Below are 63788 nucleotides of genomic sequence, written 5' to 3' on the forward strand. Positions count from 1 at the left end.
AATTGTTGCTGTTGTCTATTCGAATATATATTTTTTTAATGGAAACTTTTATTACTTTCCTATATAAATTCTTATTTCGAAATAAAATGCTTATTAAAAAATTAATAAATGTTCACAATATGAAAAAAGTATGAAATGGGTTCAGGTATAACTGAAACATTTGACCTTCTTGCAATTTGCAAGTATTAAAGCTGAGGTAATATTTCAGTTACATAAATTTTGTTAGTTATATGGGGTCCAGTCGAATTTTTACCCGATTTTAATCATTCGAAGCGCAAAAATGAACTGCTATTAGAAAACTACGCTTTCTCAATTTTACTCAGATAACTCACATTGTGACAAAAAAGTGCCAAGAAATTGTAAATAAAACGCAAATTATTTAATTATTCATCAATATTTATTTTAGCGTCTTGCAAAAAACAACAGATGTAATACGCTGCTGCGTATGGAGGTCCAGTCATCGAAACACTTTTCATAATCGCTTTTTCGTCCTTCAGCGAATTTTTTTTTTATCTCTTCATAGAGATATTGGCACATGTTATATGTATCTACACAAATTTATATGTTTGTGTGTGTATTGATTATCGACTCAAGCATTGATTTAAAAAAAAAATAAACCTGCTTTAATTATATAAGTTCACTGAAATGTTATATTTAAACATAAAATAATAGCCTTGTATTCTTCTTTGAGCCATGTATCAATTAAATTATCCGTTAAACGCAATGATTTTATTAAACATATTTTGATTAAAGCATAACGGAATGAAATAATCTGCTTGCAGAACTAATTAAAATTCGAAATTAATACAATTCACTATCACTTCAGTGTTTACATTGGTGTGATTTCAATTTCTTTTTGTGACTATTAAAATATTAAATAAAATAATTGTAATTTTGTGCAAAAATAACAGTACTTAAGTAAACAGAGCGATAATATAGAGCTTATTGATATTGTTATATTAACTTCAGATTCATTTTGTAGAGTAGAGTAGGGGTTGAATGTTTTGAATCGCAATCCTTTTTTTCATTATTTCACCATAAATGAAGTTAACGCCTAACAAGGAAAAGTGTTAACTTCGATGCACCTTCACAAATACAATAGATTTCTTACAAGAGAGGTTTAATATCGGTGGTTTCAACGAAAGAACAGCTTCTTGAAGAGAAAAGATTGTGGGCTAAGGTTCCAACCGATATCCTAAATACATATACATATATTTAAGGTGTAATGGCTTTACCCAATTCCTATTCTTGCGTATTCGTCGCACACCCTTGGTATGTGAGTAACCCTGGTGTAAGATGCGGCAGCCAGCACTTGTGAAACCTGAGGTGACGGCTAAATGAAAGAAAGCTTCAGCGGGGCCACTCCGGCTTATTCGGTTTAAGGATTCGCTGAAGTCTAATTGTAGCGAGCGTACAGAGGTGCGGCTTCGAACAGGTGTCGATTTTAAAGCAGGCAGCTCGCTTTAAATGGAGTAGAAACAAAATCCCCCCAATCAAAAATAAACTGCTGCCTCGGATGACATAACACAGATTTGCGCCCATGCCCCAACGATGTAAAAATTGCGTTTTGTGAATTTAACACCAATGGTAGGCAGAGAAGGCATCTTTGAAACAACGGTCGGAAAATTCCGACTCCATGGCGAAACAAATGAGTTGCGGCTGATCGACTTCGCAAAGCACCGAAATATGGTTATCTGCCGTACTAGATATCCGGATCGACAAGTTCGAAAGCAAATCTTTGATTTTGTAATTTGTAATACATGTGCATGCTCCGAAGACCTAACATCGAGTAGGGCAACTATCTTTTGTAACGAAGATACGCACCCGCCTGTGTACAGCAAATCACGCTCTTCAACAAACATGGGGAAGGTCGAGAAGCTACAATCACAAAAGACAGCGACATGGTCTTCCACTCGACTCTACTTTGAGAACACTATCACCCACTCGGTATAAGAGAACTGTGGGACGATATTTTAAACTCCTTGCGTAAGGGCGAAAGAACAGCTGGTACGATGAGGGCTGTCGTGTCGCAGTGAGCAATATTGCGATCGACCACAACAAGAGCGGAATGGGATAGATACTGAAAGTTGAAGAGGAAAGGGAGACGCATATGAGGATAAAAAGGAAGAGACCGAAATGGGTGAGTCTGAAGACTGGCCGATGAGGGAATATTCTCGAAAATTCTATGAAAAGATGAGGCGACTTACGGAAGGTTCCAAGACCGGAGCATACTTTTGTGGAACCCAAAGTAAGGTGACTGAAGAGAACTCTTCTCCAGCCTGCTGAACGGAAGTGAAACTGAAACATTTGGAGACAGCGAACCTGATTCCCCAATCGATGATGATGGGATAAATATTCCATTGCCCGACTATGATAAGGTTCGCACATCAAGTATTCGCCTGAAGAACAACAAAGCGAAAGGGTCGGAAAGGAATACCGGTCGAGCTATTCAAACACGGCGGCGAAGAGCTGAAATAGTTCTTTGCAAAATATGGTCGAATGAAAAAATGCCCAATGATTGAAACCGAGGTGCTTTGGACCTTTTTGACTTTATTTTGGGATCAGACAATATTAAATACCTATGCTGGACTTGCGGAACAGTATGCCTGAAACAACCATGGCCCGAAAATAACTGCGTTAAGTAGACGTCTGTCTCACCGTGTTGTCTGTCAATTTAAGCCGCTACATTCTTAGTATATGTGTTCATTTTCTTTAGTTACCGCATCCTATTGCTTTTGTCACTGATCGATATTAATTTTTCTCTTTTTTTCGCGCTCGTCGGCCTTTACGCGCCTACTCATGGCTTTTAGTTTACAATAGACACTACTTAACGCAAAGTCAGGAAGAGAAGGCATAAAACCAGATATGATAGCAATCGCTTCTTGCGACACCCTTCGAAATACACAGTCGACTCTAAATGCGCATAACCTGGACACTTTTTTTTTTTTTTTTTTTTTTTTTTTTTTTTTTTTTTTTTTTTTTTTTTTTTTTTTTTTTTTTTTTTCGCTATATCGGAGCTGCGTACATAAGCATTGACTAGCTAAGTTCAGCCAGCAGAGCTGAGACTTGGGCCACCAATGTTTGTCATGATTCTTGACAGTACCAATACATATTGGATATTACATACTTTTTCCGAGTTAAAAGTAAAACATCTGCTGAACTTATTTATGGACATACTAAAAAGCATCCAAGAAGATATCTTCCACATATCCTTACAACCGAAAGACATACAGACATCATCACTCCTACTTCAATTGTCGGCCGAGACAGGCGAAACGAATAAACTGGATTTTATTGCAGTTACATTGAATTTTATTGCCACAAGTTGGACGGTAGCATGATAGAGGGAGTAGCGCAAACAAAACCCGACTTAAATACCGTTAGGCAAATAAGGACCCATCTCCAAGGATATGCACATGCATGTAAATATACACATTTGTTGTTTTTATTTCGCATGTCTCCTGTTGCGGCAATCAAACAAACAAAATACGGTAATTATGTGGAACTGAAATAAAATTATAATATACACGGTATAAAGTAAATAAATCATTTGTGGAGTAATTAAAAACAAACGCATGTGTAAATAATGACCGCCGCCACAAAAAAACGACAAATAAAGCCAGAGCAACAGACGTACACACATTCATATGCATTCATGTAAGTATGTATGTACATATGTGTATATACAACCACACACACACACAAACAGAGTTTAAATAATGTTATCAATCATATGTTTACTGTAGTTGACTTATTCTTGCTGCCCTTTTGTTTTTGGTGTGGCAAATGTGCGTTTTTATTGTTTTTACTTACGCTCAGTTTCGTTTTTATTATACACAGTAGTACACGCCCGTTTCCTGCCAACTGTCATAAAATTGATATGTAAAAAATGAGCAAACACTCGATACAACAACAAAAGGAGAACGTCGAAGGCAGAGTGAGGCGCATGTGAAATGCCACAGGCGATTGTTTGCATGTATTTGTGCGGCTATTTCATGAAATATGCATGCCCAGGAGGAAAATTGAAACAGCAGGCAATTAATATGGCAGCCTAAAGGTATGCTAAGTTTTCGGCGGACTATATATGACATATGTTTATGATTTGTCCTTTGTTTCAAAATAGGCCTCAATTTCGGCGATCATCTCTTCTTTCGAAGGAAATTTCTTCTCAGCGTGATTTCTTTTGAGATCTGAGAACTTGGAAATAGTCGCTGGGGGTCAGATCTTGACAATACAGAGGATGCGGAAGCAATTCGAAGCAAAATTCATGGAGTTGTGCTATAATTTTAACTAACTTGTGACACGGTGCAGTCTCTTAATAAAAAAATTTTTTTTTCCTTTAAATGCGGCCGTTTTTCGGCAATTTTGTCCTTCAAACGGTCCAAAAACACCATATAATAGTCGCTGTTGATGATCATTGCTTTTTTATGGAAGTCAATAAAAATGTTTCATGTGCATAGCAAAATACAGATGCCATAATCTTGCCAGTCGACTGTCGCAGTCCATTCGGATGACTGTCGGTGTGACTTCGGAGTTAAGTGATGGATCCATGTTTCAGGAGTTGGCACATATAGATGCAAAAACTCGAGGTTATTACGGTTGAACATCTCAAAACACTCCTCTGAAACATCAATTCGTGGTTGCTTTTGGTCGCAAGGGAGCTCGCTCTGTACTCACTTTGCACAGAGCTCCCTCCCCAGTTGATAACTTTACCTGCTATCTCGAACAACTTCAGTTCACGCTCCTCCAAAATTATTTTTGGACTTTTCTGATGTTACCGATGATAAGATAAGAAAGCGTGCGAAATTTCGGATCGATCGCTTAAAACTGAGGGAATAATTCCCGTAAAACATTTTATGAAACCATACGATGTTCTCCATTTTGATCCATTATATTTTGCCATCTTTCAGGAAAGAGAAGGATGCCACGCTCATACAGTTTTTCTTTCTTGCAGGCAAAAAAATAAACCAATTGGTTTTTAACGTCGTGATTTTTCGAAGAAGGTGTCGCGTCTAGATATTATAGTGAGTGTAGTTCATCTCTTAACTATCATAACCTCTTAATGACGACTATCGGCCCTTGAAGCAGTTTGAGCTGGTTCATCATTTCGACCATGATCTTTTGCGCTTTACATTCCTGTAAACAACCGTCGCCAGTATCAATGCGCCTCAAAAATGGCTCACATTTTTGACGTTTAATAAGCAAACCACAATCGTTAATCCGACGAAGTAAATTTCGTACTATGAGGCACCCATATATTGAGCTTCGGAATTAATTCTAGAAGTTTACTTTACTCTTACACTAAATCCACACCGCATTCCCATTTCCTACCAGGTATGTGCTAGTAAAAATCCCTACGCACATCCTACCTTAAACAAACATATATGCACACATTTTTAAAGCAATACAAATATATATACGCGTGTGTGTGTTTATGTTGAAGAATCCAATCATATTTGCCCTTAACCGATCGCATGCCGAAAAATAAAATTTTTATAAATACAGTCAATTTAATGTCAACTTTTGAACTCGAACATATGGCACAAATCCCGATTGCAGACGACAAACAGACATCTAGCCCAACAAAGCTGCTTAATGAACCACGAAAGAGTGCGACGCCGCGGCATTGGTATTCACTTTGACAGTGCCAGGTCAAAAGGTCAGCCAAAATGCAAGCGCAAACTGACGTTGTAAAGTGATGACCTGGACCGGGTTTGCTCTGAAATTTGACGAATGTCTGCATAACACAGGCTCATGTTGCTGCATTTCCCCCCCTATCATAATTGAACAAGACTTGCTGATGAATTAGTAAGAAGAAAAGTGTGCAGCAGAGTGACAGATCTCACTGGAAGGACATGAGATCTTCGCGTTGAAAAATGTCATCTCCTCGTATTGGAACTATTAGCTGCATGCATTGAATAGATGTTTCACTTCACGTCAAGTGCGTATACATACATATGTGTATGTTTATATTTGTACTTATAAAACATATAATGTACTAGGAGAATGTATCCATATAATCTTTATACGATTTTTTGTAATTGCAAGAGATTACGACAGACTCGCTTGGACTGAAACATACGGAAATACTTAAACATACCTTGTACTTCTGTCCAGTGTCTCAAGCCGAATTAAGCACATATGTGCATATGTATGTATACAGTGTCTTTTCGTCTCCGACACCAAATGATAAAAGAAAGAAATTTGTTTACATCTTCTTCTTAAAGGACAATAAATCTTCCGCAGAACCTTTCTTTCGAAAACTCGTAACGCCGACTCATCAGATGTCGTCATTGTCCACGTCTCTCCTCCATAGGACTGCACGGGAATGAGTGACTTATAGAGTTCGGTCGAGAGAGAACTTTAGAGGTTCCAAGATAGACGAAATTACTACGGCTTCGAAGTTATGACTGTCAACAGTGACTTGGGAGTCAAGTTGCGAGTGCGATGACTGTTTGTATTTCGTCTTGCCCTCGTTTACTACCAGACCCATTTGCTTTGATCCCTTATGCAGTCTGGAGCAAGCAAAACTAACGGCGCGGGTGTGGAAGATAATCAATATCATCGGCTGTAGCAGCTGCACATTCTTATAGAAGATTGCACCTGCTCGATTAAGTTCTGCAGCTCGAATTATTTTCTCCAGCAGTTGATTGTCGAAGTCGCCTTGTCTGAAACCTTGTTTGGTATCGAACGACTCGGAGAGGTCTTTCCCTTTCCAGACGGAGCTTTCAACGTAGTTTCTCTTACATTTTCATGTGACCTACCTAGAAAACGGCTTTTGTGGATGGTAAGGCGACTCAAAAGTTCGTGGGATTAGTATCCTTCTTGATATATTGTTCGTGAGAAAGCTGTCGCTGCGATGAGATGGGACCCAAACTTTTCATTTTCTTTTGTAGGCTAGAAATTATTGCAAGGCTATTGTAGGCTAGAATTTACAGCAACCTCGCATGTTTACATGAATGGACAGATGTTAGTCGATATCGAACGACTAGTGGTGTTTATATGGCAGAAATTCATTTTGCGGATAACCATTTGTGTACAATTAGCAGCGCATCGCTACCTTCTTTACCATGATGGCTGTAACATGTCTAATTTGATGAGCTTTTTATTCATATATGTATCTTTCAAACAATTTTTACGTTTTCTGGTAGAGTTAAATCTCGACTAGTAACTTAAAACATTTTTGAAATGTGCGAACAACTTTTGTCTAGACTTTTATTAGGTCGCCCAGGTTAGGTTCGATGGTTGATCCTCTCAAATGGAGATGTTGATAATAAAATAAGCACTCCTGTTTTCGATGTGATAAATCGCCAAAGCGTTCCGTGCATTATTTTAAATTTAAATTGTGAGCGCTTAAGTTTTTATGCCTTCATCTCTCATTGAGGTGACGATCAAGAAGAAGATTTCCTACTTCGTATTCTTCAAAACAGTTTCTACAGATAGCATCATTTACCTGATGATGATGAGCAATGAATGTTAGAACCCTCACAACCAGGTAAGAGGTTAACCATACTGTACCGAGTGAGTTAATTAATAGGTCCTCACTATACAAAGAAAATGTAATATTTCTTCAGAGTCAATATAAATTAATTAATAATATCTGAGCAGTGAAATTAAAGGTTTCCTTTTAAAGATAAAGATTAGAAGTTATTTTGTAAATGCAGATTTTTCAAATACTTAAAAAAATAAAATCCAGACTCACCTGGAAAAAAAATTGTTTTTACCTGAAATAATTGTGAAATATTTAATTAAAAATTAATACTTTTGCAGTCAAATTATTTTTTAAGAAATCTCACAGAAGCACACAAAAATGCACCAAGTATTCCATTATAAAACTCTCCGAATTACCAAACCTTTTAACTTATTTTCATGCTGTAACATTTCCACATATGTACATATGTATGTGTATGTGCGCCTACAGGCATTGTCTACTCCAATTTGCCTCTTGTGAAAACATTCTCAATCATTTGGCGTTGAGCACTCATAATGCCATTGACAATGTTGGCAGGGCTCAGATTTCAATTGCAGCACCATAAACTTAAATAAACATAACGAAAGCATTCAATGAAAACAATGCAATCCAACAGCAGCAACAGCAACAACAACAACGCAGTCAAATGAAGCATACAATTCATTTGGGTAAATAAAATAAAATAAGCAAAGCCAATGCGTTTGTGTGAGTGAAAAGCGTAAAGAAAATACAAAACCAACAGCAACAGCAAAGCGCTTAAACAAAAACAGAAACACGAGTAATTGGTGACATTTAAAAATCATCCTGTCGAAAGGATCTGTGCACCAATGTACGCCAACACACTCACACACGCACGCACTCATTCGATCACACACATACATATGCACACATGTGAGGGGATTTATGTGCACTTGTCAGTGCAGCGAAAATAATTGTACAAACATTGTAAGCCACTTGAATGACAATCAATTGCATTTTTTTTTTTTCGTATTTTTGTTGGCTGCATATTGCTTTTATTTTTGTTTCTACTGCTGTCTGTCTGTCTATCTGTCTCTCGTGTTCGCATGTTGCTCTTATTGTCGCACATTAAAAGGCTACTTGAGCTCATTTGGCTGCCAATTGTAAGTATTCTGCTTACTTAAATGGCCAACAAGTGCATTGGTCCTGCTGTTGGCATTGTTGTTATCTCTGCTGCAGGCATAACAGGATGCGTTAGTCAGGGCATTAAGGACATTGAAGACATTTAGTAGTACAAGAGTGGCAGTTAATTGAAATAAATGAACTATATTTAGCCAGCAATTTAGTTAATAGGGGCAAATGAACTTTTATGTGCAACAGTTTTCAGATATTTTCCCGTTTTTGGCAGGGATTTTAAAAGCATGTTGAGATGCTTCAACAAAAAAAGAAAGATCAACAAGCGCAAACTAATTGGTTTTGGCTGCCAGAGCGAATACCGAGGGTGCGTTCTGATGAGCAACTCAGAATCCTTTTTAATACACAAATTTGTCAGCATGGCAACTCTAATTTAATTTAGAAAAACTCAGTAAATTATAAGTCTCAGTCATACATAAAAAGTTAGTAATATCATCTACTTGTATAAGATGTATGTATATGATAGTGATATTTTATTAGCCCAACACTGAAGAGTATTGAATTACACAAATTAGTGTTCAACTGGCAATACTTGCATTGCAGCCTCTGATGTACTTCTTTCTTTAAAGCAGACCAAACACAATTGACTCACTTTTTAATTTCAAGTCTTACATCGAAGATAGCGATAAGTTGTTCTACATAACCAAATTATTCGTATGCTCTCCTGTACCAATTCAACTCGACAACTTCGCTGTTGCTTTTATTTTAGAAGGTTATTTTTTCACGTAATGATAGCAAGACTAGAATTGGCGAAACGAAAACAGTTCCTTTGATCGAAAGTACTATATATTGTGTTATTATAAAACAAACCTTCCAATTACAAAAGAATAATAATTGATGAGAACTGCAATAGGTAGGCTTTGAAATTCTGCCAGCTAGTGTGCAGACGCAATGGAATCCCAATATAGTTTTTGGATCCAAAGCTCTTGCGGTAAGATTTTTGATGACTAGTGGGGCTAACAATCCAAGAAGGTTGGTTCGAAAACCACTTCGTTGAGGCGAATTCGGCCGAGTTTGATATATAGTATTAAATACCGCAATTCTTATAAGATCTACAATCTATGTATCTATAAAAGGAAGAAGAGTCGAGTTTAATTCTTCTCGGATGGTTGGGCCTGTCAAAAGGTTAATTTAATGAAATTTGAAGTGAAGTACGACACGAAGCGTCAAAAACAACCAAACATTTTAGACCACCAAATTTATTGACGTTATGTCAATAACTACTTCAGAGTGGCATAAAGTGCTAGTTACAGAAGGAGGAGGACTATTTCCGACATATTTGCCTGACACAATCTACCTTAAAAGGGTTTTCTGTTGCGTTGATTGATTAGGACCACTTTCAATTTGGCCAATCACTAACAGATCGAAAAAGATATAATACTTTTTTATTTATAGAATCCTGTTGCCGTCAAATACACAAGTTCTGTGCTAAGTCCTCTGCTTGGTACTTCGAAAACTAAAACTTTATTGGTGAAAGGTATGGTAGTTTCAGTGCAACCAAAGTGTACACTACTTCTTGCTTTATTAGAAGCGCCCACTAGAATTGCATTACTTTCTATTGGACAATTAACGAATAGTTGAAACTTCTGACTTTAACGCTCTGAATTTATTTTTGGGAGTTTGCTTTTCTACCTCATCACCTTCTCACCTTTCTATACTCTCGCAACAAAGTAGCTAAAGAGAGTATTATAGTTTTGTTCACATAACGGTTATTTGTAAGTCCTAAAACTAAAAGAGTCAGATATGGGGTTATTTATACCGAAGTGATCAGGGTAACGGGTAGAGTTTAATTTAGATATCATGATGAAACTTGGTACACGTATTTCTTGGCTCCATAAGAAGCTTAAGTTCGAAGATGGGCAAAATCTCCCCACTGCCACGCCGGGGCATATTTGGACGTAATTTTTTTGGAAAAGTGGGCGTGGCCCGCCCCCTACTAACTTTTTTGTACATATCTCGAAAACTACTATAGCTATGTCAACCAAACTGTATAGAGTCGTTTCTWTTAGGCATTTCCATAWACAGTTCAAAAATGGAAGAARTCGGATAATAACCACGCCCACCTCCCATACAAAGGTTATDTTGAAAATCACTAAAAGTGCGTTAACCGACTAACAAAAAACGTCAGAAACACTAAATTTTGCGGAAGAAATGCCAGAAGGAAGCTGCATCCAGGCTTTTTTTTAGAAATTTAAAATGGGTGTACCATATCTCAGGAAGTACTCTACCGTTTTCAATGAAATTCAGTATATAATATTTCCTTAACACCCTGATGACATGTACCAAATATGGGTGAATCGGTTAACAACCACGCCTGAAATCTCGATTATCACTTTATCATGCGAGAATATAAAATGTTCGGTGACACCCGAACTTATCCCTTCCTTACTTGTTTTGACATACATACTTATTTACCTGCCATAAAATCCCTTCGTAGTGTTCAAAAGCATTTTCTCTCTCGTTTATTTGTCATTATTTCTTTCCAATTAAAACCAAAATCGACTAATACACATCTGTCACGAAGGATGTAAACCAATACGAGCATTATTATGGGACAACGACAGCTACGAGCACATGTGAGTTGTCACAAAAATGTTTTTGAATTCCACACGCTCTCCTGCCCCCGCAACATTTCCTCCAACACATTTATAATTTTCCATTGTGAGAATTTTCAATCGAAAATCCGTTATGAAAATAACAAAAACGTAACAACGTATATTTGTACTGAGTATGTATCAAAAACAACGAAGTGTTCAAATATCTTGTAGACAAGCCAGTGTTAATTGCACGAAAGCGACAAAAGTGCCACGAATGACAGGAACAAATTTCGCACGAATTATTAAATTTAAAAAAATCGAACAGAAGTTAAGGGACGAAAGCAGAAGGCAACTACAACAAAAACAGTGTCTAGCAGACAGGCTGGATGCACATGGCCCTTGCCAATGTTGCATGAAAGCCTTAAGTGCGGTTGCGGTTGCAAGCGGCAGGCTGAGCAGTTATGACTGAGGTCAAGCGCTTCGTCGGGTGGCAGAGGGCGTCTTGGCAGGTGTCGAGTAGTGGGTCTGACATGGCATACACGTCTGCTCTTTTGTTATTGCACAAAATAAACACTTGACGTGTTGCTGGCAGTGTTAAATGCAAACACAAACAATAGCAGCAACAATGTCACTGATACAGACAAGACTTGACGCAGACAAGGGTAAACACATGCATACCAAGGCATATGTGTCTTATATGTGCATGTTTGTATACTCTTGCCAAATGAGTTAAGTCAGAAATTTAAAAAAAAAGAATGTAAAATTTCCATTTTTGACATTTCGAAAATGGCAGACTTTTGTATCATTAAAACTAATTGCTGTTTATTATTAAAGAAATGTAAATTTCAGACATTTTATAGTAAAAATTTAGAAATACTAGTCGTGATATACATACTTCAATTTTTCGTACGGAACGGTTCAAAACCAGTAGTTCAATGCAAATGCCTTCACATAATAGAAGTCTATAAAATATTGCACAAAAGTTCAACCGATTTCGGTCAAGGTTATGTATGTACATATACTTATTGATACTCGTATTACTTCATAGCTAAAACTTCTTGAAACCGGGTGCAGCATTGCTCTGATGTATGTATTACTAAGTACTTTTTGTATTTAAAAAATGATACCGTCCTTCGCTGAACCAAAACGTGTCAATAAATAAGCGTTCTAATATTCATTATTCTTTGACTTATATTTCACTTTTTGTAAATCAAAAGTAATGAACCAGAACTAGGGCAATGTCTTGGCAAGCCCATTATGCATACCTATAAAACTACTCTGGAACATGTGTGTAAGTCTGTGTTTACACTTTTAGTTAAAAACACATACGTGTTGTTGCCTTTGAAAAGCTGCCTAATAGGAAAATTTGCACGTTAAAACGATTTTCGCAGTGTACTATAATTAGGTCATTGAATCAATGAAGGATGTACTAAGGGTGATCCATGTCGAGGTTCCTTATATGTTTTAAGAAAAAACACAGAAACAATTTCAGATGACTCTTTCGAGCATTTCGATTGGTAAATGGCGAATGACACGCATATTTTACATGTTTCGCTCCAAGTCCTGAATCGAAGTGGGTTTGTCAGCATTCTACATATCCGCTCAGGAAAAAGTCTAACGGTATGATATCACACGATCTCGTTGGGTAGTAGATCGGCCAAAAACGTTAAGTTATCTGCTTATCGAATTGTTTTGTCAATAAATCCATTGATTGAGGCGATGTGTGGAAAGTAGCGCCGTCTTGTTGAAACCACATGTCGCCGAGATCACGAACAATAGGTATCAAATAATCGGTTATGATGGCGCCATTGACGGTTACGTTCTCATCGACATGATTTTTGAATGCCAAAAGATGTTGATAATAAACATTGTCCATTAAATTTAGACGTTTGTATTTTTTCTTTAAAAAAGTAGAGAACTTCGAACTTTTATATTAAATTTACTCTTCATTTGATCAAAGCAGTATTTTGTCAGGAGCACCACCTACCCACATTATTGGGCACTGTAGTAAGTACGGTTTTATTACAAACAATTTCCTTGTTAACTCGAAGTGAAAACCTTTCGACAGTTTCAAGCATCATATGCTTGTTTTCCTTAAAGCAGTTTTTAGATATTGTCTTGACTGGGTACCTATTAGAATTACATCCATCTAAATGATTTCCTGCAGGGCACACCCCGACCGCTGCATGCGCGTAGTTATTGTTATTTCTGCCGACGCATTCAAACTGTTAAATTATGACAGTTTACTGTCAAGTGCAGTTTGGTACGGTGCGATGCAGCGCAGGATGCGTGAGAAAATTTTATCCTTGCCAACAAAAACAAACAAAACATGTAAATAACTAACTGCGAACATATATATATATGTATGTAGGTGTAGATATGCATGTATATATGAATATACTGGCAACAGTTCCAAGGGACATACAAGAATCACGTTGCAATGGTACGAAGCAGAAGTATAACAATAAGTAGTCAAAAAGCAGCTAACGGTAGCTGACAGATATTACACATTACTTTCGCAGGATGCGATGTAAATAGTTGCTCAAGAAGCTGCTGCTAGTTATACATATACACACACAAAGCCTGAAGGGTATTTACATGCAGATGCAAGTTGTCGAAAAGTGCAATCAGGTGTTTGTATGAGTTTGTGTATGTACATGTGTTTTTTCATGAAAGGTTATGTTTATGTTTGTATGTGTGTATGTTTGTATGTATGCACATGTTTTGTGCACTGAATTAGCATTCTAGCTACTAGTACATCTTCTTGACTCATATTACAGTTACTTGACAGCGTGTTGTTGCCTTTACCTCCACTCCCCTCTCCGCAACAAACCTTGCTACCGCCACTCGACCTTGCTGTGCAACGCTCACGATTTTCTCCAGCGTTTTCACTTGGCAATCCTCTTATGTGGTTTCACAGTTTATTGAAAATAAGCTGAAAGTGATTGCTTAGCATAGAAAATCACAGCAAAGTAAATAAATAATATAAGTTATATTGACAGTTGTCCATTGAGTTATGTCTGCGCAACACACTTTTTTCGTTTTTGTTATTTTTTGTGCGAAGGATGTGCTCATTATTTCCACTGTGGCGTTGAAAAAGGAAAGAAAAGAAAGAAATTTTTCAACTGTAAAAAATCATAAAATTTAACTACGCATATCATTTTCAAACAAAAATATTGCTGGTATTTAGTGGAGGATAATGTCGTGGAACGAAATTGAAAATGAGCCGCAGCCATGAAGAAGAACATTTATGCAATTGCATGTGTCAATTAAGCATATTTTTACTATTTATTTATTTTTTCTTTTTTTCCTTTCAAACATCTCACTACTTAATTTTTTTCATAACTACTTTGATTCTTTTCCATATCCTTGCGCATATCCTTTCGCCTAGCAACGCATTTTACTCACTCACTCACTGGAACTTGTCGCTTCAAGTGTGTTTGAGGGCATTGCCTTCTCAATCGAAACCAGATGGTTGCATGCAACACAGCTATTAATAAGTTTTACGTGCTAACAGCAACAAATGCGCAACAATCATATGCATAGATATTGTTGTATGTTGGACGTGCAAGGATGTGCACTTGCTGCATAATGCATTGTTGTTGTTGTTGCATAACAATTATTTTCATTGACGCTCACTCTTTTTCCAAACGAGTTCCCACAGTAATTACAGTTCAATGTGGAGCTTACACACACACACACAAAGGATAATAGAAGGTAATCACTATTGCTTGTGCAGTTATTAAGTCGGTCAAATGCTCTTATATAGTCTACCTACATATGTATGTATTTGTTGCAACATATGCTTGCGTTTATGCACACCACTTAAGATTCGTGTTGACAGCTCTATGAGAAATTGCTTTTTTAAGCATTTGCCAGGTTGCAAGTCGTTCGAACACACAAAAAATATGAAAAACTAATCAATTTTTTTTTAACCATACTAAAATTAAATTTTTACCAAAACAGGCGTGGGAATGCTGCAATACAATGTGAACGATGAAAATGTAACTATATTTTCAAGTGTATATATATTTACATATGTATAAATATTAGAAGGCTTGACATACTCACACACTTAGATTGAGTTAGCAAAATTAGATTGCCAGCGATTAAATTAATCGATCTTTAAGGAATGCTGACACGTAAAACACATACGTTACAAAAGTAAAATATCACATTCCTCTTATTGTTTATTGAGACCAATGCGATTTCGGTCTGTTCGTAATAGTATTGTTTGGATATATTGCTTGCTGGATCCATAAATGAACTATTTTTTGTGGATATACGAGGTGTGTTCAAAAAGTATCGCGAATTTTGTGTTTTTTCAAAATGTATTTATTTATTCATGAATATCTATTTTGTCCCTTCAAAGTAATCCCCATGAGATATTATACACTTGTGCCAACGGTTTTTCCAATCTTCGAAGCACTTCAAAAAATCATTTTTGTTTTTATTAACTTCTTCATCTCCTCCTTCGATGCCGTCTTTATCTCCTCAAGTGAAGCGTAACGTCGTCCTTTTATCCGCCTCTTCAGTTTAGGGAACAAGAAAAAGTCACAGGGGGCCAGATCTGGGGAATACGGTGGCTGCGGCATCATTAGTGTGTTSTTTWYRRCCAAAAAGTCGCGCACAAGCAACGATGTGTGAGCAGGGGCGTTATAGTGGTGCAAAAGCCAATTTTTGTCACATCTTCTCGGCCTTCTGAGAACATTTTGCACCACCGATGAACGTTGCTTCGGTCCAAGGTAGCTTCTCCGTAAGCCACAGTTAACATTCGAAATGTATCCGCGCACTTAATTTTGTTTTTCGCACAAAATTTTATATAGGTTCTTTGATCCATTTTTTTGAATAGTTAAAAATCGAAGTCGAGCCAAAACACGTGCAAGCACAGCAGCTGTCAACAATTAAATGAACATTCAAAATGGCCGTGCTTGTCGGCATAAGTGAGAGACATGAGTACCAACATAACGCCACAAAATATTCGAAATTCGAATATACGTAATCCGCGAAAATTCAAAATTCGCGATACTTTTGGAACACACCTCGTATGAAGTCACTTGTCTACGCAGATAAACCAAAAGTGGACGAAAGGTTTACATCTTGCCTGGGATATGTTCGAAATCTCTTTCTCGAAATCATTTTTAAAACATAATAGCAAACCGTGTCTTTACCATAAAATTCCTGACCATCACATTCAATTACGAAGGTTTACCTTTTATGTTCTGAGATTCGAAATGAAATACCAAAATGTATCATCTAAGATCGCTTTATTGGTTCTTAAACACACGCTCCTTTAAAATCTTCAACCTTTTGCATTCGTATAAACCAACTCTCGAGGCAGTTTTACCACACTATTGATGTATGAATTAACATGCATCAAGCACCTTTTCAGGTGACGAAAAACTTTGACCTCTGATTTTATTTTTTACGTACGGGAATAAAAAGAATACATTGGTTGTCAAGTCAATACTTAGATTAGATTAGATTACCAAATCGATGTCAGCACTAATGCCTATATCTCAGCATATGTTATATGACGATCTTGCAATATCAGTTGGCGTACAGTGTCAATAGTTTTCGACTGATTTTGAACGACCTTCACGATTTTCGTGTTAAGTTCATAGACTCACTGTTGCTGTCAAAGCAAATGGAGCCTTTCTTTTTCATGCAAACATCTCCTGGTATCTTTTAGAATAACGGCAAAGCTGGAGGCCTTTGATCCATTTCAAAACTACGCTCTCAGATGGATTTATACTTAGGGTTCCCAGCTAATATTTTACAGAATACTACAACTCTCGAACAGCATAAAAACAACAATCTTTCTTTGCTAAATTTGAGCGTGGAAACAATGCACATAAGCATATTGAGTCAGTTTTATTCGCCGAGGGTGTACTTTAGTTTTCGGTTACTTACTCAATCTAATAAAGCTCTTCATGGTAAGAATGTTTCTGGGCTATATCTCAACGATGACTATCTTCAATACCCATGGTTGACCAACAATTAACCTGAGTTCCAACGATCTAATGAACCTCATAAAATATTCAAACTGAGTATGATAGTTTTGTTCAGCTAACGGTTGTAAGTATATAGATAGATATTTATTTATTTCATGTACAATAAATATACAGGAAAGAAGAGAAAAAAAACAGCACTAGCTCGAGGCCATCAGCTGGTTTTACAAAAGAATACTAATTTACATTTCGTTTATGGATTACAAATATTATGCAGTTAAGGTTAACTAGATTAAATGGGATAGGTTGCATGAGGCTAAAACTACCGAAAGAGGAAAACCTTGAGGAATCCCATTTGGCAAATCATATATCTCGGATGAAACGCCATTTACTCTGACTATAAATTTTCTATTCGTTAGAAAGTTTTTAACAAAGTTATACATTCTGCCACCCACTTTCCACTTTCTTAGTTGCCTTACTTGTAAGTATCACAAGTATACAAGTATATATACTATATGTACATATATAAATGATGGGTGTGACGAGAAAAGTTGAGATCCAGGTGACTGTCTGTCTATCGCTCCGTCATTAACTACAGTAAAAATTGAGATATCTTCACGAAACTTGGTTCTTAGTAAAAATTTGCGGGTTCGGCTTAATCGGATCACTACCACGCCCACAAAACGCCATCAAAGGAAACATATAATATATGTTAATGTGCTATAACTAAGCACTAAACTAAGATATAGAACTGCAATTTGGCACAGAGGATTGCAGTAGCAAACGCCACCAGTGGGCTGAAAATTTTGCAAAAGTGGGCGTGGCCTCGTCCTTTAATCGGTTTCTAGAGCACTTTAGCAAAAATAGCCAAATTCGCTTAGGACAATTCTCATAAGAACTATTACCAACGCTATGAAAATGGGTGAAATCGGTACTGTTAAAAACTACTTAAAACGCGATAAATCAATAAATAAATACGCTAGAGACATTAAATTTTAACCCAAAAATAGTATGAAAAGTCTTGAAAGAAGACGGAGAAAAATTGCTTGACCGATTTCAATTAAATTCGGTATACAACATTCCTTTTATATTCTTATTTCACAGTGCAAAAATTTCATTTAATTCCTTCAGCTTCAAATCAAGAAGGAATTAATGTAATGGGATAAAACTTTTTACGAATAACGAATTGGAGTTGTACTTCACCATGCGACCGAAAGTTGTTCATATCCAGCAAAAGCTGTTCAAGCCCTAGGTACCAAATATTTGGACCCTAGTACCTATAGTTTAATTTTACCCGCAAAATCGGTCAATGTGAGAAATATATAATTGAAATCAGAGATAGCCTTTTCTTGACAATGGTATGTCTGTGTGTCAAAAATGGGTTGAATCAAGTCAAGTGAAATGCTAACATATGCAACGATTTTCGAACTTCCAGGTGACTTTATACCACATATATCAACCAACACTTAAATTAGCTCTATTAAAAGGAGAGAGCGTTTTTTTGCTGATGACAGTGTATCTTTGTGCCTCAAATAGATAAATCTAAGAGAAAATTTGACCTAGCCCCATATAACGAACATATAACACCCGGCTGACTTTAATCCATATGAGTGATGAACTCCCATATATATGAAAAATTATTTACGTTTTTCTAACAAACCTGTTTGACGCGTATGACGGTCAATGTACTATATATTTTCGCTATAACTCGAACTCATGAATTGGCAATAGAATCCTTCCATAACTCGAATTTTTTGTGAATTATGGTGATTCGAGTTAAGGAAGCTCAACTGTATACAGAATTGCTTGGATTACTATCCTCCCACTTTGCACTTTAAGGTATTACTTAATTGTTAAAATTTGCTTTCGACTGAAAATTTAAATTTAAATGTCATAAAAGCCGTCTCTGATATGGCAAACTTGAGGGATTTTGGTTTTTTTAAATTTTGAAGAGATGATGAAATTGTAAGCACAGTTAAAATATACATTACTAGCTTAAAGTATAAATATAATTATAATACGTACATATGTATAAAACTTGTAGCATGCAACATTTTGCCAGAATACAGCATAGAAGCGCCACAGCTGCGCACCAGGTCCAAAAATAAGAGAATGTCACAGACATAACAAGCGCATAAATCAATGCGAAATTTTAAAGACAACACATAAGAGACTTACAAGTGTGAATGCCATGAAAAGGCGGATAATTATATGAAAAGCATGTACGGCACATGCAACACGCGCAAAAAGTGTGACCTTAATTTCGAGACGAAAATGTTGATTTTTTTTTCTCATATTAAATACTTGCATTAAAAATAATCTTTGCAGGAATCAATTTGCGTGGCGGCAGTATGGAAGGACGCAGTGCATGTGTGTGTGTATTTTTGTATGCTGATAATGCTACGTGTGTGTATAAGTGTATGTATGTATGCATTTATTTATTTACCTCTGTGTGAGTGTGTATGAAAAAAATTTATGGCTTGACCTGCTGAAAAACCGCACACGCACGCCGGCAGAAACCCACACATACGCACACTCATACATATATGCATATATGGATACATGAGTATGTATGTATGTGACTGCTGAAGGTGCAGCATATTCGTGCGGTTTTAATCAGCAATTCATAATGAAGCAACTTCACACTTTTGAGGCGCCACAGCATGCTGCCGTACATGCATGCAAGACTATGTGCGTATGTGGATTAATATATTTATATATTATATAAATATATATATATCTGTATGTATATACGTATATTGCCAGCCTCTGCGTGCCACGAAACTGAAAATGCTTGCATTTATTGAAAAATATTTCCAGAAAAATCGGCATTTTTTTAATTATCGCTCACTTTTTTGTTTCCTTCTTATTTTTCATAATTCATTTATTATTTCAATCGTCTCCAAATGGAGCATTGCACACGTGCAGAGCTGTCAATACGCCACGCACTGTGTACATGCAAAAGTGTGCGTGACAGGCAGCTACAACAACAACACAGTCCAGTACGAATAACAGCAGCCGCCATTCTTAACAATATTTCTTTATACTTCGATGAAGTGATTGAAAATATCAATAATTTACTTACCGCTCAGTTGTAGTTGTTGTTGTTGTTTGACGAGTGGCAACACGGCTTCACCTCAACCAATAGCTTTTTGCCAGGCACAGCATTTGCCTTGACGTGGCAGCAACTTTAAAACAAAGCGGCTCGTGCAATTCAAGCAAAATGTTTTTGTTTGTTGTTGCTGTTGTTTTGCTTTATTTCTTTATAACGGTATTTAAAATAAACTTTTTTCTTCGATTTCATTTGCACAATACTTGTTCATAGGCATACATACATATATACATATATATATATAATATAAATAAATATGTATATTAGGGTGATTCAAAAAAAAATTTTTTTTTTCTTTTTTTATTCTGAAAAATGGGTACCTCTACGGAAGCCTCTCCAAGAATGAGTTCCTATTTGTAACGGGAAGGTCCTCCTACTTACAATTTTCTATTTTTTCTTATTATCTGATAGAAAAATTTATATCTCGCTACCGACCACTTCAAAAAATATCTTGTTCCTTAGATTTTGTAGGAAATTGAATGCTCCACAAAAAAGATCTGTTCTATTTTTTCGTAATCCCAACCATTTAAGGGATATTAACAGTTAAAGTTTGATTATTTTTGGGAATTTTTTTATTTCCTATGAATTTTATAACTCAATGAAAAAAAAATCATTACTCATGTTGAAACTCATAATTTTGTAGGAAATTTACTGCTCTATAAAAACGAGTTTACGAGATATTCATTGTCAAATATTAGTGCATATTAGAGTGAATCAAAAAAAATTTTTTTTTTTCGTTTGGTACTCTGAAAAATAGGTTCCTAGACAAATCTAAGGAAACCTCTTTTTATAAAGCAGTAAATTTCCTACAAAACTATGAGTTTCAACATGAGTAATGATTTTTTTTTTTCATTGAGTTATAAGATTCATAATAAATAAAAAAAACCCCAAAAAGTAATCAAACTTTAACTGTTAATATGTTTTAAACGGTTGAGTTTACGAAAAAATCGATCGGATCTTTTTTGTAGCATTATATATGATAACAAGAAAAAATAGAAAATTGTAAGTAGGAGGCCCTTCCCGTTACAGTTAAGAACTCATTCTTGGAGAGGCTTCCTTAGAGGTGTCTAGGAACCCAGCTTTTAGAGTACAAAACGAAAAAAAATATATATTTTTTCGAATCACCCTAATGTATATGCCTGTAGTATATCTGTCCTTGTGTGTGTGCTGGAAATTGAAAGGCTTAATTCGTGCTGCTCGCTACAATTTCAAATCAAGTCAACTCTCCACTGATTTCATACTTTTTCTCCTTCATTTAAACATGCACATACATACATACCTACGTAACCATATAAATAGATGTACACACATATATACATATACATTTGTATGCGCATCGTTGTCAACTCATAAGCATTAATATAATATATGTAATTCCTTTATGATTCTCCAATTGGTTTGCATTCGAGCGTTTACAAGCGCAATAATGCCAGCCTCTGTGCCTCTGTGCAGGAGGTGAGTTTTCTATTTATTGATGACATGCGTGTCGCTGCTAGAACACGCTTACGCTGCTCCACTGTGTGCTTATACGGTGCTGTCTTCTTTTACGGTTATTAAAAGCAGCTCTTTTCCATTATTATTATTATTTTTTTATTTTTTTTTTTTTTTTTTTTTTTTTTTTTTTTTTTATGACTTGAACGCTATAAATATTTCGCTGTATTTTGGAAATGTCAAGTGTTGTACGGTTAATGATGCAATAACAACATATTGTTTGTATTAGGATAAAAGTGTATGCGTATATATTCGATTTAATTGTTTTTTTTTTCAAAAATGATCATAATTTATGTTGAAAAATTCGTTTGTGTCAACATAGTCTAATTCATTTAAAGCAGAAAATCAGAAAAAAATACACACGTCTGTAAATTTAATTATGTATATACATACGAAAATTTATATGATACAAACGCAAACTATGAAGAACTAAAAAATATGTTTTTAAAATGAATATTAATTTTTGGAAAAAAAATATTTGAGGTAACATTTTTTTCGAAACTTGTTGTACAGTGTAACTTCTGGAATAGATAAATATCAAGTTATACCTGTGCTCAAAAAATAAGATGACATTGTATTTATATTTTGATAATTCTTTATTTATTCTTCCAAATCAATTTCATCCCCTTCAAAGTAATCCCCACTAGATGAAGTACATTATGCCAACGGATTTTCCAATCTTCGAAACACTGGTTGTAGTCACTTTCCGGGATAGCCTTCAGTTCCGTCTTGGCTTGAATCTCCTCTATCTTATAAAAACAGTGTCCCCGGAGCGGGCGCCAGATCGCACAGCGCTAGATCAGGTGAATACGGTGGTTGCGGAACGATATTGGTTGAGTTTTTGGCGAAATGATCATTTAATGCAAATTCTTTGCTCAACAAATTTCGACATTGCAAAAAACGCAAAACTCACTTTTAGCAGCTCACAAAACGACACGTATCTCAAACACTAAGGAATATTTTGATATGGAATTTGACATAAATGTGACCGACAGTACGACCAACCTTAAAAAAGAAAAACAATTCTCCAAATCCTTCGACGCGCGCAGTTTAAATTCAAATGTCACCTCATTTTTTGGGCACGCTATAAAAATATGCATTTATATATGCATTCTCAAATAATTTTAAAAAGAATTTTTAATTTGTTGCATAGTGTTTTTTTTTTGTTTTTTTTTTTTATTTTTTTTTTTTTTTTTTTTTTTTTTTTTTTTTTTTTTTTTTTTTTTTTTTTTTAGTTTTTAGAAAATCCCTGAAGAAAAGACAATATAAGCAAGAGGAGGATTGCACCGCGACCTAAAGTCTAATCTGCACTCTGTTACAACGGCCCATCCAGTACCAGCATGTTGATAAATTCCAATACACTGTTGGGCGCTAGTGTGACGATGTGATCCCTATTTGGAAACATGGATGCAAGGGTCTTTATCATCCGTCTACAGTCTTGAGTTTGTCTCTAATCAGATGGATTACATTACATATTTACCTACTGTGAAGATATAACCCACTCATTAACAACTTGACTTGACTCAAGTCTTGACGATGTCGCCAATACGTTTTTTTTTTTTTTTTTTTTTTTTTTTTTTTTTTTTTTTTTTTTTTTTTTTTTTTTTTTTTTTTTTTTTTTTTTTTTTTTTTTTTTTACATTTCGACCACTTTTTTTGGCCTCGTTCTAGCAAAAGGGAGCTAAATCTGTGAACAAAGTTTTCTTGATGCTCATTCGGCTTCAATTCTTCCACGAGTTAGATATTTAATGCCCGCAAACTGAAACGGATCCTTGGTTGCTCGAATTACCGCCTCTGCTGGGGGTTTATGTTGCCTGAATAGAGTCGTCTCATTCAATGTCTGTGATGCTTTGGTACTCCACCAGTTAATCACAAAACTTCTTCATTCAAGGTTCATCAAAGAAGTTCGTTTTGTTATCCATATGGACTCATAGTATTCCCGAAGCAGATGATTGAATTTCGAGAGTTGCGGAAAAAATATGTAGATAATTTCATCTATCAGCAGTAACAACAACAACAATGCCAGCCTCGAAATCCAACGCAGGATAACTCTTGCCAACAGGTGCTACTTTGGACTGAGTAGGTTATTGAGAAGTAAAGTTCTCTCTCGATGAATGAAAACTTGTGGCGCGTTGGCTACGGCGAATGTCACATTCGATGGAAAGATAAGCTGTATGAGATATATGACGATAATGACATAGTTTAGCGAATTAAAAGACAGCGCCTGGCTAGGTCATGTGGTCCGAATGGATGAAAACATTCTAGCACTGAGAGTAATCGAAGCAGTATCCGCAGAGGAAGCAGGAGAAGAGAAACACCTGCGCTCCGTTGGAAAGACCAGGTGGAGAACAGTCTTACTATACTTGGAATCCGCAATAACCTATATTCCATATAACCTCGTAAGCGGTGTCTACGGCAATAAACAAGAAGAAGAAGACCACATTATAAGACTGCAGAAATTTTGCCACTTCGATGAGAGTTGGGATCACTATAAAAATAGTTGGATAATACGGAAGTCATTACAGCTTAATGTACAATCCTTCTCAAGAAGTATTAGACATCCGAAAAAGTTTTGAAATTTATTGAAACCTTCATCCAGATAGGATAGAACGATAATAGCCAATTGAAAAAGTATTAAAAAATATTGTGGGGAGGTTTCTAGAATTTTTAAATACTATAAATGTCAAATAGCAAATCGTTGCCTACAATTAGGCACTGAAGTAAATTTTCCAAGTCAAGTCACATACCTAGCTTTACTCATCTACAATGCTGACGTATCCTTTTTAACACGAGTATACGAGTATAACAACGACGAAAAGAACCATATCTGTTGAATTTGCATAATTATATACTTATACGTTTTCTATTAATTTTAAAGAAAAAATTATATAAATTACTAACTCAAATCAAGCAATGCTATTTATAGACATACTGAGCAACAACACGAAAGCATATTTTTATGATTTATATCTCTCTTCTGCTAAAGAAAATTGAAGAAAAGCGCATATTAAAACAATAACGCCCACTTGTCGCCGACATTATGTGCGTTGTGGTTGTCATGTCAGCATTCTGTTTGACTGCGCGCTCTGCTGCTCGCCGCACTCTTCATGCATATTAATAAATACATACGTTGTTGGGTTTTGGTATTGTTGTGCTTTCTTTATGTTTATTTCGAAAAATTAAAGACTCAACAAAAGCGCGAGAAATATGTGGAAATGCACGATTTCGCTTTTTGTAGCATACATTGAGGCGTTGCGGCTGCTGTGTCCACAATAAGCGAGTGTATGTGTTAATAAAGCTATGGAAAGCGACAGGAGTGAAGTAAGTGCATGGAAAGGGCGTTGCGGAGCAGTGCAAGAAGCGTGTACAAACGCGTTCGCGAGAATTCAGCGCAACGCAGCAGTTTAAGGTAAATATTCATACCTTCATAAATTTATAAAAAAAATATATAATAGGATGTGGGCAGCCACCGCGCTTAATAAATGCACAATATGAATGCAAAATGCATGCATTTACCCAAAAGAAGGACATACAAACAAACTTGTGCATATAGACGTGTTCCCATCTACTCGTATAACTCGTATAACCTACATACATATTGTATTACACATATATATTATATATATGTATTGTAAATATACCCAGCGATGTGCTTGCGTATATTCAGAGATATATATTACTACAAGCATTACCATTTCACACTCATGCTTTTGCTGGTTCATGCCACTTGCAACCTTGCAACCAGTCAACTGCCAACTGTCAGAGCCATGCATTTGGTTTTAATACCGAAATTAAACTTTCAACCTTCTTTCTGCCTACTTTGCAGTTTGTGCTCGGAAGTTTTCTTGATTGTCGCCAAAATTGCTGTTGTTGACTACTTTTGTTGTAGTTGCAGTTTGTTTTAACGCTTAACAACAGCTAAGCGTGCAGTACATTGTTATTTGAGCTCAAGCCGTTTTGTGGTGGGAGAGTTGCCACTGTGTGGAAAATTCAAAAATTGTTTTCTTAAATTATTTTAATGTTTGAACTGGAAGATAAAATTGTATAAAATTCATGATAAATAATAATAATGCCATATTCATTGGAAAATTAAGGGGTTACATGGGTTTACGGGTTTCAAAAAATATATTTATTTTATTAGCTTAATAAACACTAAGATAACTTGTCCTAAATTTCAAGTTGATCCGAGTAAAAGTTTCGGAGATACAGCCTCGAGAACTTGTGCTCTCAAGGAAGGTAGACTAAGTGCGCCATCTGTAAACTCGTTCTTCTCGAAACTGTGTTTTTGAAGTCGGTTGGCATGATTTCTCGAGAATTACTAAGCCAATCTTCATAGCATTTTACACATGTCTTTGAGATACAATTCTTAAAGACTTGGACGAATGTTTTTTTTTTCGACTAAAATCTTTTTGAACAAAATTTCATGAAATTTTCACTGGAATTCTCAATTTTTTTTAAACTGTCTGCCATAAATCCAATTTTCACCGCCCGAGTCGTTTCTTCTTTTCGCTATTTGGCACCCATTTCAGATACTGAGTGCTGTCAGATCCTTTTCCACCTAACCTTCTAATCTCTCCAACGGAGAACTATGTCAATGTCGTTGTATATCTCGTACAGCTCATCGTTCCATCCAAAGGACCATAAATCTACCGCAGTATCGTGCTCTTGAAAACTCCTACGGCCGAATCATGAAATGATTTCATTGTCCATGTCTCCGCACTATATTTCAGGACGGATCTTTGTTCGTCGAGAGACAACTTTACTTCGCAATTGCCTACTCAGTCCAATGTAGCACTTTTGGTAAGAGTTATTTTGCGTTGAATTTCGAGTCTGATAACTGAAAAAATGATATGAACGACAAAATTTTGATAGTGGTTGGATAATATATAGATCAATCCATACTTATGTGGTATTATGCAGAAACTTCAGAGTACCTACTTCATAATTGCGTAGTACTCATTAACAATTTTAATAAAAGTTTCGAATCCAAAAAACCGTTGCTATTTGATACCAAGGAAAATCTTTAATTTTTAGATAATTGGGAGATATATGAGAAATATACGTTATACTACCGCTCAAACTAGATATCTCAGCCATATATCGGCTCTTTTCATAGGGACGCCATAAAAGTAGACCGATAAGAACCGAAAACGATGCCATATTTTTTCGCGCTCTCTTTACATTTCGCTTCAGTAAGATTTGTCATTTCATCATGGAAAGATGTACGATCCAAGAACGAGTCGAAATTATTAAAATTTACAACCGAAATTCGGAGTCAGTGGCCGCAACGTCCAATTAATGATCATCATAATCATCTTGTCACATCAACAATTCAGCGTCTAGCGGCAAAATTTGAATCCTCAAGCACAATACAAAATGTTCCTGTGCCAGTGAGATAAAGAAGTGCCCGTAGTGTCGACAATATTGCTGCCGATAGCGCATCAATTGGGGAATACTAAAGCCAGTCTCTCACACGTCGTTCTCAAGCGTTGAAACCACTTGACCACCAACCAAAATCGTCGTATGTTCGTGAATATAGAAAGAATACAGCAGCCTGTGAATTCATCTTATAACCTACCATAAAATTTTAAAAATCCCACGTTGGAAATTAAAATGTTGAAGCTTCATATGTGAGTTTCCATTAAAGTCGAGTATATTAATGGCTTTATAATGACTATCTCCAACTAGATTCTTTTTAATAAGCAACATTAAGATATTTGGAACAAACTGCTGCTGCGCTGCAAGTCTCCCATGAAATGGCTCAACTGTGAGCTCATAAAACTTGTGCTCTGCCACTCATCAAAGAAAATAACATAAAATCGACAAGAAATTATGAGCACAAATTCCCACAAGCCGTATAAAATTTTATCAACTTTTTCATGGAAATAAGCTAAGCACCTGTGGCTTTAGAAATGATATGTATAGAACAAACATTTCTTGCATTTGTGGGCATGACATCGCGATTATTGTTTTTCGCGGCTTACAGCCTGACAGCTAATTACCGCCTGTTGGCACTTTCTCACGCCAATCAATCGCGGCTACTTTCCAGTAGCGCTCTAGCATTTGTAATGGACTTAAGTTGTTGCTGTGATTGTTTTTGTTTGTGCCCATTGTTTACTTTGTTGACATTGAATGTCATTGTGTGGCAGTAATTAACTCCTTTCCGATTGATTAAGGCTGCTGGCGCGCCAGCGGAAATGTCTTGTTTGTCAGCGCGCGCGTTAATGACGCCTTCAACATGCCTGTGTCTGTATGTGTTTGTGTGGTGTATGCATAAATAAGTATTTTAACAAGGCGTGATAAGCAGCGTTCGAGGGGTTGCCTCGTAACCCCATTGGAGCTGGCCAACCGCGCTGAACCCTCAGTTCGGCAGTGAAGCGCTAAGCCAAAAACGAAGCGCGATTAGGTTGAAGTCACGACTTCGCTGTTGCACCATTCGTGTTCACATGGCGGTGAGGAGACACTGGTAACGGCACAATGTAGAAAAATACATATTATATATAAAATGGCATTAATATACCAAGTTGCAGTAAAAGAAAATGTTCTAAATGTAATTCCGTTGAAGTGATTGAATTGTGCACATGATTAAAAAGTTCTCCTAATTTCACTAGCTTTACCAACAGCAGCGAGAGCGCATACAGGGCAATAAATTTCTGTCCACTTTAGCAAAACTTTAATGGTGGCTACCACAACTGCAGCAAATGTTCGGTATTTTAGCATTTTCGAAATGAGCAATCAACGAGTTTCAGCGAGTTCCTCCCAGCCAAATCGCTAAAATAACAAAAGCTCGCTCATTCACATTCAAAATTGTACAAAAAAGCAGAAAGTATTTCTCTAATTGAAATTTAAATCGCAGTAAATGTATGCATTGTACATAACTTTCTCATTCTAGTGGTGTTTACTGGGTTGTTATAAAAAGTTGGATTATCGAAATTAAATTTTCAGTTATGATTTGGTAATTAAATAAGAAGGATGCTTATAAGAATGGGTTGCCCTCATAAGACTTATGATTTAAAATTTGTATAAAAACAAAGTTCATGCAGAGTCAGATTTTCCAAATATAATATATCTATTATGGCACCAGCCAAATAATATATACCTGAACTAGTTTCACTGTTACTCATCAGTCCAGTACCTTTAGATTTAAGAACATTTCATACTCTCACAAACAGAAAAAAAACCGTGAAACGCCATCAAGTGTTCACAAGGGCAGGTAAGTAGGTAGAGTGACTCTTTAATGACGTACTTAGGATAACTATTGCGATAGTACTGGTACTTCTACCCACGCTAATATGTCCTCTCTGAACCACCATCTACTGTTGTTTCTTTTTTACTGAGGCATTTTCTATGTGGAGGGTCCCAAGGGATGGTTCGGATGTTACTTGACCACCCAGATGATACTACCCGAAGTCATGAGTCATATTTAAAAGTAGGGTTTCTGGCTAACCCCAATTGAATGGCTCTCAGAGAACTCTCCCTACTTTCGTGAAATTCTACGCATGATCCCATCCTCCTCCGAAACCGAAGATAATTTCGTCTATCTTGGAACCATCATTAACACCAACAACATCGTCAGCTTCAAAATTAAAAGCAGAGTAACTCTTGCCGGGAAGTGCTACTTCGGACTGAGTAGACAATTGAGAAGTGAAATCCTCTCTCGGCGAACAAAGACTAAACTCTATGAGTCACTTTTTATTCTCGTAATGCTATTTAGTGTAGTGGCATGGACCATGACAACATCAGATGAGTCGAGTTTTCGAGAGAAAGGTTATGCGGAAGATTTATCGCCCTTTGCGCATTGACAACGGCGAATATCGCATTCGATGGGACGATGAGCTATAAGATTTATACGAAGTCATTGACATAGTTCAGTGAATTAAAAGACAGCGAGTATGCTGGCAAGGTCATGTTGTCCGAATAGACGAAAACACTCCAGCTCTGAAAGTATTTGACGCAGAGGAAGAAAAGACCTCCACTCCGTTGGAAAGACTAGGTGACGAATAAACTGGCTACACTTGGAATATCCAATTGGCGCCATGCGGCGAAAGGAAAAAATGACTGGCGCGCTGTTATAAACTCTCCAGTAGGCATTATAAGACGTACTAGAGTTCTCATATCATCTAATTGTAGTGTGGTGCCTGCTCTGTCTAGTTCATCTGTTCATATCACTATGTTCTGGAACACATTGCAGATGTGTCGTGAAATAGGATGATAGGTACACCAAGACATCAAGATATATTTCACTATCTTCGATGAAGTCATAGGCGACTTTAGTGATTTCATGTCGCTTGTATTTCTGCATACCATATATAAATATTTTTCTTATTTTAAGCCACACCTTATCAAAACAAGTAGACTCTCTTTAATTGCTGTAATCTCCGCATTGCTGTAATTCCGTGCCGATACTTATCTTTGTATCTTTTTTGACTTGACATTATTCTAAGAACTCCACTCTTTCAGATCCAATGAGTTATGTGAGGCGTTAGTCAGAATTTGACATTTACAGATATAAAGTTCTATTGCTTCTTTCTTTGTCCCACCGTCAAAGTTTGGTGACCTAATAGCATCCGGTCTAAAAGTAGCCTTTAGTTCAGCGCAGCCCCCAATTTTCTTTTGACGAGAGATGTTCAATAAATTTGGCATGGAATATTGTCTAAGGCAATCGTCGATTGTCGAAAGAAATTATTCTGATCGGTTCGCGATAATTTAGAGCTACCATTCAAACTGAAACATGTAAGGAATCTTTTGTGTTGTGAAGGGTATTATAGCTTCGTTGTAACCAGTATTAATATTTTGGAATTATTTTAGACTTTCATAAGTCTAGCGTTAGAAAGCGCTAAATTTTACAAAGAATTAGATGTCTAACACAAAAGTAAATCTCTAGCGTTCGTATACAACTGCCTATACGCATATTCACGTCAAAATTCTTACATTATTCTTGAAATTACAGCAAAACTTTAAAATCCTCTTTTAAATTCACAGTCACTATATTTCCATTACAACAATTTACGCAACAACACTCGTTTACTTAATAAGCAACCGCTTACGGGCAATACACGCTGCAATCAAGTAACTATTTATGAGTATATCTACTGCTTATTGCGAAATAATTGCGCATAAACCACGTGGAAGAGCTCACCTACAATTTGCAGCAACAACAACAATGCAAATAAAGCCTATAGTTCGAAGAAATTGTTAAATTTGCATATGCACACAATAGTTGTAGTTGTTGTTGGCAGTCTTAACCATACATATTGTTTTGTATGTTATACAACCTGTCTCTTATACACATCTAGATGTGTATAAGAGACAGCACCTACAATTTGCAGCAACAACAACAATGCAAATAAAGCCTATAGTTCGAAGAAATTGTTAAATTTGCATATGCACACAATAGTTGTAGTTGTTGTTGGCAGTCTTAACCATACATATTGTTTTGTATGTTATACAACATACAACACATACCGCTTGTTGTTGTTGTTGTTGTTAGTGTGAATTGTGGCGTGCGGCGTGCGGCTTCAACACTGATGCACCTTTAATAATACTTAACAATAAGCAAAATGTGAAGAAAATTATATAGAATGCATGAAAGAACACAGTGTGGTTGTAGTTGTTGTTGTTTGCACTCCGCAATCAATTGTTGTGCCGACCAAATAAAGACTGAACCGCAGTAGTTGTTGGAAATATGTGTGGCATAAAGTTGCACAAGTACATATGTACGTTGTGTGAGTGTGTTTGTTGTTTGTCAAATAACGGTTATTTCACACATCAATAGACTTTATTCTAGTATAGAGGAAAATTTCATATTGACCATTGGCCGAAAAGTGAGAGATTTCACTTTAATATTTGCATATGCCATGTCCTACACACACACACACACACACACACACACACACAGACTCACGCATGTATGCCTCCACCTGTTGCTGACACACATCCGACAAGGACAATGCAACAATCACGTGGCTTTTGTCGTACAATGAGACATTTATGCCTCGTAAGGTATGAATTTTCTATTTTCCATTTTGTGTGCAACATTTCTTGCATTTTTCATAGGCTCTCTTGCCCATTTAGCCGCTCTCTGGGCACCCAGTATTAATGATGATTGTTAGGTTTTGTGTCGGAAAATTGAATTTTAATTGAAATTTTAATTAAAAGTTGAAATAGTTTACCAAATGTTTTGGCAAATATTTTCCCAAACGCATGTAACATACTGTGTATATACATACAGACAAACAAGGGTATAAATAACAGGCAATTTGTATTTGTAATCATAGGTTGTACAAAGGGAGTAAGCTTGTGTAATGCAGCATAGCACCTGCATGTGTATTTACCCACATGCGATTTAGAAGAACAAAATAGTGAATATAAAAATATAAAATTTTTAAAATGGATTAAAAGAACTTTGAAATCATAAAAATTTGAAAAGAAATAAAATAAAAGGTTTGTTATAAAGATTATACCAGTTAGTACGTGTTGCACACTCTCATAACTCAGCAGCGAATCGACCAAGTTAAAAGTAAGTCTCTCACTTTCACACTTTAGTGTAACAGTTTGGAACTACTTTTCACATAACACAAAATCAAATTCCTCATAAGTCTTTCATTCTTCAATATATAAATCAGGCACCAAAGAGGTTGAGGAAATAAATTAATTTAAAATAGTTGAAATCGGACTGCAACTCTTGAGGCCACTTGAGACCAAATGTGAAAAGCGTCAAGCCTTTGGCTGATCTTACACCGAAAGTATTATTCAAATAGCGATATATCCTAATGCGCATGGATACCTTTCCTTGATAAGGATTTGATCTTGAGGTTAGAATAAATGAATTTGGTTCAATACCATACCTATCCCTTATACATCTAATAAAAAAATCGTGGAATATTCGACTGCCATCATAATATAATATATCGAATATAAAATAAATGGAATCGGATTATACCATCCGCATTTTTTTTCCAAAAGAAAAGACATTTCACCATACAAAGCTTCTCTTCCAAAGTGAGTTATGAACCAATAAAACGCTCCTCCGTTATATCATTAATTTTTCCGTGCCCCTCGGTCCGTTTTCGCATTGCATTATCACATGGCTTTCAAAATGATTGGATATTGCAAGTCATTTTCTACGCTCTCTGCTCTAGGGCTGCCTACTATTTTTAGCCGACATCAATTACCTTCACTCAATTTTATTGAATATCCTTAGGAGTCAGAGAGTTTGCGTTCATGTTTTTTTTTTAGCGCGTAGTAAATATTCCTTATACGAGGTAATTRACAGTCGTCGGTGATTATCGTTTTTGCTTGTAGGTTTTCCGTACTGATTTCTCCAACCTTATTTCCTAATTTTCGCAGTACTTCTTTTCATCGTCGGCACTTAAAAAAGATATCGTTTGCGTCGTCTAGTGGGTTGTCTGCTACTTCTGTTTTCCCATGATGTATATATACTTTCCGACCCGGGTAGCCGTGTTTCCTAATGTGCCAGATCTCTATATCGATCTCACCAGCATTCAAATGTTTGTTTCCCAGCACGTTGTCCCCTTCCTCTATCCAATATATATCGAAAATARTTATTCCCATATATCTGATTTACGCAAATGTGGTCTATGTATTATGGTACTAAAAATAGATGCTATCGGATATATATTTCCAAAAATTAGTGCAGTGGAGCTATACCTTCACATACCAATTCAATAGCATTTCCGCTTTAACTCTGGTTGTCCTACTAATTATTTGGCTTATGCTTTCTAATGCCAGCAACAAAATACAAGGTAAAGCCCGTCCCACAATCTCGAAAAATTTATGTTTATTCGAAATCACTCTGGCAGCTGTTGCTAATTGTGTTACCTCACTACTAAAAATGGTTCACACGATACACACTCATCGATGAAGCATTTTGAGCTTACCACAAATTCATTAAGGCAGTATATATCAATCCCACTTGACTAGGTTCGCCGAAAGTTTATCTATTGAGATATTTCAATATCAGTCTGAAAAAGCGGTAAAATATTTAGTCAGAACGAGTGTGAATTTATTGACATATCAGAAAACTTACAATTGCGGCGAGATTGACTTTGCTAAGAGCAAGTAATTCGGAGGACCAATTACGGTTTACTTTGGGCCAAAAAGTTCTCGCAGTCGCATAAGTTCTATATGTCCTAGGGCCCACTGGAGGTCCATGGTTCAGTTAAAATCGAACGACACATCAACTTAGCAATTGCCGGCAATTCTGCTTTGACCAATCACCCAAACGACTCTTATATGGAAGAAGTTTTATGCTATGGTTAATGAGGTCAAACACTACTTGACTAATTTTGAGTTCACAGACAGCGAAAGCTGTATAGCCGTTCATCAATCGAAGTGATGCACAAATTTCTGAAGGAACCTACACTTCGATACTGCTGCATTGATGACAGTCCGTGAAAGACGCTAAAACCAGAGTTGATGGAGAGCTGCCGACAGAAAACTCCACCTTCTAGCCTCCGTTTTAACTTCGATCCGTCCGTGAAAAAGCTACCAGCATATCTTCTCCAAAGACTTCGAAAATCCCAAGATAATGTGTAAACAGTGATGTAGTCTACAGTCAATAAGGAAGTCGAAGTACTGCAGAATTTCAGTACCGCACCTGTCAGCTAAGTATGTCTACAAGTACAACGCGCAGAATGGCATTGAGTGTCATTGTTGGTGTTGTGCTTAGTGCACCGTAGAAGGCGATGAGAACTGCTCTTTAAACTTCTCTTTTGCTGGAACGGTCGATATCGGATTACTCTGCTGTCATAAAAACTGACCGATCAACGTTCTGGTAAATAATCGTTTGTATTTCTAAAGGGTATTATAACTTCGGTGCAATCGAAGTCAATTTTTTTTTTTTTCAATTTTGTAGTTGTGATGTCCTCAGTCTCATTAATCTCAAATTGATTTACTTTATTTGTAAGGGCAAGTAAACAAAACGAACTTATCCAGAATTCGTTTTACTTTTTTCTCAAGTTGGCAATATCGTGAGCTCACTGTATCGCACATTTTTTTCGCTTCGAATTAAAAAAGCGCGTACACACACCACATCACCTTAGCATGGGGTCAAAATTATTGACTAATTATTGCTTGTTAGTCGAATGCTTGCCTTTATATTCGAAACTAGAAGTGATCGTTGCTGGCACCGCTTGTTTTTTGTTGTTTTGTCATTTGTCGTCAACAAACGTATCTCGCTTTTTGTAGATTGGAATCTATTTATATTATGCAAGCAGCAGCGCAGCGGCGCACAAAAAGTGGCGTCAAATCACGGCTTCTATTTCCTCTACACATTCATACATACATATGTATGTACAGTTTTACAATAATGTCTACATATGTATGTTATATAAGTAGAGTTAAACAGAGGGAAGATAAAAACAACGGCAACAAGTGTAAGCAATTGTAATAACTGGGAACTTGTTTTAAGGAAAAGTGTAAATTAGAGTGCAGCAATAATATTTATTCTCACGCAACATGTTGCTAAAGAGGAAAATAGCTTTGATCACCTAATGGTTGTACATACGTATAACCTGAGATTAATCGAGAAAGCTGTAGGGTCATATTTGTATATATAAATGTTCAGAATGAAGAGACGAGTTAATCCGGGTGACTGTCCGTCTGTCCATCTGCCCGAACGTGCAAGCTGTAACTTCAGTCAAAGTTGAGATACTATATATTGATGAAACTTGATATGCGCGTTCCTTGGCTAACAGAAATTACGAGCTCTTTGATGGATTAATAGGACTACTGCCACGACCATAAAACGCCGCTAATCGAAAAGCCATAAAGTGACACATCTAAGCAATAAATTAAGATATACAAAACTAATTAGGCACAAGTAATTGTAGTGCACTTGTGGGCCAAAAATTTTGAAAAGTGGGCGTGGCCCCGACCTCTCATTCTCGACCTTCCGGTATACAAATTGGAACAAAATTAATAATAAAACTTTGCACGAAAAATATATATAGAGTATTCCACCTTGGACCTAAAATTGTTCAAATCCAGCAAAAACTGTACAAATCCCTATATGCCGAATATTCGGACCCCAGTACCTATAGTTGACTTTTTACCGCAAAATCTGACGATGTGTGAGATATGTAATTGAAATTCAGGTATAATGTTTCCCTGACCATGGCATGTCTGTATAAAACATGGATTGAATCGTGTCAATACTTCCCTTAGCTTCCATATACCCAACGCAACAATAAAGCGCAAAGCATATATCGGCCAACATGTGAGTTATCTCTTTGAAAGGATCTCCCGACACTGATCGGTTGCATCCGAACTTAGCGCTTCATTACCTGATTTCTTATTTAATTAAAACGGTTTTTTTTTTTTTTTTTTTTTTTTTTTTTTTTTTTTTTTTTTTTTTTTTTTTTTTTTTTTTTTTTTTATATTTTTTTTTTTGTTGATAAATCTTACGATTTAATATTGAGTAGTCGAAAAAGTCTTTTCGTATTTTATCAATAGATGTCGTTACAGTCGTATATCTCCACTGCTACCAATCACATGATATCTTACCTCGGGGAAATTGCAAAAAGTGACAGCTGTTCAAAAACAGAACGGAGACGATGCTGTAACAGTTTGTGTAGCCTAACAATTTACTCACTTCTGTTCTGCAAATTTCGAAATTTCTACTTACGCTGATAGAATAATGTCTCTAGAGGAAAAATGGCAAAAAGTGGTCGAGCAAAATGCTAGCAATTTGTATTGCAGCTAATTGCTATTGTGGTTCGTTCTAAATAATTTCTTCGAAGATTGTAGCGAGTTCGGTTTTATGAATAACATCACATGGAAGATGAGCTTGTTTATATTATTATCGATTATTTATTCCCAGGTCAAAGTCATATTCAATTTTAGAACCACACACCACCAAATTTATAAAAATATAGAACGAATTGTCGCTTTCTGACTGAAATTACCGCTGAGTCTGAAATGCTTTATTTTTGAATTTGGAGTATGGCATTATAAAGCACTTAAGCCTCTCTCATTATTTTTGATAAGTACTTTTATGTATTCTTAAGTGATTTCCTATTATTTTATGGTTTATTGTGGGAAAAGAAAGAAGACATTTGTAATTAATAATTAAATGTAATTTTATAAGAATATATATTGTGACAAAAAAGCACTCGGAAGCTATAAATAAAACGCAAAGTATTTAATATTTTTTATCAATATTTATTCGCCTTGAGAGTAATCGCCAAGATATGAATAAAATTATGTCTTATTATGAATTTCGAACAGGAAAGTTAATATACATATTCAATCTCCCGATACAATGCTGGTATGGATGGAGTTCACAAAATGTTAATGCTTACCAGATCAGAGCCAGAGGAAAGTTTTCACTTTTTACGTGGTTTATCGATGTTTCTTTTCAAAATGCTTGGCTGCTACATCATCAATCTGGCTTAACGCTCTCTCTTTCAATTTTTCCGAGTTATAGCATACCATTATTGTATGAAGCTGGGTGTATCAAAACCACTCAGTGAATTACTCACAATAGAGTTCAGTTTTCCGTTATGATCGCCACAACACTTCTTTTATGTTATTCCAGCTCAAAAAAATGGCGCAGTTGTCGAGGAAGTGGTACAAATTGTTGTAACAAATGTTGTGTCGATTTGTGCTTTAAATTTTTCAAGAGAATTAATAGCTCGCAATACAGAAGAACGCACAGACTGTCGTCCATATTACGTACAGTGATGAACAAAAGTATTGGCACAGCAAGATACCTTGACTTTACCACTGCCTTATATAAAAAAGGTTTTGAATACAAAAAAAAACCCTTAGTTAAGACCACTAATTATCAATTATATTATATAAATTACGCTGAGATTGGTGAAATGATGAACAGAAGCCGATATACCATATGGAGTATTATTCAAGAATTTAGAGGTACTGCATCTTTACAAAGCGAAAAACGAACAGGCAGGCCGAAGGCTTTAAGTAAACGCGAACGTAGTCAAATAACCACAAAAGTAAAAAAGTACCCCAGACTATCACCCAGACCCCAGACTATCCTCCAAATCGCTGCGGAAGTTAAGGAATAGATGGGAAAAGATATTCATCCAATAACTGCATGAAGCTAATTACAGTTCTCGAGTAACAAACGAAGCGTTTGGCTTATGCGAAGGAGTACATAAGCAAGCCAAAGACTTTTGGGACAGTGTACTCTTCTCAGGTGAGAGTAAGTTCAATATATTTCAATCTGATGGTCGGCAAACTGTGTGGATAAAGCCTAATACCGAACTGCCAAAACAGAACCTCGTTGCTATTGTAAACCATGGCGGTGGAGGAGTAATTGTGGGGTTGTATGTCCGCTGCAGGTGTCGGTGAGCTGGAATTCATAGACAATATTATGGACAAAAAATATAATATGGAAATTCTGAAGAGAAATGTAAAAAAAAGTTCCGAATAATTAAAATTGCCAGAGTCATTCACATTTCAACACGATAATAACCCGAAGCATACGGCTTATGATGTACGCATGTGGCTGGCACATCACATAAAATATACATTATCGCATCTCCCTCAATCGCCCGATCTTAATCCAATAAAACATTTGTGGGAAGAACTGGATCGGCACGTTAAGAAGCGAGCAATATCAACAAAATATGAATTGAAGGTGGGACTAATGGAGGAATGGCAGAATATTGGCGCAAAAAGGACACAAAAATTGGTTTGATCAATGCCAAACCGGGTGGAAGCAGTCATCAAGCAAAAGCGCTTGGCCACAAAATATTTATTTTATCCACATATTGTTTACTACTTTGTTAATTTTTTTTTATTTATTTATTAATTTTTTNTTTCTTTTTGTATACTTTTTTGTTTTTGTATATTTATGGAGTGTACCAATACTTTTTTTTCGCTATAATTAGCACTTTTTTCTTTTTATAACTACTATTAAATAAATATAAGAGATAATTAAATGAATTAAAAGAAATATAGTATAATTGATAATTGTTACATATGAATTGATTAATCAAGTTAATGGCCATTATTATATGTATGAGTCGTACTCAACTTTATACATTGTTGTAATTTACAAATGGTCACGCCCAAAGGCCAGGAAACCCAAAAGCCAATAAACTTGCTGAATCGGTGTAAAAAGTCCGCGAAATTATTGGTATCGATGCAAATTTTATTAGGAGAATGTTGAGTGAGGGACTGAATACGAGTAAAAATACAATTTAAGAGAATTTAAACTGAATCTTTGAATGAAAGAAAAGTCTGCTCATGTTTTGTTGCCCATGAATTAAATGAAGACAAAAAGGTGAAGGAGTTTCTTGATAAAAAAAAATTAGTTTCTCTTATAAATCAATCTCTATATTCGCATGATCTATCACCATATGACTATTTTTTAGTTCCGAAACTTAAAACCAACACGAAAGCAGCATTCTATGAGACTCCTGCTATAGCCAATGTGCTGAATGAAATACGTATAAATGACATACAAATTCTTTAGACGCGCTGCCTGATTGTTCCAGACGTTGTATTGCGTCAAATGGAAACTACTTTAAATAAATAATAGTTTTTGAAGATATTATAATTGCACATTCTAATATATGCAAAAAGTTCGCTTACTTTTCGGGCACACTTGAGTTAGCTGCATATTTAACTATACGAAGTCTTAAAAACCTATAAAAAAAAAAGCAACATTTTTTACAGACTTTTCTTCTTTTGCCTTTCGGTTCAGGTCTAAAGTATCATAAATACAATGAAAAGCAAACTGCGTTTATATTATTAGTTTCTTCCGCTATTTAATATAAAATAATAGAATTATTAACAATAATAGTATTTCGTATTCAATAACGTCAATTACAAAATTCAGTTACGAATTAGGGTGCAATCTTCGAAAATTGGCGAAATCTACTTCTTCTTTACTAGCGTAGAAACCTCTTATGCGGTTATAGCCGAGTTAATAACAGAGTGCGAGTCGTTGGAGATTGCCAGCGATTCCAGGTCCTTTTCCACCTGGTCCTTCCAACGGAGTGAAGGTCTTCTTCATCCTCTGCTTCCCCCGGAGGGTACAACGTCAAATACAACATAATACAATTCGTACAACATGACTTATTCAGCGTAGCCGCTGTCTTTTAATTCGCTGTCCATCAATCCATCGATTGCGATATTTGCCGTGGCCAACGCGCAAAGGAACATAAATATTTCGCATAACTTTTCTCTCGAAAACTTGCAACATCCAGAAGTTGATTGAAGAAGTCACACGAAAAGTATTCGCCTTGTCTGAAACCCCGCTCGGTATCGAACGGCTCGGAGAGGTCCTTCCCGAACTTGACGCAGCTTTTGGTGTTGCTCAACGTCAGTTTACACAGCCGTATTAGTTTTGCGGGGATACCAAATTCAGGCATCGCGGCATAAAGGCAGCTCCTTTTCGTGCTGTCGAAAGCAGCTTTAAAATCGGCGAAACGATGATGTGTGTCGATTCTTCCTTCAAAGGTCTTTTCCAAGATTTGGCGCATGGTGAATATTTGGTCGGTTGTTGCTTTGCCAGGTCTACAGCCACACTGTTTTTTGCCTTTGTTTTTCGAGCATTACCCCTGTCGCCCAACTTATCCGAGAGGAGCGTATGCACGTATAGAACACTGGAGACACGTCTTCCGTCTGTAATAAAGAGTTAATAAATGACTCAATATTAAGACTAAAAGAGGGAAAGAAATTCGATTTCTTATTAACCTAATAAACCGCAACTTTCTAAAAGCGTTAAAAAGTATCCTAAGGCCGTTTGACGAAAAGCATAAAGAGAAAACCCAAATATGCAAAGTAGATCCGAAAATTTTTAATCTTTTTATAAGGGGTACTTTTTTAGACATGTAGTGTTCAAGGAGAAATATAAGGTATTTTTAATATTATGGTTATATTATGTATTATGGCTAAGATTTAGGGTAAGTGACTGCTTCGGCTGGCTCCAATAAATTAGAACCGAGAGGCTCAATTTTCAAACACAATCTGCAGCCAGCAATAACACCTTTTTATACTCTTTTTTTTTTAATTCCAAATATTGCGAATTTCTTTATTATTCTCTTGTTTTTGAACAGCTGTAACTTTTTTACATCTTCTCCATATTTAATTTTGGTTAAATGAAACTTTTTTGGTCAAATAAAGTTTGAAATCTTACCTTTCCAACACTATATGATATGACACAATGTGATTGGTCGCATTGGAGACATACGACTGCAACGATATCTATTGAAAAAATACGAAAAGACTTTTTCGACTACCAATCTAATGAAAAGTTTGACATCAACTCTCATTTGAAATTTAATCGTGACCACGTTTCGAACATTGACTAATAGAAAGGTCGTCACCCACAACATATTCTCGGCCACGCTAGCTTTGAAAGTCGTGGAGTTTGTTTGTCACAAGTATATTATTGCGAAATATCAACAACAACCCTCTTGTCTAGGTCAGTTGACTTTTTATATTTTTTTTTTGTCTTTCCACTTTATTAATGCAATTTTAATTATTGTTATGAATTCTAATTATTTTATTTTTGTTCCAAGTTTAAGCGCATATTTATTTAAACAACGAGATCTAAACGATTTCATTTAGAAATTTTTGTCTCTATATTAACCTGGCTACCGCCCAGTGATAGTGTTACGCTTGGCCCATCGTTGAAGCGTGTACTTGTGAGTTAAAAATGTTGAAACCAAGATTGCACAAAGCAATTGTCTGGACCTTCAATGTTATATTGGCGATTTTCGTAGTTCCTATAGCGCTTTTAGTGACCACCATAATTACTAATATTGAAAGTTGCCGACGCAAAGAGGAAAAATCTATTAAAAATGAAGTGGCCGTTGTAAGTGCAATGTAATATTTCATATATTGAAATTATTATAAAATTGAAGAAAATTAAGAGATATTGCGCATAGACTGAACTAAATCGAGTTCCGGAGTTTCAAAGCTGCGAAATACTTCAGAGTTTTAGAATTGCACCGTTTTTTGAAAGCTGAAGAACCGAAATGAGAAATCGGACTAATGCCATTATTGACGGTATTGATATTTTTAATTAGCGAAATATTGGCACCAATAATTTAAAAGCTGCACTCGAGTATTCAAGCACGCTTCTAACCCCTAAAGAACATAGCAATAGTCAAAATCAAAATCATTACTAAATTTAATTTCGCGACTAAATTTAATTATTTTAAAATTAAGTTCCAGTTCGTCAGATCATATAACCTTTGACGAAACTAAGGTAAACCGTCTTGGATCAGAGGATCGCGAGTGGACTTGAAAAAGTAAGGACATGAAGTTACAGTCTCACCACATTAAGCCTACACTGAAATTTGGAGGTGGCTAAATTATGGTATAGGGCTGTATGATAGTTCATAATGGCGGACTAGCGAGAATTGAGGGTAAAATGACGGCAGACTCTTACATTGACATTCTGAGCAATCATTTAGTTCCCTTTGTGGAAGATTTAGTTGTAGGTGTTTCGAACATCGTTTTCCGGCAGGAATGATCCGCTCAATTAGCCACCGCAGTCTCCCGATCTTAATACATTTGAGCACTTGTGGGAAGCAGAAAATCTAAGAAGGCCAAAAATTGCTCAAAACCAGCAAAAACTGTTCAGCCCTTAGGTACCGAATATTTGGACCCCAGTACCAATAGTTGATTTTTGATCTAAAATATCGGTCGATGTGTAAGATATATAACTGAAATACAAGGATAATCCTTCTCTGACAATATTTTATATGTATGTCCAAAAGTGATTAAATAGGGCCAATACTTCCCGTAGCCCACATATATCTAATATAAAGATTTTCGAACTTCCAGGTAACTGTTACCTTGACCTAGCCCCCGTTTAACTGCTACCAGGATTTCGAACACCCGGCTTACTTTACTCCATATGATTGGTTATTGTATGTGAGGTAACTTTTTGAAACCCAGAAAACATTTTTTTAGTATGTGGCATAATAATAGTTAATACATAAAATCGGATAGATACTACCCAACTCCCATATACCACGTACAATGACCTTCGTTTTTCTGACAAATCTTATGTCGAATTTGTCGACCAGTGTATGAGTTATATAGAGTGTAAGTATAAATATTATAAAGCCAAACGGAAATCTTAAATTTTATATAATTTGTATAAATTGTGGTATATAATGTATATATATAATATGTAGGGACTAGGCAATATTTTGGCATGGTTTTATCCAATTTTTGGATTATGTGAATTACTTATTTTTGACTCAATGCCATGTTACCATCACAAAATATTCTCCTCGATTTTCAATACAAGGTAACAGAGATCGACCGATACGTTCGATAAAAAATCAGCTGTATGGATAAATGGATCACTCAAAACATAGGTTTTCTGAGCGTAAGGTGAAATACATTGAACATTAAATGCAGCAGTCTTTGTGTAACGTTTTATTAATTCGTAGTCGTAGTTTAAATTAGCAGAAGACGATGAAATTTAAAAGCTTGTTATTTGGGAAGTAGGCCACTATAGCAAATTACAGTTTTTTACCTTAATTTAGTGCTTAGTTATGGTATATAATAGGTTGATTTTTTCGGTTAATTTGTATGACAGCTTTAGTTGCCCGACAAGGGCGACTCTGATAAATAAGATGAAAAAGACATGTAGAAAATATTTGATAGATATCTCGAAAATTGAGGGCATAGTTTACATACATACATATATACAGACAGACATTCGTACAGACGAAAATGTCTAAATCGACTCAGGGCCACTAATAATTTGTAAGGTCTCTAAGGTTTCTTTCTGGGTGTTCCAAACTTCGTGATAAACTTTATATATCCAGTTCACGGTATAATTAACCAAATACCTCCTACTGAATTGAACACTCCATCTCTATTAATGGATTTTAATCATATTTAAGGTCACTGGTTCAGCAACTGGACTGGGTAAACATCTCGCTATAGCATTGGCCGCCAGAGGATGCCATGTCGCTATATGTGACATCAATTTTGATTTGGCTGTGACGACAGCTCAAGAAATTGCCGACAAATATGGCGTCAAAACAAAAGCCTATAAGGTGAGTGAACTCGAAGTTCCGTTCAAAACGCTCATTTTACAATCGGATTTTATTCGATAATTTCACCCTATAACAGGTGGACGTCAGCAAATACGATGAAATTGTGGAACTCAATAAAAAACTAACCGATGACATTGGTGCCGCCACTATACTTGTGAATAATGCAGGGTTGATGCTCCATGCAGATAGGCTAAATCCCACAGTCGAGGAAATTCAAACGATGATAAATGTTAACTATACTTCACATTTCTGGGTAAGTTAGCTAAGAGTTTAAAACAAAATGGCGTCCAAATCAAAGCAGACAAAAGTGTTGTAATTATTGAACTTTTTTTTTTCTCAGACAAATCGTGTATTCAAAGAAAATATGAGGCGTGCCGAGAAAGGGTATATTATGGCAATATGTTCAATAGCCGGTAAGTTACAAGTATTTTCATAAGTATAAATTCATTCAAAATAAAAATCACATATGCTTTGACTTACAATCATATCTAGGTCTTCATGTAATGGTGGAGAACGAACCGTATAGCAGTACTAAGTTTGCTGTGCGCACCCTAATGCGAGCACTGCGAGCTTTATTGAAAATTGAAGGATTGCATTATATTCATCTTACTACCGTATTTCCTATATTTATTGCAACTAGCTCAAAACTTATCCAGTTATCTATAGATGAAGGCTTCGGTAAAATATATCCATTACTAAAAAGTGAAGAAGTGGCGCAGAGAGCTGTATCGGGAATGTTACGTGGTGAAGTGGAAGTCATCATACCCAGTTACATTGCACTCACGTATCGCCTCTACGTGTAAATAATTACAACCTTTTACCAAGTAAATGTGATTCGCAAATAATTTCAATTTATTTTTATCCTTGCAGCCTTTTCCCACAAAGAGTTCAAGATTGGATCAATGCTTTCTATGTGAGACGATCAAAAAAGTATAAAAAAATATGAACAACAACTCTCTCACAATTTGCAAAAACCAAAGGCGGAAATGTATTTAGAGGTGTTAACGAAAATTTTTGTTAAAAAATTATCACTTCATTTCAAAATTCATTATTCGACGAAATAGAATACAATCTTATTTGAAATCTTAGCAGCTTATTCTACAAAACATAACTAACTTACTTATTTTATGTACAAAGCTAAGCGTCATAGTCGAAATATTTATATCAAAACCAATAACATATCTCAAAATGAATATAGTCGTCATACTTGGCCCCACGAAAGTATGTACCGATGTCTGTAATATTCTCATCCGAACAGCGATTTGCTAATTACAATATAATCGCTTAATATGATAGAAGTATTGAATATTAATTATAGGATATAAGCGTAATTAAAACGGAAGAATTTTAACGTATTGTGTATATGAGGGAAAAGTCAAAAGAGAAATGATTTTATTAGGGATATCGATCCAAGGTCGCCAGCAATAAATCTCACATAATTACATTAAATTCTCTCTTCTGCTTCATTACAGCTTATTGCATGATTCAAAAGCATGTCGAATGAGTGTTTTAGCTCGCTGGTCGGTATGTTCGCCAGTAAGCCGGTGCAAGGCTTTTGAATGACCTCTACATAACGACGTTTCGATGGAATCTTCAACAATTGAAACGTTTCGATAAAAGTTTTACCAATTTTAAAACAAAATTTAATATTGGCTCTTTGTTCGAAGCTCATTTTCGCATCGATAACACAAACATACTGACAACTAAAACGCACCAGTCGACATATAGATGGCGCCACCAGCGGGCGCTAGATTCAAAAATTCCTGTTTACTTTGGAAAGCACCTTGAGTGATATAAAGCCAAGATCGGTATATATGGGCAAAGGTTTATCATAGACTGATCATATATTCAAGACGGTATTAAACACCAGTTTAAGTTAAGGCGTTCATTTAATTTTGTTTAAATATCTTACATACTTACGAGATAAAGTTTGCTAGATATATGAGATAAAGTCAACCAGAGAGGCAGTTGCTTTTCGTGCTGATAAAAGCGTCTTTAAAGTCGACGAAGAGGTGATGTGTGTTGATCTTCCTTTCACGTGTATTTATTGGGCGCATGGTGAAAATCGTGCAGAACACACTTAGGTTCCAGTCGTCGGACATGATTTCATATGATCATATCTTGCAAAGAAGCTGATGCATGCATCTTATCGATTCTTTACCGCCGTTTTTGAATAGCTCGTCTGGTAATCCATCGGCCCCTTCCGCTTTGTTGTACACTGTCGAATCTCATCATAATCCAACGTCGTCGAATCAACGGGGAATCGGGTTCGCCATCTCCAGATGTTACACTTTCACTACCGTTCAGCAGGAAGTGTTCCCTCCATAGCGATTTGATGATGAATTCTCTTGTTCTAGAATCTAGTAGTAGAGGAGACCATATATTGGACCCCTGCGAAGTCAATCAGCCTCCGACTGTTGTACCAAAGATGCCTTCTTTACCCACCCTGACGTTAACAAATGTCCCAAGGACCTAATCGTTCGTTTCACGTCCATCGCATTTCTTTACTTATTCATGAGTTTCTCACGACTCCAAGGTGCGCGGCGAGGAGACAAGAGTAGGAATTGGGTACAGCAATGTTCGATTTTGCTTATCTACAGTATGATGTTTTATCATTACTTCTCGATTCATGCTTAAGTTATCGAATATAAAGAAATCATCAGAGAGGTGACCAAAGAGTTCAAATCCTTATGGACATTTTTGTATTAACAATTCATGGATTCTTACCATAATTATTCGATCAATCTGACAAGTGGATTTAATGAGATTATCAAAGACAGTACTGAAATCCTTACAGAGCCTTGAATATATAAATATTTCCAAGATTTCAAAGGCCAACCACCATCACAAGTGAGTTGTAGTCGGAGGAGAACATACTGAAAGGGGAAACCTTACTTGTTTCAATAAACTTAAATTTTAAATTTTTTGGATAAATTCTTAAAGCTTTTAGTTCGAGATTATTTCTCAAAGTTCGGATAAATACGTATATGAGTGGAACCATATTTTACAGATATATTTTTCTTAAAAAACTGAAGCAACCTATAGGATAGTCGATGAAAATCGAAATCGGTGAATATATAAACATGGTGCACAAATCAAACGCTTGAACTTAGATTATGCCACCTCACACTGGTTCATACTAGACCAAGCTTTAGTCGAAATTCGACACAAGAAGGCGAGAGATATCCTATCTTCCAGGTATTGAGAATAATTTTGGTGATTCACAAGGTGTAATTAACACCGATTGCTCCTATGAAGGGACAAAACGGTCAAAGATCTCTATTAGTTCTCTTTTATTGTTACCGACCGTACCGACCGACTCACATCTCCATCGTCGCCATGGTCAAGTTGGTCGAATTAAGCTACAAACTGCTGCCTCATAGGCCATTTGTTCCAAATCGACTTCGTTTTGTTTCCAAATTTGAGAAAGTTAGTCATCGCGCAGATAGTTCAGTTGAATGACTTTGATAACGCGTTGGCATATATAGTTTGCACATATAGTAAGAAGTTCCGATTTGCCTTTTATTAAAAATATAAGTTTTAGAACAACGAATTTGAAAAGTTATAAGAAGAATTTTAATTTTTTCGCTCCGAATAAAAATCTAATGTACCAAATTGGCGGAACCCGAGATCTGAATAGATTCACGGATTTATACGGATTCCCTTGAAAGCAAACTTATACCATTTGCAGAATAGTTTCCAAATGAATATGGGATTTTGCAGCAGGATAATAAACCTTTACATATTTAAAGATACACGACCAGAAATAAGTCCGAACTTTATTTCAATCTGAGATCTTTGTGACTTCCTTATTGCAAAAGTTTACTAAGGTTGTAGGCAGTTTGGATTCTTCAAGGAGGCCAATATTATATTTAGAACTTCGAATGTAAATAACTCGTGATCCGATAGAGATACTTTTTTCAATATTTTTATAGAGATCACAAGTAATACTGACGCCTGAACATCATTTACAATTCGATCAACTTTATTAAGAAAATTCACATTCTGTAAAGGATGTGTATCGCGCGTTTCGCTCAACTTATGATCAACATTTCCGGCCTACTGATCGTACTATTAACAACACACTATCGCCCATCTTAAGACATTCATTATTGAGTCAATTCGATGCCATTCAGCCATTCATGAGCTATGGGCTCTCGAAAAGTTCCAAGAAGCCAAGAAGATCCGACGTTTTCGAGCAAGATTTTATTCAGTGATGAGGCTCATTTGTGGCTCAAAGGGTATGTAAACAAGCAAATGTTCCTGTCATTTAATCCAGAGAAAACAACGGTTTGCTGTGGTTTATAGGCCGGTGGAATCATCGGTCCATATTTCTTCAAAAAATGTGCCGGTGAGAACGTAACCGACAATGGCGATTATTATCGTGTCGAGATAACCGACTATTTGAGGCCTGAAATTGAAGCTTGTAAACTCGGCGACATCGCATCAATCAGTGGATTTATTGAGAGAACATTTCCGTAGAATAATTCCACGTTTTCGGCTGACGCCAAGAACGTGTGATATGACACCGTTAGACTTTTTTCCGTATGGATATGTAAAATTTAAGTCATTGCGTACAATCCCGCTTTGATTCAGACCTTGCAACAAAACATCACGCGTGACATTCGCCAGTTACCAGTCGAAAGGCTCGAACGGGTAATCGAAAATTGGGCTCAACGAATGGAGCATCTGAGACGTAGTCACGGTTGACATTTAAAAGAGATAATCTTCAAAAAATAAATTCCAATTCTTTCGAATGATAATAAACATTCCCTATTAAATTCGAAATTTCTGTGTTTTTTTCAATTAAAAGTAGGGAACCTCGAAACCTCGAAACCTCGAACCCTATATAGCTCCATTATCTATCTCGATTAGTTTAATTTTATAAAAACGACCGTTAGGTAAACAAAATTATTATATTCTGTAGTAACAAGTTGCCAAAGTATAATATAAAAAAGTTGTGTTAAACTTGAAAAAAAGCTCAATCATATGAATTAATTAAAAAAATCTCAAGTTTATACATTGTTTACATAATTTACAAAGGTCAACCAAAAGCCAATAATCGCGCTAAATCTGTGTAAAAAGTTCGCGTAATTATTGGTATCGATGCAAATTTTATTACGAGAATGTTGGGTAAGAGATTAAATACTAGTAAATATACAACTAGTACTATACATAATATATGCAAGCGCTGGTTGATTGTTCCAGACATTGTATTGCGTCTAATGTAATCTATTTTGAATAAATAATAGCTTTCGAAGATAATGTAATTGCATTTTCTTGTATATAGTATATTTAACGAGCTCGTAGAAAACAATTTTTTACTGACTTTTCACCGTTTGCTTTTCGGGTTAGGTCTAAAGTATAATAACATACAATAAAATGCAAGCTGTGTTTATATTATTATTTTCTCCCGCTATTTAATATAAAATTATATTAAAACAATAATTTTTGTATAAGGAAGAGAAGAATGCCACACAAGCCACCAATGAAATTTGTGAAGCTTATGGAGACGATTCTGTATCAGTTCGTGTAGCACAACAATGGTTCGCTCGCTTCGGTTCTGGAAATTTCGAAATTTCGATATACACTGATGAAAGTTTTAGACAGGTGGAATATTGTCTCTGGCATATAATGGCAGAAAGACTTCTTCGGCTACATAATATATGACTCAATATTAAGACTAAAACAGACAGAGAGAAATTCGATTCCTTTTTCCTTACTAACGAAATAAACTGTGTCTTTCTAGGACCGTTTAAAAAAGTTCCAAGACCTTAACTTACCCACCCTAAGGTACGTTAGACATACTTTTACTTTCAAATTATTCTCAAATTATTTTATTTTTCAAATTATTCTCGATGAAAAGCCTAAAGATATTATATAAGGTGGATCCGAGGAATTTTGTCATTATTATAGAGGGTACTTTGTTTAGACACATGTTTGTTTTAAAGAGGAAATGAAATGTTTATAATTTAACATTAAAGCCAAGAATTTAGGTTTTATTAACAAGATAAGGGTTTGTAACTATATTTTCAAAATGATTTCAGGAACGTAACCGCCTCGGCTGGCTCCAATAAATTCGAACCTAGAGACTCAATTCTCCAATACTTTCTGCAGCAATTTGGGCCATATGTCAGCAATAATGCGCCGAATATTCACCTATAAGGCATCAATAATCTCGTTCTGCTTCAATTATTTTTGAATTTTGTAAGGCCGCACACCAAGACATTTCCCTGAAATCTTCCATAAATGATAAAAGAATCTTTATTGTCTGAAATTGAAATTCGTGATCTCGGCGACATTTGATGGCGCCCACACATCGCATAAATGGAGTTATTGAAAGAACACTTCGGCAAGCAAATAATTTCACGTTTTGGGCGGATCGATTGGCCACCGAGATCGAGTGATTGACTCCGGTAAAGTTTTTGTGGTGCAAATAGTTAAAGTCTAAAGTCTATAGGAACAATCCTGACAATCTTCGTTTCAGTCCTTGGAGAAAAATGTCACGCAAGTCATTCGACAATTACCAGTCGAAATGGTCGAACCAGTCCAAACGAATAACAATTTTACTGAGGTATTTAAACGCACTGCCGGATATTATGTATGTAAATATATAAAAGTACATTTCTGTTTATATGTATGAATATTTGAAATTAAAAATAATCATGCTTTTTTAACATTGAGAGTGCGTTCGCATAGGTGAGATATCGTTAACGCACAACAACAGTTGGCGTCAGCAGCATATCTGTGGTCAAGTCAGTCCACACAATCAGTATTCTTTCAGCGGTAGAATCGAGCGCAACGGTTTCTTCTTTACTTGCTTCACAAGTAATCATTTGAAAACAAAAATTTAAAGAAATACTTGCATTACGAATGGCGTCGGAAACGATTACGAAGATACGCACCTGGCTGGCGGTGGCCCTCTTAACGCTCTTTATGCCGACCATTCTATTCATTTCGGTGTTAATATATCTATACCATAATTTTGTGAAAAGCAAAGTGCGCAAAGATTTTGCCGGCGAAGTGGCTGTGGTAAATATTTTATTGAACCTAATTGTCTTTTATTTTTATTTTTTTATTTAAGATATTAACGATTTGGGAACAAAGTTATGTGGAACTAAAATATTAAAATATAATACTTATGCTAACATTAAAAAACTATTTATTTACAAAAGTGCACAATGAAGTGATATTTTAAATTGAGTTGAGTGTCTTTTTAGAATCAAATAGTGAAGATGTGATCAAAGAAACCTAACGCCATTACTATATTACTCACTTAAATTTATTAAAAATTAAAATTTTCGAATTTTTGATTTGATTTAATTTAGTCAATTAGCATATTACATATGCTAAATAATTGATTTCAACAACTGTCTGGCATCTCAAAAATAGATTTATAATTTAAATTGCGGTAAGCCATAAGGTGAGAAATTATCGCAAACTGATAGCCAAACCTCGAATGTTTAATGTTATGGTTTCGTATTTACTAACCGATAAGACGACAATTATTTCAATCTTACGTTAACATAAGTGGGACCGAAATAATTGTGGTCTTATCTGATTTCACAAATAAATTGATATACAGAGTTGCACACACAGTGATTTCCACTTCTTCATATAATACTTTGGCAATATAGCTGCCAAGTCAGACAAATATATATATTTTTTTTGAAAATTACAGTGAAGACTTCGACATTTTTTTTTTTCAAATAGTTGTAATTGAAAAAAAATACTTCGTCCAAGTCTTTAAGAATTTTATCACAAATTACAGTGAAAACTTCGACATTTTTTTTTTTCAAATAGTTGTAATCGAAAAAAAATCCTTCGTCCAAGTCTTTAAGAATTTTATCTCAAAGACCTGTGTAAAATTTTTCAAAAACGCGTTTAAAGACGGCGAAGATTTCTACAAAAGATGTTTTCTTTCAGCTGCCACACTGCATAGGTGAGCGCAATCAATAAGTGCGATAAAATCAAAAACTATGATGGACTTCATGGAAAACTGTGTTATTATAAAGATGTCTGTCAAAGCAGCCTGGTTCATAAGCATAAAAATAAGTTGCGAATTTTTTAATTAAATAACTTCGATTTTATTGTACCATCCTATACCATACATAAGTGTTATTTGGTTTTCATACTCTACATACATACATACACATAATTTCAGCGCTAGCGGACCGCAATATGCCAAAAAAAACAACTGCCTCTTCGCCAGAGTCCAAAAGTTACCTCCAAGCACATAAATATTTATTATGCGCGTTCGCTCGCACTAACATACTATTTCGTTATCAAAATTGCCGACAACAAACAAAACAACAACATAAAGCAAATAAAAACTAGCAAAACAAAAAACGGTGATAAATGTGTACATATATAGGTATATAAATACGCATCGCTAAAAGTTATCAATATCGATGCAGATACGTTTTGTTAAAGTTAGAAATAACTGTTACGCCAGCTACCTGCTAACGGTTCCTCAACTGGTTTTACTTCCCACTGCGACAGAAAGCGTAAATCTTTAAAAAGATTCACGGTCAAGGTTAGGCATTAATTCATTAACAAAGCAATCAAAGTGGCAATGCACCAGTTGCAAATTTTTTTTTACATACAGACAAATATAGTCATAGCTTAATGGGCTCATGCGTCGATTCGTTAACAATATGTGATTGCATACCAATTTTGTTGGAATTCGTTTATGAATTAGCTTGTCGTTTTCAATACACATACAGAGCAACCGTTAAGGAAAGCAGTCCGCGTTACAGATTAATGACTTTAATTGTTTACTTTGCAATTTGCAATTTAATAGCAACTCATCTCATTTATGGCAAGCCATTGGTAAGTGAAATGCAAAGTACAAACGCCTTTCTTTGTGCGAAAAGCTGACAATGATAAATAAATTTTGAGTATTGGAGAAAAAATGTTTATTATGCAAATTTGTAAGTAAAACAATAAATTAATCAAACCAACAAAATTGGAATTGTCCTATACTGATCAAATTAAAGCTCATAACATATTATGAATGTACTCAGATCAATAAACAATAATACATTGTGACAAAAATGTGCAAAGAAATTGTAAATAAAACAAGAAAAAACGTTAGCTTCGGTTGCACCGAAGGTAAATACTCTTGACAGATGCATTTCTGTTAGTAACTCTTTGTTCAGTTTGTATGGCAGCTATATGCTATAGAAAACCGATCTGAATAATTTCTTTGGAGATTACATTGTTGGCTCAGAAAATAATTTATACCAAATTTCGTGAATATATCTTGTCAAATATGAAAGTTTTCCATACAAGAACTTGATTCCGATCGTTCAGTTTGTATGGCAGCTATATGTTATAGTAGTCCGATATCGGCAGTTCCGACAAATGAACCGCTTCTTGAAGAGAACATGACGTTTGCAAAATTTCAAAACGATATCTTAAAAACTGAGACTAGTTCGTGTATATACCGACAGACGAACATGGCTAAATCGACTCAGCTCAACATACAGATCATTTATATATATAATTTATAGGGTCTCCGACCCTTCCTTCTGGGTGTTACAAACTTCATAACGAACTTAATATACCCTGTTCAGGGTATAAAAATATGTTAATGTTATATATACAAATGAATCGCAAAATGTGTTGCTAAGCGCATAACTCAACAACGCCTGGACCAATTTTGGCCATTTAATTTTTTTTTTTAATGTTCGTTGAGGTTCAAGAATGGTTTTTGCGGCAAGAAAAATTCGAATAATTGCCGTAAAATCACTATAAAGAAATCCATACAAACAAGAATGAATGTTTGTTTGTTAATAACGCTAAGAGAACGCCTGATTTCTTGATGAAATTTTCAGAAGTTGTTCTTTGTGGATCGGCGAAGGTTTAGAAATGAAAATACCTTATACTTTTCATGAGGTAAAGTCGAAAAATTGAATAATTCCAAATAGTAACTTTTTTCCATACAATTTTTTTTTTTTGCAATTTTTGTTTCTTTTGTTTTTCAATATTTTGATTGGTAAATTATTCGAATCATTCAATTTCGGTCGCTTGCTTTTTTATTCCAGCTATTCACAAGAAAAATTAATTAAAATTATTCAGTGAGAACTTTATGTGTATTTCACACTAAGTGATCAATTACAGATTGACATTTGTTACAGATTGACATTTGTTACGAAGCCACGAAGATGTTGCCTTAATATCGGTCTGCATTCTTTTTGTCATCAACGTATGGCAGCCCAAGGTAGGGCAAGGCAAGAAGTACTCCCAGAATTCGGTGACATACGTGCGGAATTATGGACCGCTGTCAACAGTTACGATGTTTGATGGACTTTATCTTGAAGCAACGTATATGTGGTGCTGTTAGATGCTACATAGATGTACTCTGTTGAGTGGCAAAAAAAAGGTTTGCCACACGCACACATTCTTCTTTGGATGGTGTTTACACCAGATCAAATTGATAAAAAACATTTCTGCGGATATTCCTGATGCAGAGAAAGTTCCAGTATTATACGAAGTGATGAAAACCAATAATGTCTCAATAAATGCACGAAACACTATCCACGTGCTTTTCTTTCGGAAACACAAACTGGAAATGATGGATATCCACCTCTATTGGCGTCGCTCACCAGATAACAATGGCTGAACATTTAGCAATCATTTCAGAAGAGTGAATATCGAAGTTGATAACACATGCAATCACCATTATTGTTTAATTCACATTCAAAACACATATCAATGTTGAGTATTGCAATTTGGTGTAATCGATAAAATACGTTTGTAAACATTGCCGAAGACATTTTACATAGTCTTCTCAAAAAATTGGAAATGCTGCCAGAAATACCGAAGTTTTTGACTTAAACTGGAAGATTGAAAGTCAAATTCCGGGAGACTTGCGCTCATACAAATCGACCGAAACTGTGTAATGGAACCCGATTGATTGTGACGCAGCTATCGAATACAAGGGGGCGGAATGCTTGATTCTACGAATTCCTTTGTGTTCTAACGATTTGCCATTTCAGTTCAAACGCATTCCGTTTCCAGTGAAAATTGCATTTGAAATGACAATCAACAGGACATAAGGATAGTCGCATAGTGTGTGGCATAAATTTGGAAATGCCATGTTTCACACGGCCAGAGATACGTCGCGTGCTCACGAGTTGGAAAGCCATCTTTTCTGTACACCGGAAGAGAAACCAAAAAATGTTGTTTATCAAGCTGCGTTACAAAAAAAATTAAATGTTCAACCTTCTTTTCTTTTCAAAGTACATAATTTCACACAAGACAACGGCTGCGGGTTCAGCTTCTGAAAATAAAATTGTCTTATCCTCTTCTGGTGTGATGCTTTCACTGCCATTCAGCATTCAGAAGTATTCCCTCGATAATTTCAGTTTAATCTGGGCATCAGTCACTAGATCACCTCTGGGGATCCTTGAGGAGTATACTCATGTATTGAAACGTTCTGTTAGTCGAAGCATCTTTTTCTAGAATTTCCGAGCATTAGCCAGTTGACTTTGTACAGTTATACATATGTCGAAAACCAGTCCTAAACCAACTTTTTCTCTGTCTAATGTAAATTATGATTTGCAAAAAAAAAACTTATTTGTTATATCTATGCATCAATCAATTCATAGATTCATGGTTAATTTTAAGCTTCTAATTATAAAGAAATGTTAGCCTCAAATTATTTATTATTTCCAAGGGCGCTAAAGCGTACTCTAGTATCTACAATAAATTTCAAAATCATTAAGTTTGTAAAACAATAAATCGACTTATCAAATCCATTAAAGGTCACCGGGGCAGCAGGTGGACTGGGTAAATGTATCGCTGTAGAATTGGCCGCCAAGGGATGCCATGTCGCCATATGTGATATCAATTTCGATTTGGCTGTGACAACAGCTAAGGAAATCGCCGATAAATATGGCGTCAAAGCAAAAGCTTATAAGGTAAGTGAACTCGAACGTTCAATTTAAAACCTATCTTATTCGATAATGTCTCCTATAACAGGTGGACGTCACCAAATACGATGAAATTGTGGGGCTTAATACGCAATTAACGAATGACATTGGCACTGCAACTATACTCGTGAATAATGCGGGGTTGCTGTTGCACTCGGATCAGTTAAATGCCACAGTGCAGGAAATTGAAGCGATGATTAAAGTCAATTACATGTCACATTTCTGGGTAATTTGAAGAATAACTTACATTTAATATCTTCCAAAGTGATTTCAATCGTTTTTTAGACTAACCGCGTATTTCTCCAAAACATGAAACAAGCTAAACGTGGCCATATTGTGGCCATTAGCTCGGCATCTGGTAATGCTTTTAATATAAATTGCTTATCAGCCATTTAGTAAATGTTTTTCCTCAATCCCGTACAGGTCTTCTCACGTTGCCGCGATCTGAGCCATACTGCAGCGCTAAGACCGCCGTGTGCACCCTTATGCGTTGCTTACGCGCCGAGCTGAGGTTAGACGGCATTACGGGCATTGACACGACCACAGTCTTTCCTGCCTTTCTGCAAACTCACGCAAGAGTGAAAAAGTTAGCTCAGGACAGTGGTTATACGGATATATATCCGATGATGGAAGGTGAAGAGGTGGCGCAAAGAATTGTACGTGGCATGCAGCGTGGTGAAGTAGAGATCGCATTACCCGGATTCTTTATGATTCTCTACCGTTTCGTAACGTATGCATAATTATACAGATATGTGTGGGGTATTATTATTTATAGTTTTTTTATTGAAACTACAGGGTTTTGCCATCATGTGTCAAGGATTGGTTGTTCTTCAGCCCATCGATTGCCAATTTTGCTTTGAAAGGTGCGAAGGCAGCACTAAAAAACCAATAAAATTATATTTTCTTAGTTTGTAAATGTACATATTTAATTGCTCAAATAAATGTTATAGGCCAGAGATTGTCAACCGGTTTCTTAGTTGGTTCAATTCATCCCAAAAGAGCATGACTGTGACTTTATGTATAGTGCTAAGAATGATCACCGATAATAAACCTTCTCTTTTGTTGATTGGTTAGGTTTCATACAGTGAGAAGTTCTCTTGAAATTTCTGTTTTCTTTAAATTCTTTAAATCCATATAGAAGAAACAGGTGCTAAACGAAAATTAAAGCAAAATTCTAGGTTCAAAGTAATTTACAGAACGTTTTAGGGTTCAACGAAGGTAGGAGGAGCTGCATTTTACTTATGAAGTCACCGAATGTTCGAAAAATCGATTTTCAGGTTTTTTTATTTTAAGAGCCCTATTTCTACATATGTAGTACATATTAGGTTGTCAAATATCTCCCTTCCGCCTTTTTGCCTTTAGAATTTCGGCTATGTACTTGTATAAAGCGCCACAGAGCTCATATCTGGCAATAGTATACACCTTTGAAAGGTCTTGACATAACCTACAAAACGACGCTATGCATGATTGATTTGGAAATTCTGTTCAACAGTTATAGGTGTGGAAACAAGGAGTTCACTAACGCCGAAATTTTAAAATTTCCCTTCGTTAAAGGCAAATTCGCTAGAGAAACGTTTCGTGAGATTAATGGTGTTTTGGGAGATTGTACTCTATTATTTCGAACTGCGGAGGAATGGTTTCGACGATTCAAAGCGGGTGAAAACGACACCATCGATAAGCCCAGACGACGAATACCGATCAAATCATGGAAAACATCAAGATAGACCGGCATTTGGCATTTCGTGACATCACCCAAAAGATGGGTGATAGTCACCAAAGTATTTTAAACCATCTGCAGAAGACTGGCTACACAAATAAGGTTGATGTTTGGGTGCCGCATGATTTGACGCAAACAAAAACCTTCTGGACCGAATTTGCGCCTATGATATGCAGTCGACTCATTTTTGAATCGGATGGTGACTGACGACGAGAAATGGATCACATACGACAATATCAAGCGAAAACCGTCGTGGGTGAAGGCCGGTGAATCGTCACAAACAGTGGACAAGCCGGAAATGACGGCCAGGAAGGTTTCGCTGTGTGTTTGAAGGGATTGGAAGGGAATAATCCACTATGAGCAGCTCCCATATGGCTAGACGCTTAATTCTACCATCTACTGCAAAAAAACTGGACCGCTTGAATCAGACGATGGACCAGAAGCGTCCACTAGAACAACGCCAGACCACACACTTCATTGATGACTCGTCAGAGGCTACAGGAGCTCGTATGGGAAGTTTTTCCGCATCCACCATATAGCTCAGACATATCGCCAAGTGATTACCACCTGTTCGTGTTCATGGCTAAAGCCCTTGTTGGTGTAAAGTTGAACTCAAAAGAGGCTTGTGAAAAGTGGCTGTCCAAGTTCTTCGCAAATAAGGAGGGAGGTTTCTAGGAGGGGGGTATTATGACGTTTCCGTCTTGATGGAAACAGATTATCGATCGAAACGGCGCATATTTGAACTAAATCCGATCACTGTAACACTTTTTATAAAGCATTAAATAAAGAGCAAAAAAGCGGAAGGGAGATATTTGACAACATAATATATGTATACCAAACCAAGTGCTCTCACGGGCGGGTATTGAATCGGCATTTACCAACAGTCGGAACCGAATAATTAATTCTGGTATTATGGGAGCGGCAGAGCTTTAGATTGGTCTCGAACCCTATATCCGCTTATAGACGCACCTCTGAATAGAGGCTGCAATAAGACGTCAGAAAGCACTTAAACCAAAGAGGTCCGCCGAAGCTTCCTATTTTTAGACTGAACCCAGTTTCCAGGGTGTGCGGTGAGGATGCATGAGTGGCAATTAAGTATAGCATTACGACTATAAGTGCATGCTAGAGACATGACTACACTCCAAAATATAGATATTCCTGAAATCAAATCCAACTTACTCTAACCTCTACTGCAACCAGCCAAAAATAGTCCATACATTTAAATGAGCATGAGGTCAAGGACCGTTAACTGCAAATTGTTGCACTCTCGCATTAAAAAAAGGAAAAATAACAACAACAAAACAGCTCAAAAATCAACCGTTGAAGCCACTCACGCGCATTCCGTTTGCTATTTTAAAAAGCAAAGCAGCGTTCGCGCATGAGCCCTGCAGCGCCAATGCACAGCGCACACGTGCACACACCCAAAGGCACACAAACAATAAAATCAACAATAAACGAGCAATGAACCGCCACCATAAAAATAACAAAGCGACTGCAGTGCGCGAACATCAGGTGCCATTGCCACAACCAAAGCTATGAGTGGCCAGCTTGCCGCTACTCCTGCCACCGCCGCCGTTGTCGTTCTCTGCACGAAGTCCTATGCGCTAATGCTGGGGGTCTTTTGAGGCGATGATTTGCTGCACCGCTACTCGTACGCCACCGAATGTCGGAATTGTAATTAGAATTGCGCTGCGCGTCAAGAGTTTACTGCAAGCAGAAGTGCAGCATTGGGGATAATGGGTGTATGTATGTGTGCGTGTGTGTATTAATTACAAATATTTATGTAACGCTAAATCTGTTGTGGCTCAAAACTCCGAAACTCTGGGGCTTGTGTTGCACGCCGCATGTTGCATGCTGCTCTGCTGCTATCTATTTACATGCTGTGGCAATCGCGTTTGAAATGCCCCACTCCTGTCCGTCTCTATCGAAAAGCAGCACCGCACTTTGTTGCTCTTTGCCTCGTCTACTCCTTTGACTGTCGCTTCAAAACGCTCGGCACAACTTTTTTAATGACAATTTCAATTAATTTTGTGGAGCTCCAGAAAAACTCTACTTGCAACCGATTCATATTAAGGGCGCAGGGGGTCCAATTCGTTGCAAACGCAGTGGTGTTTTTGTTGCCATTATTATATCTTTATGTTTGGTGCATTAACGACACTTAATGGCACACAGGCACGTAAACATCAGACAAAATGGTTATAAATGTATGCGCTTGCGTACAAGTGCTATTGTGAAACAGACGAGCATAGGTATTTATAAGTATTTGTTTATTAAGTGTCTAGCGATGCTGTGTTTGCATAATTAATACTTTATTATATTTGTTGTATGAGCCATCAGTGAGGAATCTAAGTTCAGACTGAAGCCTACTGTTGGAGAATGTTGCTCACTAAACAATTTTTTTTCCAATTTGACTCTCAGTTATGCCTATTTGAGGTTATACAATCAATTATATTGCTCAATTATATATATTGTATATTATACTTCAATATGTCGCTATGATACCACAAATTCAGCCTTCTATGCGATCGCCATTTTAATCAATTAGTAATAATCCCACATAAGAGAAGTTAGGTTGAAAGAACTGTTTCAAGTTTAGAGAAACAGTTTTTGAGAAATGACAATACGTTTAACTCTACGCATATACGCCCCAAATCGTTGTGAAATTTTTTATATTTATTAACTGATTGAGTTGACATGACATATTTCTTTACAGCCGGAAATGCAAGAAAAATCAATGAAGATAACTTGATGCCTTGATGACCACTTGATTGATTATTACCACAAAAATGCTAGTTGATTTACCAAGCATTGCTGTTGAGGTGCTCTTTTTGCTCTTCAATGCAATTCTTAGTTTTGGATAGTCGCAGATTATTCTGATGGATAAACTTAGCACACCTGTCTTCAAACAGACCGACAGACTTCTACCCTTTCTTTCTAAAATATTGCAAAAAGTTTTACTATCAAAGATGTACCCTTTCCTCCACGAAATAATACCAAGGCACCAATTCGGGTTTCGCGCAAAGCATAGCACGATAGAGCATATGAATAGAATTACTAACGGAATAAGAAAAGCATTCGAGCACAGAAAATACTGTTCAGCTATATTTCTGAACGTAGCTGAGACGTTTGATAAGGTCACGCCATAAATGATTTTATATAAGACTAAAAATATTCTACTTTTAGAATTGTATTAAACATTGTTTTAGTCTCAACTCTATACATCATACAAGTAGAACATTGAAATATAAAAATGTTTTATATACGATGCAAATGGGTATGGTAGTGAACGAGAACAAGACGAAATATCTCGTATCATCAAACAAACATCGGCGCATCCACGATTTGGCTGTTGACTGTGATAACTTCGTATATTGTCAGCCTCGAAATCCAATGCAGAATAAATCTTACCAACAAGTGCTACTTCTGACTGAGTAGGCAATTGAGAATTCCACGACGAACAAAAACGAAATTCTACAAGTCACTCATCATCCCCTTCTTGATATATGGTGCAGATGCTTGGACAATGCCAAAGACTGATGAGCCATCGTTATGTGTTTTCGTGAAAAAGGCTCAGCGGAAGATTTAAGGTCCTTCGCTCATTGACAACGGCTAATACCGTTGTCGATTGAACGATGAGCTGAATGAGATATACGACGACATTGACATAGTTCATCGAATTAAAACACAGCTGCTACACTGAATGGACGAAAAAAAACTCTGAGGGTATTCGACCTCCACTCCGTTGGAAAGACCAGATGGAAAAAGACCTGGCTATACTAAGAATCTGCGATTCGCGCCAAAGAGTGAAAAGGAAGACCCACAGGCACGCTGTTGTAAACTCGGCCATAACTGCTTAAGATAAATCTACGCCAATAAATAAGAAAAATATAGAAATATAATACATATTAATATCAATTTTATTTCACTCATTTTCCATTTTATTACGTGTTTCATTCTTTCCTCTGTAAATTTCCGACAAAGTTGTTGCGTTTTTTTTTTTTTTTTTTTTTTTTTTTTTTTTTTTTTTTTTTTTTTTTTTTTGTGCTTGTTAGGTGAAGCTTTAGATGGAATAAGTGCGACAGCTAATTAGAAGCAATTGTTTAAAGAATTAAAATTCCTCAAGGTGTTCATTTTTATTAATAATATTATTGATTTCTGGTAAGGGTGCGTTTCGAAGTTGTGGTTTAAAATATATAAAAATGTATTATTCAAGTTTTTTAATGACTAAAGTCTCTCCGCCAGAATTTTAAAACAATTTCCAACGTTGCACGCAAGGGAAAACCCGAAAAATTTTCACATAAATATACCGCAGAATTACTACCATCTCCCGAGGAGTCCCAAAAAAAGAGTTCCACTGATATTCTACATAAAATTCAAGACGAATATAATGTCCAAATATTCAAGAAAACAATTGCCCGGCGTTTAGGCGAATTTGGATTTCACGGCAGAATAGCACGCATGAAATCACTTCTAACTAAAATTCAAAGAAAAGAATGTGTAGACTTTTCCAACGCTTATTGATCTTGGACAACAAATAAAGAGAAATATTTTGTTTGGAGCGATGTATGAATAAATCGTACAGATCTTAATGGTCGAAGGTATGTTTACCGATCAATCTATCAAAAATCTGATACTCGCTATGTTTCACGCGTAGTGAGGCATGGTGGAGATTAATTATATTATGGGAACTTTTTTCCTGGGATGGTGTAGGTCCGCTCCATATGATTCATGGAATTTTAAATAAGCAGAAATACAGTCTGGCCTAAAAAATGTCATTCTGCCATGGACTAAGCCTGTTATATGGAAATTACAACAAAATAACAATCCAAAGCACACGGCAAAGTCAACACAAAAGTTTTTGTTGAAAATTCCATGAATGTTTTTTAGTGGGCTGAAGAAAATACACCTGGGTTGATGTCAAAAAAGCTGAAGGTATCAAAAATACCACAAATATGGATGTCCTTTTTGATGAAATTAGGACGGCATGGCAAGCAACATTAGTGGTGTGCTGTCAGAGTCTTATAACATCAATTTGCAGTGGATGTAAAGCAGTATTAAAGTAAAAGGGATAAGCAACAAAATGCTAAATGAAAGAAGGAAAGAAATATTTTTAATAGCAGTATTTTTTGTTGATAAACAATTTTCGTTTCTAATTAGTTGCCGCACGCAAATCGTTTATTCCACACTTTTTTATTAAAATCTTTAAAACAAAAGGACTTTAAATTGAAATGTTTACTATTAGAGTTTAAGTTTAACGTATGCTTCAATAAAATGAGTGAAAAAACGGTAAAAATAAATGATTTATTTGAGAGCAATTTCATTTTCATCAAAATAAGTCGCGTTTCTAATTAGCTGTAAACGGCTGTATATAGGGCTTTCATATAGTCTCATAAAGTTATAAGTTATAACGATTCAAAAACATAGCATTGAGAATTATAAATGTGTAATGTAATCCAACAACAATCTTTTTAAACAAGTGTAAAAATTTATAATTTTATAATTTAACGATGCTTTACGCAGGTATATCATATGAAAAAGATTACACACTTTTCTATAAACCGGTAACAATAATTCTTTTTTGACACTTCCAAAACCTATGAAATCAAATACGACTCAATCCACTTCCCAGTTTCCTCCACCATTTAATTTCACGCTCGCGAGAAATATGTAAGAATTATGATTTTGGCTATAAAAATCCACAGAAATGAAGAGTTTGCTGGCAGATATATATATAGTAGATGCTGTGAGTGCAACCGTAGTTTCGGTTCAAAGAGAGTATAGGCGCACGTTTGGCGGCAATCCTCCGAGCAGATGGACCATAATGAGACTTGTAAACAATTTTGCCGAGCATAGTACAGTCAACTGAAGACCTTACCATCGAAACGCTTCAGTTCGAACGGAGGAAACAATCGCTGCTGTAGCTGCTGCCATACAAAACAATCCACGTGTTTCGACAAGAAGCTTATCTSCTCAAATGGGTGTAAGCAGACAGTCATTACAGTCAATTATGCACAAAGATGTGGACTTATTCCCATATCAAATTCAAATGGCCAACAAACTGAACGCTGCAGACTKGCCGATTCGCTTAGAATTTTGCCAGAAGATGCTTCAAATGGTGGAAGAGGATGGAAACATGTTGAACTGTCTTTTCATGTCTGACGAGGCCCATTTCGATTTAAACGGCARCATAAACAAACAAAATTGTCGAATATGGAGTGCTTCCAACCYRCRGATACTCCATGAGACGGAATTGCATCCACTTCGTGTCACAGTGTGGTGTGCAGTTTCATCACGCTGCATTGTCGGGCCCTACTTCTTCGAAGAAAACACCGCTACCGTTACTGGAGACCGTTACTTGAACATGTTGAGAGAGTTTTTCTATCCAGAATTAGGC

At 36.1% G+C, this 63788-nt stretch overlaps 2 protein-coding genes across 2 annotated transcripts; both read left to right on the forward strand.

Annotated features, from left to right (window-relative positions):
• The first annotated feature begins 41283 nt into the window (after positions 1-41283).
• On the forward strand, positions 41284-45187 carry LOC108970509 (17-beta-hydroxysteroid dehydrogenase 13-like). Its single transcript, XM_018935953.1, has 6 exons — positions 41284-41529; positions 43583-43738; positions 43815-43991; positions 44079-44151; positions 44231-44537; positions 44609-45187. The coding sequence occupies exons 1-6, from the start codon at positions 41371-41373 to the stop codon at positions 44682-44684; spliced, it is 948 nt and encodes a 315-aa protein (XP_018791498.1). The 5' UTR covers positions 41284-41370; the 3' UTR covers positions 44685-45187.
• Positions 45188-50504: 5317 nt separating this feature from the next.
• LOC108970480 (17-beta-hydroxysteroid dehydrogenase 13-like) lies at positions 50505-56636 on the forward strand. Its single transcript, XM_018935903.1, has 6 exons — positions 50505-50770; positions 55510-55665; positions 55727-55903; positions 55963-56035; positions 56101-56407; positions 56473-56636. The coding sequence occupies exons 1-6, from the start codon at positions 50612-50614 to the stop codon at positions 56567-56569; spliced, it is 969 nt and encodes a 322-aa protein (XP_018791448.1). The 5' UTR covers positions 50505-50611; the 3' UTR covers positions 56570-56636.
• The last annotated feature ends 7152 nt before the right edge of the window (positions 56637-63788 follow it).

This window comes from Bactrocera latifrons, unplaced genomic scaffold, assembly GCF_001853355.1.
Source record: "Bactrocera latifrons isolate USDA-ARS-PBARC rearing strain unplaced genomic scaffold, ASM185335v1 scaffold_107, whole genome shotgun sequence".
NCBI classification, from domain to species: Eukaryota; Metazoa; Arthropoda; class Insecta; order Diptera; family Tephritidae; genus Bactrocera; species Bactrocera latifrons.

What these genes read in the sequence shown, in the direction of transcription:
- LOC108970480 (XM_018935903.1), top strand. Translation starts at nt 50,612, where the DNA reads ATGGCGTCGGAAACGATTACGAAGATACGCACCTGGCTGGCGGTGGCC. An exon ending in TCAAAGCAAAAGCTTATAAG is followed by an intron (nt 55,666 to 55,726) that starts GTAAGTGAACTC and finishes CTCCTATAACAG; the next exon opens with GTGGACGTCACCAAATACGA. An exon ending in ATTCTCTACCGTTTCGTAAC is followed by an intron (nt 56,408 to 56,472) that starts GTATGCATAATT and finishes TTGAAACTACAG; the next exon opens with GGTTTTGCCATCATGTGTCA.
- LOC108970509 (XM_018935953.1), top strand. Translation starts at nt 41,371, where the DNA reads ATGTTGAAACCAAGATTGCACAAAGCAATTGTCTGGACCTTCAATGTT. An exon ending in ACTATACTTCACATTTCTGG is followed by an intron (nt 43,992 to 44,078) that starts GTAAGTTAGCTA and finishes TTTTTTTCTCAG; the next exon opens with ACAAATCGTGTATTCAAAGA. An exon ending in GGCAATATGTTCAATAGCCG is followed by an intron (nt 44,152 to 44,230) that starts GTAAGTTACAAG and finishes AATCATATCTAG; the next exon opens with GTCTTCATGTAATGGTGGAG.